At 37.7% G+C, this 60,948-nt stretch overlaps 2 protein-coding genes across 6 annotated transcripts in view; both read left to right on the top strand.

The window, feature by feature from the left end:
- Positions 1–10,709: 10,709 nt before the first annotated feature.
- On the top strand, positions 10,710–41,166 carry LOC139151994 (sodium/calcium exchanger 2-like). Of its 5 annotated transcripts, none has more exons than XM_070725069.1 (10): positions 10,710–10,844; positions 15,807–16,542; positions 21,032–21,097; positions 24,256–24,494; positions 24,851–25,017; positions 30,661–30,890; positions 31,789–32,127; positions 34,766–34,944; positions 35,204–35,539; positions 36,715–41,166. In XM_070725069.1, the coding sequence occupies exons 2-10, from the start codon at positions 15,855–15,857 to the stop codon at positions 36,949–36,951; spliced, it is 2,481 nt and encodes an 826-aa protein (XP_070581170.1). In that variant the 5' UTR covers positions 10,710–10,844; positions 15,807–15,854; the 3' UTR covers positions 36,952–41,166. The 5 variants fall into 5 exon arrangements, with proteins under 5 accessions (XP_070581170.1, XP_070581173.1, XP_070581169.1 ...); XM_070725068.1 differs by lacking the exon at positions 10,710–10,844 and adding an exon at positions 12,938–13,141; XM_070725070.1 differs by lacking the exon at positions 10,710–10,844 and adding an exon at positions 13,304–13,323.
- A 14,052-nt stretch (positions 41,167–55,218) lies between these two features.
- Positions 55,219–60,948, top strand: part of LOC139151993 (mpv17-like protein) — a 13,487-nt gene continuing 7,757 nt past the window's right edge. The window contains exon 1 of the mRNA XM_070725067.1: positions 55,219–55,994. The gene's annotated coding sequence lies outside the window, so the exon portion shown is untranslated. The remainder of the gene's footprint in view (positions 55,995–60,948) is intronic.

Here is a 60,948-nt window from a genome sequence, read left to right as displayed (position 1 = left end):
TTGCCACGTAGTTCCTCAGGGACATTTCTTTGCCGGACCATTCAAAGTTTTTTTGTTTTTTTTCCAAACACTGAACGCCTATCACTTGTACTGAACTCATCTGTGTGTAGTTAGAACAGAACTCATTACTGTCTTGTTCAGTGTACAATACAATATCCGTCCGGACGTCTGGTCGACCACAACTGCCTCCTGTGGTCTGGTTTGCTTCCATGTCTAGACTATTAAAAGACACTATGCTACAGGAAAAGACTGTGGTCAAATTAGTAAATGTATTTCGGGATTTATCCAACATTACAGGGGTCGGACTGCTAAGGGTCTTGATGTTGTATAGGGAGGAGTGGACAACACGAGAGCGCAACATTTCGCAAAACATCGTATCATGACCACCCCTCACAAGATCTAATGACCAATCCCTAGATTAAGACTTTGCCGGAGTGAGCGTCGACTAGCCCATGACCACATCTATATATTAAAGATCCATTAGCTGTAACTTTGGTCATTTTTTTAAATTTTGTTTGTTCTGTGTATCATCTATAGTTTCTGGTTTGAATCCCATAACCATGCAGAAATTCCTAATATTTAGCTCATAAATATACCCTATATGAGTATAATCAGCATTGTTATTGTTTAAATTTGTATTCAGGTCCGGACTAGAATACATTTATCAACAATAACAATGATCATTTCACATACACAGGCTGTGTTGGCAAGCAGGGCACCGGGCATTGGTCATGATGATCGGATTATAGTAAAATTCTGTAGTCTGTTGGTACATTGAAACAGAGTAGTGAAAAATTAGTCAAAAGTTCCAGCTAATGTCCCTTTAAACTGTGGCACAGGCCCTCTATGTGAATAGAGGGACTGTGACTTTGGCAAACACCGGCTTGTCGGTCGTCTCCATAGAGGATTCAAAATGCTCTTTTCGAAATGCTAGCATGCAGTTGTCTCGCGCATACTTTGCCTTAAATGGTAAGTGGACGACTTTAGGTTGCCGCGAGAAGAACAGTTGTCATCAAAGTTGTACTGGATTTTCACAAACAAAACCCTAAAAATAACTCAAATACTGCGAACATAATGTTGATCACACTAAAACAACTGACAAAATGTGACCCCTAAAAGTAGGCAAATTTAATTCTGTCTGGCTTGAGCTGTTTAAACAATTCGTATCTAAATAATCAGCTGAGGTTACTGAGTATAGATAAATTCCATCTCAGATCTTTGGTTGTCTTTATGACGATTGTTCACATATCTGTCTGTGAAGACGATCTATTAGCCGACGAAACCTGTCACAGTGTGATAAGATTTAATTCCCACAAGCTTATAGATGATCTGGGTGGACTGTTGAAAATGTAAGATATTTTGCCTCTTCTTGAGTCGACTGACAAGAGCGTAACTGTGTAAAAGTGAAAAAGAGGCAATATTTCTACAGCATTACTATGACCGAATCAACTATAGAGAGCTCATACCTTAGTATACTCTAGCTAAAATTCACACCACTATGCTGTCGATTTATTCAGCAGCGTCGATCACAAAGTAATCCTTGGAAATCTCCGTCAGTTGAAATTTGTGGTTTTTCCCATTATTTGTCTTGTTTGTAAGATAAGGTGTGTGTGTCCATTATACCAATCATGTCAAGGTTAACAGTGTTACACTTTTCAACACAGCCTCTGTGTGCATGTGATGTCGAATTAGTTATTGTTGACAATAAAGGGAGGCAGTCGTCAGAGCTGCGCGTGTGCGCGGCTTTCTTGTTTACAATGTATTTCATGCATGATATCTAGATGCATCAAGTCAACACAGCTTGAACATTTAAATTTTACGATATTCATATTGTTAACAAACAAGTCTTAACTTTCATCAATCGCCAACGTACACTAGATACTGTTTACATCGGTCGTTGCGGTCCCTGGCAACCTTTGAGCAGAGTTCCCACGACTGTTTCTAGTCGAACTGTCGAAAATAACACATGGGATTTGCATATTTGCAAGGCGAATGTGTTTTATATTGACATACTTCAAGTACGTTCCGAGGAAGAAAATGTTCTTGCTTTCTAGAACTGAAATACAATGCAGCATAATCAAACTATAAAACTGCTGTCCTTATTCGGACTACAGAGTAACTGTTCGGCATTGCAATTGGAAGGCCGATCCAAAGTCAACTTCGCTGGCAAAGGGTGTTTTTTCGGGCAGGGACTTTCCCTCGAAACTACTATGCTACGCTAACCTAAACAATGCAGTGCAGACCGGAGAATGATCCTGAGTAACCTCTTGTGTGCACTTTTAAGTCATTGGGTTGTGGTCACAGTTACGTGACCTCGTTTCCGCAGCGGTGGAAGTATTTATAACACTCTCAACATTTCCACTATTGTAGCTACTCAGAATAACTTAGCTCTCATTGATGACTGAGAGAGGACGAGTTTTCTGTTTCACCTAATATTGACTAATCCAAGTAGGTTATATTCACTGAACATTTCGATGCGGTGCAAAGCTAGGTGCATCAGAGTGTTGCATTGCATTGACTGATACTGAATTCACGACCAAGAACGGTGATTGTCATCGACTGTATTATAAGTTACCAAAGAATGAAGATCAGCAAGAAAATATCCTCAGGATTTATCAGTTGCTCTCCATGACAACTGTTTCGGAGATATTCTTGTCACGTGTCTTGGCTTCCGGATCCCTAAGCGATAGTGAGCCATCGTGTCCACCACACCAATTTATTCGGAGTCTGATATATTTGTTGTTGTATCAGGTGTCTTATTACAGCTTTTTTGGTACTGCCCAATAATTTTTTTGTGGTTTGTATGAGTCACATCATGTTGTAAAGCCAACAGATTAAAGGAAAAAAGTCCTCTACACTATAAATGCATGCAATTCATAGCTATTCAAACGCACATTAAGGTAGAATACGCCTCGGGGATCATCTTCGCTTGCCAAGGTCTCCGCTACGGGCAGCTGGATGCTTCCCGAAATCAGACCTTGGCTGATAGACCCCCTAGATCGTGTTTTTTAAAGCGCCACCACACGACTGTATGTGACCAGTAAATAGCCAATCAGATAATCGGTTACTACGAATGTTTTAGTATAGGTCTTTTCCCACTTTTTTTTTGGTGTTACAGTTACATTTACAAGTATTCGTGGTCACTGTTTACATTACATGCTTCTGAAATCTACTGCTGAAATAACTGATGTGTTCAAAACGTCAAAACAAAGGCCCAGCCGCCAGCGCGTCATACTGCAAGATATTGCCAGCTGTCGCTCAACTTGTAAGGTGACAACCCGGTGACAACATCAACCCGCCACACTCAAAAGATCGTGGCGCGAAATAGAAATGTTCTGCCCACCGAAGCAAATCTGTTAAACCACTCCTCCAATTTTGACCTCAAAAATTCACGATAAACCCATTACTCAGACGTTGTTCAGACATTGTGGTCCTGTCAACTGGCGCGACCGGCAGCTATTTTGTTGTTCATATTTTGGGAAAATTGTAAAAATTGTGAGACGATGAACAGGATTTACCCGAACAGAACATCGACACGCCGCGGGAGAAAAAACTAGAAGCATGGCTCGAAAACATGGACTAGGACTTTGTGAAATATGCAAGAACTGGAAATCAAAGAACCGGATTTTGTTTGGGTGTTGTTCAGAAAAAAATCACTTATTCATCACAGCACAGTAAGCAATATACTCATCGTTTTTTTCAAAGTCATCTTCTGCACTATCGCCATATTCGTCGATTTTTTTTCTTTGAGAGATATCTAACGCTTCACGAGATACAAAGCGTTGCCATACATTTCGTAACCCACGATCACTGAAACGGAACTTTTCGCCACCTCTCTGAATTACGAGAAAATCGCCCGTAACTTTATCCCCACCACGCAGTAAGATTTCCATGCATGACATTCAAATCCTGTATTAAACTCAGGCAAGATTGCCTTCCCACTCCTAAGGGGAGAACCATTTGATTTCTGGGGGGATATGGAGGATTTTGAGAAAAAAAAATTTGTCACCAGGTGAGAGAGAAGAAAAAAAAATTGATCCTGTCATGGCCTGAGAAAAAAAAAATTGTCATAACAGACAGAAGAGAAAAAAAAATTGTCACAATGCACCAGAAATAAGCAAAATTTGGAAACCTTATTCTCATGTATTCTTTTCCGGCGCGCCGCCATAGGCGGCGCAAATGTTTTTACCACAAGCAATTCTTATGTTTTTTCCCAGCACTTATGATATAAACATGCACTACATAGGTCTACTTTATACCTCAGTACTTCCCTTTTCCGACCCAAGAAATCATATTTCAGGATTTCTGTTGCAATATCTCAATGGCATAGGCACTATCCAAAGGGGACTATTTGACTTCTGTAAATTGTGAAAATTTAAAACACAAGACAGGAGTCAATAAACTAGTGTTAAAACCAATATATTATTTTCTCAATATAAATTTGTTAGAAAGATATACCTTGACAATGAAAAATTGAGGAACAACAAATATAATGAAATACAATGTGTGAGCCTTGTTTTTCTGACCACAAACACCGGATCGCAAACACGCCATATTCACGCTTTTCATTAGAAGCTGGCAGCTGGAGAAATGACACAAGAAGGTCACAGATTTTACGTTCCTGTATATTCATTTGTCTTCAGTCTCTGGCAAACAGAACTGTTTTTCACAAATTGTATTGTCATTGTTTGGTTGTTGAATATTGTGACTCAAAAACTGATCATGCAAAAAATGTAAAAAATATCAGTGTTCAATGTCATTTTCAAACAGTTTTACTGAGTGCAAAATAAACTGAAACTCCTCTCAGATTGCACCATTAAACACATCAATTTCTCAAAATTTCCAATACGAGAGGGGGAACCCCCCCCCTCTCGTGCTCTCCCCCTTGGGGTATTCTAACAGTTTCACTTATTAAACAAATTAAAAAAACTCTCAGATTGCACCAGACTGCACCATTGCACACATCAATATCTTAAACATTTCCATGCAAGATAGGAGAAGGCCCCTGTGACACTTCCCCTTAAGCCTCTCTCATGTTCTCCCCCTGTACTTTCAAATTCTGCCCGGTCAGATATCCTAGTGAAAACCCTGTCATAATATCCATCCAAATTAAACAATGTACTATATGATTAGATACTGCGTGATCTTTTATATCTTTATTTTATTGTGACTTTGAATTTCATTTTGATGTGTTCACCTTATTTGAACCATCATGAGATAACTGATGATAGTCTAGCAGGGTACTTCAGGATTTGATAGGTCTTTACTGTTGCTGTATTTTGTGAATTTTACAATTACATGTATTGGTATTTAACTTTTCTAAGTGGGGGATCGGTCAAAATTTCAGAGTTAGAGAGGGAGGTTACTCAAATTTATCATGGGTTGGCGAAGGGCGGGGGGTCACTCGAAATTTCGGAGTTTCAGGCCGTAAATAATGACGGCTCCCTTATATACAACGCATTACAAACTTGATGACCGATAAAAAAAAATTTGCACTGCTACTCCATTTGGAAAAAAAAAATTGATGCAGGTCTGACAGTAGAAAAAAAAAATTGCTGTCACTCTGACAGGAAAAAAAAATTTGCTCCCATACCCTCTTCCTCCATACCCCCCCCCAGAAATCAAATGGTTCTCCCCTAAATCTCCGTTTGAGCCATTAGGGTGTCACAGGACGAAGGTAAACCAGAGACTTGGTTCAAGTCGGTGAATTTTCAAAAAAAAAAATGATTTGTAAAAGTTCCTCTTGTAAAATTTGGTAGCGATCGAACGCGTTTTTCTGTGCAGCTATAGCAGAAGTGAGTTAGTTTGTGGCAGGTAAAACTTCCCTGTATCGCGTTCACCCCATTCAATCCTACTCACACATTTCACATGAAAACAGAACACAGATCATTGCATTCCAGACGTTCACTCAACTTACATGTTCACAATCACGCACTTGAACCAAGTCTAGTAAACCAGTAAGTAAATCGAGAGAAAAGCTTTGCACAAACAGTGCGGTGGTCGGCGTTTGGAAGGTAGGCGTGGTTTTATCTTTGAGTGTAACGCGTGCTCTGATTGGTCCGCCTGATTTTCTAATTCCATCCAGCAAAATAGTGGGGGTATCCCGCACGGCGTGGTTAGTGAAGACTCCTGTCTGGCTAACGAGCCGCGCGAGCGGACGATGCTCGGGGATAGACACAGGCCGGACTCTCAAACTTTTACAATACTCTTTTGGCCTACCACTTGTGGGGCTCATTTCGAAGCTTTTGATGCAAATGAAGTTTTCATCGGCTCAGTTTTACGATAATCGGGAGATAACACAAAGATGACGGCCATTTTGAATAGCGCTGTTCACGGTTACAAGGTTGTTACTAAATCATAGACAGTGGAGGGGCCCTCCACTGTCTATGACTAAATGTAGCTGTACGCGCGCGACATCGGACACGCAGCTTGAAATGCGAACAAATTTTATCAATGTTGCATACATGGCCGTTTTTGCAGCTTGTACTCTGAGTCGTGAATATGTCTTTTGGTATTCATTGTTACACTAGCAGTCGCCTACTAAGATGTGTTTTCGTCGTTTTTACATGCGTAATTTTAAAAAGCGTAATCTAAAAATGCGGACAAATATTTATTTTTGCATATTAATGAGAGAATAGTGACGTAAAGTGTGAACAACCCTGTTTCAAAATATCGGTAAATATTAGCTGCTTGTTTCTCTTGTACCGAAATTTACTACAGGGTGGCCCTTGATTTTTATTCTTGCTTTTGAAAGAGAATGGTTGAAAGTTTGCTTGAGGAAAGTTTTAGCAAGTTTCAGTTTCTCATTTGCGAATTACGGTAATCTTAAATACCATAATTAGGGACATAAGAGGAGATTTGTTTTCTCGACCAGACATTCGCACTATATTGTAATTTTTCATGGGAAAGTTTTGGCCAAAAATGCGCGGAAAACGTGTTTGTAAAGTTCAAATTACATTTGCTTAGTGTTGTAAATTACAGATAAATGTCTCTATTGAAATGTTGATTTTCATTTCGAAACGAAGCAGAAAGAACAACAATGTCACTTTTCATAAATGCAAACAAAAAAACAAACGATGTTTGCCAACATTGACAGTGATCCCTGTACTTCAATTAACCCGCCTTTTCTTGAAAAGAAAGGCGAACAATAGTTTCTACATTCATATTCAACTTTTGGAGTCATAAATCTCGACGATGTAACTTTCTGCATTGATAATCAAATCCTTTTGTCAAAGAACAAATCGACGATGTAATGTTCTGAAAAGGACATTGGTTTAGACATCCACACCAAAAGAATTTCATAAATACTATTAAAGCGTTGGTCACTGTCGCCTCAACATGATGAATATACAGGTTAATGTTCGGTGTGAATTTTCCTCAAACAAAGGGAGCGTTCAGTTTTTACGGCCGGGATCGATGGGCTGTCAAAATCCGGGGGGGGGGGTGTCATCTCAAATTTGAGAAATGCAAAATCATGTATTTTTCAAACAGCACGGGGGTGGAGGGGTTCGTTTGATTTTCATAAGGATCCATCCCGTGAAAAAGTAGTTTCAGCTTTCAAAAGTATTATGGGAAATAAAAGTGATTCTCTGCATGACTTTAAGTCATTTCACTGTAAATCTGAATAAAAGTATAATTATCTGTTACATGAACATCTTGCCTAGGTAACTCTATACTCTATACTCTTGTTTTCTCGTAATTTGAACCTGCGTAGAACAACGAACGATTCCTATCAGCCTTTTGGCTGAGGTAAGGCAATGATTAGGTGCAAGGGATATGTTAACTGAAACCTGGTATACATTGAAAGGCTTCCCTTGTGCTGTTGCATAGCACTACTGTTATATTTGACCAGTTTTCAGGAAAGAGATGATCCGGACAACTGCACACAGAAGCTGGTATATAAAATAAATGAAAAGTTTGAATGATTTTATGTTAATTAGAAATAAGGAAGAAATACATAAATATACCTTTTGTATTATAACTCTTAAAATAAATGTAAAATATGTGTATGTACTGTGTAGTAAAGTATCCTCAGCCTTCAGGTAGCATTATGGTATTGTGACTAGAGTATTCCACTAGCGAGCATGTCCTTCATCAAGCACTTTCCCCTCAATTTCCTTCCTCTTACCCCACTTAGTAGCGGTGGGTACCCAGGCCTGTAAATTGGCTATTTGACCCCTTCATGACCTTATATCCTGGAATTTTTGGTGATATGAGGGAATTCCAAATGCAACATTTTCCCCTGAAAAAATACAATTTTGAGAAAATGCACAATTTCCCATAGGTGAGGCCCGGTGGGAATGTTACAGAGTTTTTAATCAACCTGGTAAACGTGTAATAACAGAAATACTAGTACCAGGATGTGTGACCCAAGAAAGGATCACGGAAATGGCCATGTCGGTTTTGGTTCAATGCCAGTTGAGAAATACACGATATGTACATTACATGTACAAGAACTGAACAAATACTAGACCTGCTCCAAGTCTGTTTGGGCGTATAAATATCAAAACAGAACAGCATAGACTGCCATGTTAGAAGAAGTAGGCTGTCGCATATATCGTGCGGTGAACGCAATGGCCCTCACCTGCTAGTAAATGCTGCCGGGAAAAGCCAAGCGACTGGGTTCCAGTCTGAACAAACATCACTGTCTGTCAAGTTCAACCAAAGGGAACAATGGAGACAAAATCAAACCAGTTACCCATGATACTCAGCAGAGAACAGTAAATATCATGGAAACTCAGTCTTTTCAGAGAAAGATTATAAATTATTTGGAAACTGTTCAAAATACAGAATGGTAGTGACAGTGACAGTGAGAGCTTTTTGCCGAGGAAGAGGATGATGATGTTGAAATTGGCAGCAACACAAGTGATGAATTTTTTAACCTTCAAAGACACAGTATACAGTGTATGGAAGTCCTGGAAGAAGAGCATGATCTTGGCAAACAGCTCTTTTCCACCGATGTTATATTGTATCTATGCGCCGATAATGGCCAGTGTTACAATTCAAAATTGGATCAAACTCGAGCAATAGGTGTGTCATGAAAGTTTTGTCATCTTCAAAGTGGGTCATCAACTTTGGGGGGCAATGGGTAGGGGGTTCACTTATTTTGACTGATGCACAGGAAGACTCTGTCGGCCTAACCCCCATTATAACTTCCCTAAGTATTGTACTTTTTATTCAACCAAACAGTTTTCTTTCTTGTTAGCAAATGAAAGATCACTTCCTGTTAACTTATGGTTTTATTTTAGTCACACCCTGAATTTTGTCTATATAAAGCTAAGTTTGGCTGCAATTGGGTGTATTAAGCATGGGAACGGAAACGAAAAAAATGAGCGCCTTTTTCCCCACAGACGGCAAAAAAGTGATATTTCGAGAGGCTCCTTCAACCTTCACTAAGGCAACCCTCTGTTCACACATGTAGCTGTTGCCGTAAAAAGGACTTGCTACGCTGATACGTGGTATGCCTACCATAACGTCAAATTTCAACTCAAACTCAACGGATGGCTGATTTAGGCCACGTCATGCCGCTACATAGCGAAATCGAAGGGAAAGGGGGGAAAAAGAACACATTGACGCAGCCGAGTTGACACGGATAGCCAATTTATGCTATGTCGCGCAACTACAGAGCGAAATCAAAAGAAAAGTTAACATAAACACGTTGACAGTCAGGTTGATACGCATGACCAAAGAAAGTCTATAAAAGTTCATACAAGTCTATACCTTTAAAGTGTATTCAGGATCCTCAAGGTTCGCAGCGCACTGAGTTTAAGTCGATGTTGACGAATGAAACACATAGACATCACTGCTTTGAACAGGTCGCTGAAGATGCAATGAGGGTTTATTTCTTGTCATCATTCACTTGTATGACAGACAGTACGATATTACGGGAAGATAATAACCGGGTTACCACAGTTGTTATATTTTCAGGAAGAAAATCAAATTTATCGAACATGTGCTATACGCATGAACGGAACGGAAACCAACAAAGTAGAGGGCATTTATACTTGAAGCCCATCATGAATATTTTCTCTAGAACAACATGCGGACTTTATGTTTGCATACTCTTCGGAAATACAAACGAGGTGGGGACAGTATTCACTTTCCTTATAGACAGAGCAATTCCTGATTCCTGTCTGTCGTCGTACTCTTGAACTTTCGAACGTGAAAACTGTCTCGTTTGAAGTATTTTGAAACAACTGACTTTCAAACAGATACTAGTTTGGTGAAAGCAGGTGCCTCTCCTTAAGGTAATATGCACCTCGAAAGTGAAAGACTTAAACTTTTGCTCATATTTTCCTCAGTGAAACTTTGAACCATTCTCTTACCAAAGCAAGAATAAAAATCAGGGGTCACCGTGCAAACTTTGGTACTAGAGAGACAATATCTTGCGTTTTCTCGATATTTGAAATTCAAAATGGCCGCCATCCCTGTGTAAACTCTATGGAAAAAATAAAATTTTCGATTTTCAAAAAACTAAGACGGTGAAAACTGTTCTTTCGCCAAGAGCTTCAAAATGAGCCCCCACAAGTGGTAGGTCAGAAGAAAATTGAAAAAATTTGAAGGCCCGAATTTCTGTCCCCGAGGTGCGTTCTACCTTAAATAGATTTCAAGTTGAATCTACTTTCCCTCTCCCGCTATCTGAAATGAACACTCCCTGAGTGGATTTCCTTTGAACACGCGTCACGACTTTCCTATTCAAGCCAACGCCCTCACGGTCGGTGGACAGTGGGGAAAAACAACTATGTTGCAGACCCACCCATTCAACCATTCAACGTTTCAAACGTAAAGGCCTGTTCGAGATTCCAAGGAACACATGTAAAGTTCTTCAATCATCAACGATTGGTGTAAGTATTAAGATTTTATAACATTTCATTGAGAAGATGTCTTTGATTCCGAAAATTGACTGCACAAACCATGTAAGCCAAGGTCATCCGATCACCAAACTAGAGAAAAGACAGTACGAGAGGCTGTAAAGTGGTACATGACCTATGTGAAAGCGCCATTGTATTACAGTGAAGAAGATGGGAGGGTTGCATCATAAACGGCTCCGGAATATGCATGTTCACCTGCCGGAGTAGGATGCCTCCGCTCTGCCGACAAATACATCGACTCTTTTCTGTACTTTTCTGAGTCACTAACTACTGTAAACGTTGATAGAGACTAGATCTTTTATGATGTAAACCAAAGCTGGATCTTGCCTAGCCCTGCGTACGATGCTGTGTGTTCCGCTACAGCTAATAGCCCCGCTCACCACTATTAGCTGTAGCGGAACACACAGCATCGTACGCAGGGCTAGATCTTGCCCAATATTATAGGTCGTGTGATTCCGTCTTGAGCGAGCATATCTAGGACGACCAGACATTGCACCCAGAGAAGTACTTCATTCCCAAGCTTGGGCCTGCATGATAAGTCAACGCCAATTTTCTAGAGTGTAGTTAATTTGAAATCCACGAAATTATTTTTCAGGATGTGTATGGAGTTTCGTTCATAGTAAAAACTTTTATACGACGATTAAGCTAAATAGGTTGTTATAGGGCAATGCGCTACCACTCTTTTTCAAAGTTGCATGGTTTTGCGTATTTTCTCGGTGTAAAATATAGTGCGATACTTATGTATATTGTACTCGAAGTTTTATAGCTCAGTTATCATGAAACCCTGGTATCTATGCGTGTTGGACACATCGGACCAAGTTCTCACTTAGCGAGATATCCAACAAGATTCCCAGATGATTAATTTCCAAGTAGGCCAACACGTGCCAACTTCAAATAAAAACGTTCTTAATCCCGTCTGATACGGCGGCTCAGCGACGTGACGTTTACAATCTGACGTCCAGGCTATCCTTTTTATAACAGGCCTATAGGCCTACTTGCATTTAATGTTCTGGGCGTTGGTCTCAACAGTTATCCAGACTGTGCGTAAACATGTTAAAGGCAAGTAAATTTTCTGAATTGGTCATTTTCATCGATATCATTGTACCATTTTTTTACACAAATTACAATACTGATTTTCCAAAAGTTAAACCTTTATTACAGTTCCCAACGTTATACTTTAGAGAGAAGGGACAATGTGAAGAACATTGGCCATGTTGAGAGAGAGAGAGAGAGAGAGAGAGAGAGAGAGAGAGGGAGGGAGGGGATTTGTTAGATATGAGAAAGGGGAGAAGAAGGGGGCATCTAATACTAAAGTGTACAACGTTGAGGATTGCATTAACGAAACCATCGGCTTGTGTTGGTTCCGTAAGTGATGCAATGTCCGTCACATCGGTTGTCAGGTTTTATTTCGAAATTATTTTTCACAAAGGCGTAAATATAGCTCGGCATTGCGAACATTTTCTGTGCGCGCTACTTCCTATCCTTTTTCATCGAATGACTGAGAATAATGATCCTTCACAAATGTAACTTCCTCACCCCATGCAGCGATTTGTTTACTCAAAGGCCCGCAGGACAGCTGAGGTTAAAAAGTTCGAGGTGACTTGAAAATGGTAATGCGTTCAGCCTCTGACTATACCTGATTATCGTGTCATTACGTGTAACTTTCATTACATGTATTGTTCTTTAATATCGCAATGCCACCGGTCTGAATGCCTACTCCCCATTTATCAGTACCCACATGTGGATCTGCATGGTGGATAGTTTAAAATGTGGGTACTTTGTCTGGATACCTGCATATCGTACTAGAAGTTTGGCACATGAAAGTGCCTCAGAACACTACCGCTTTTTAAATCCCTCCGCGGCCGAAATTTACATTTCCTACTCAACTAAACGTTTGTTGTAACAAAATACATTTATCGTATGTAGGTTTATTCTTATTAATTTAAAGGAAATACAGACCCGACAATGTGTAAGAATATTGGAGTTTCTGCAAGATTCATAATAATTTTCGAGCTCTACTTTTCCAATGACAGCGCGTATATATATATGCCGTAGGAGGTGAAATAGAGACATTTGCCTTAGCTGCGTGAATTGTTTTGGTGGCGTAAATAGAAACCCTATTGAATGTGTGGTTTATCGATCAGAGCATGGTAACTGGCCCAGTCGCCAATCATTCATAGCATCTCCAGTTAACTCTCCTATGCTTGGACATATTTATTTCAATGTACACATAGATGAACAGAGGATTCGAACGGTTTCAGAGCTGACAGGTAAGGCAACGCTGTAGATTGTAGATGCAAACGGTGCCATGGAAACGATCAGCTTTGCCGTGAACTTTATGTTTGTGTGCGTAAAGTGAGAGTGCTTCTTTCGTGACGACCGCGCGCGCTTTGGCGTACGGATCGAGTTGCCACGATCAGAATTCAGCTGACAACATAATATTTGTTTCAAGGTAATTTATGGCACTTCTCATCGTTTTCTGGCGTCCTCTGCACGGTCCGAGACGCCCGCCACCCGCGTTTTGTTTGACGGGAGTGAGTGGTTTGAGGTCACGTTCACAGACTGTAGTTTACCTTTGTATGCAGGGCCAAGCTGGTTCAGAGTCTAGTCTTACGTCTTTTTAACATGTGTATAAAGTCAAGCTCCTGCCAGGTGGCATTTTCTCGAAAGACCAGTGGTACTTTTCACATCAAAGTCGCCCAAATGTCATACAGGCGCAAATGTCATACCCAGATTATGGAGTCTCTGTCGAACATTTCGCTTCTCTACACTATAGCCAGGCGACGACTCCGCAGACGGAACGTCCCTTCGACGCGTAACAGCGGCGCGATTAAACTACCTGTAGCTGTAGCCTGTACAGTGGGGGACGCACATTGACTTTTTTTCTGAAAATCTAAAACATGATTGAAAGTTAACAGTCTCATTTACTGTGCTTTAGGAATTTGTTTTCTCAATTTTTGTTTCTCAATGCGCTGAACACTTGGAGCAATGAAGACTTCTGAGTTTTGTCAGTTTCATGTATTTACAACATCAAGAAACTGGAGGTTACTGCAATAATGATGTGATGTGGTTATTGATCCAGTTTGAGTCGATTATATCGATATGGTACATTACGACTCCATCAAATAATTTCCTCTCAGTTCTATGGTTAGACAACATTGAGAATTTTAGGATAAGTACCTGCCCAGCGTTCGTAGCTAAAACTGACAGCATTTATATTCATCATACGAACCTCAGGATGATAGAAACTTAGATGTTGTGGGGGATGGTAGAGAAAACTAGATGAGAATTGGTGAGTAAATTAACTGCAGCAGCAACACTAATCATGACAGGCTGTGTGTGGCATGTTTCTGTTACTGTGAATTTCCCAAGGACACAATATAGCTTTGATCAAACTAAGGTCAATTCGTCCCTGTCTTGACAAAAGTGTTTGTCATAGAGCTAATAACTACTACCATAACTGAAAATTACCAGCCTTATTGAGAAAATTCCAAGGAGACAACCAAAAGTTTTTATTTACAATTGGAAGTGACCTTGTGACAAGGGCGGCAATAATTCTAAGACTTCACTGACCTGCAGTCTTGACCTACAGTGCAGTATAACATATAATGTCACAGCTTTTGAGGTTAATGCACCATGGAATTTTACAGATTTGGACAAAAGAAATGTAAAGAAATGAGGCAATAACAAACAACCCTGTTAGCCTGGCTGGTGGTACATGTAGGTCAAATTGTGCAGCAGTCAACAGGACTGACAAAACTATTTTGCTATTTATCCTAGATTATGTGTCCTAAATACTTTATCAGCCTGTACATTCCAACAGAGTTTTAACAAGCATGGATAGATTCTGACACTTTTTGTGTGATTGACATGTGCATCCACCTCAGTCCAGCCAGCAATTTAACTCTCACCGTACCAATAGTAAAGTCTTGCACACTGAAACCTGCAGGTCAACTGTCCAGAAGTTCTAGTGAAAATATACCCATGATATAACTAGTCAGTGAGCATCATTACTGGACAGACTGAATACGACATGAATATGCCTACATTTTGTGAAATCTGTTTTCACAGAATTTCAGTTCAAAATGTTTAAAAGGTGTTGAAGAATGAGGATTAATATAATCATTTGATGTTTCTTGAATTTTAAGGTAGATGTTTTAGTTTGAGTAACTTTTGAAAAGAAAAGTAAATTGTACCTGCCTGATGCATACATCTCATGTCTTGTCTAATGAAAGAGGTAACAAATTTTTATGATTTAATTGAAATTGCAGTAAAAAACTAAATTACAAACTGTAAGAACCACATACATACCAATTAACATCAGGCTAATTACACCAATTAATTGTGTTTGTCAATTACTCATTATTACAATTTGCTGTGAGTGAGATGTAACGAGGGTACATTCTTACCAGCCCTGAGTGAATCCAAACATATCACACTTTCTTAATTGAGATTGATTGCATTAAAAAATAGGCTGGCTGTATTGTTCTACGTTAAGAAAGATGGAAAACAAAGTAAATACTTTCATTGAAACTCATGTCGGTTATTTCACATCGTTTCTTTGTTTCAAGCAGCTCTGTAATATTTATGGAAATTTACAACCCTTATATTTTTCCTTTCCCTTTGTGCAAAAAATAGTCTTTGTTGCTTGATAAAGTATGGTCTATGCTGGAAAAGTTCATGTTATTCTGGGTGCTGTGTGTTGTATTATACTTTTACTATACACACATTATACTTTTACTATACACACATTATACTTTTACTATATACACATTCTGAAAATAGTATACAGTTATTGATGTTTAATTCGTAGATTGCAATTACATAAACAAAGGTTCAGCAAGAAAGTTAAACTTGCAGTTTTTATCAATGATTCATTTTTAGCCTCAAATTGTCACAAACCTTTCTAAGTAGTTTATTTTGCTTTCTTTGCAGACATTTCCCAATCCTTTGTGTGTGAGTTTTCAATAATCTACATACAACATGTCTAATGATACGGACCCTGATGCATACAAATGCTATGACAAAGGATTGTTGTTGCCACTCGTTAATGAATCAACATGGTCCATTGGAGCTCGCGCTACAATCTACATCTTGGGATTGCTTTGGAGCTTCATGGGAGTGTCAATCATCGCAGATGTATTCATGTGCTCCATTGAAGTGATCACCAGCAAAGTGAAGAGGGTCAAGGTCGCCAATCCAAAAGCTCCTGATGGTGTTGAAGAAGTTGAAGTCAAACTCTGGAACAGTACAGTTGCCAATCTCACACTGATGGCACTTGGTTCAAGCGCGCCAGAGATCCTCCTGTCCGTTATCGAAATTGTCGGCAATAACTTTTATTCCGGTGAACTTGGACCGAGTACCATTGTAGGTTCGGCAGCATTCAACTTGCTGTGTATAAGTGGTATTTGCATAATATCAATACCAAAAGGCAAATCAAGTCGCATCCATCTGTTCAAGGTGTTCTGTCTGACTGCTTTCTTCTGCATCTTTGCCTATGTCTGGCTCTTCCTCGTCCTGGTGGTCAGTTCACCACATGTTGTGGAATTGTGGGAGGCCATCGTCACCTTACTGTGTTTCCCCATCCTTGTTATTCTGGCATTCCTCACCGACAAGAACTACTGTGGAAAGAAAAAAGAACCAAAAGACACAGAAATTGCCCTGGGAGTAGGTAGGTACTTCTACAGTATATATGTGTACAGGAGAATTGTACTGGCAGTTTCACATTAATTTCACCAGAGACGTTTTATTTGAAACGAAATATTGGTTGATAAAATAGACCTTGCTTTATGTAGGCGTATTTCCCAATTCAGGTTGTAAATACATGCATGCGATCACATATACAATCATCAGTTAATAATACAGTGTATGTGCATACATTTATAATGTAGTAATGATTTATGAAAGAACGCTATTATTATCAGAAATGTAAAAGGAATGGATGTTTGGCACAAAGTCAGAAGAAAATTCTCCGTGACTAGCTGGAGAAAACAGACCTTATGTATGAAAAGCACAAGAAAATTATCATCCTAACCAATTTTTCAATATCAGAAATTTGACAAAATGATTATATCACCCAGGAAAAGTTCAATTATTATTAACGCAGCATTGTGAGATATATGTAATGATTAAAATGAAATATAAATCAACAACATCCAGTTGTAATAATTTATTGTTTCAGTATTGTCTGCTGCAAACCAGTTATGAACATCAATAAGTATACTGCTACAGCTATCAGGGTCATAAGCTATGACCACTTCATTTCCCCACACGTTTGGAGCAGAAAGTTAACTGCATCCTTTCTTAAAGGCCCATGAGCTGCAACTTTGCAAAATTTGTCCAACCTCAAGGTACTTCAAATTTCCTTCTGGATTCATTGCAGTTTGCAAATTGAATGATATAGTCATTAACTATGCCTCAACAACATGTGCTTTTGGCAGAATAGGCAAGAAATTGAAGAGATTTTTGTTCATCGTAAATTTCCTGCCATTTTCGAAATCTTGCCAATTATGTGAAAAACGGAGAATATTTTGTCAGAGTGGAGTGAATCCCTTTCTGATCTTTTCATTAGGTTGATCATGTTGTATATGTAAATATTCAAATGTGTATACATGTACCATTTACATTGTAATATCATGTAGTTGTATGGAGGCGGCCATATTTGGGTGCAGCACCCGTTTCTTATTTGTCTTCAATACTGAAACCCCACCTTGCAGTCCCACTCTAAGTGGATAATTTTATTGAGTAAACATCTCTGAGTAAGAACATTTCAATAAACTAATTTTAATCTAAATATAAAATCATGAAAATAATGCCAAAAGTTGCAGCTCATGTGCCTTTAATACCAAGTAATTCTTGCGTACAGCCTTGGGGGGCGGGGAGAACACTATATTTCGCTCTCCTTGAACTTGTTTGACATTGTATTGTAAACAATTCACTCTGTCAATTTTTGTGACTTCATTCAACAACAAATATTAATGGGTCAACACAGGTACAGGTAATTGCATCAACTTTTGAAAAGGACTGTGGGCGTCACAACATTGGTGTTTCCAAAGCAAATTTGATTGTTGTTCTACTGTAAACATAACTGTTGTAACTGAAGCAGTGTTTGGTTTTACAGTAACAGATCAGGGCTGTTGACTTATTTATGTACTCTAGCCAAGCAATCTTATTGGATTACAATTTTTCAATTGGTTGTTGTACAAAGAGAGTAACACTATAGCTATCGAGAGTGTCATTTATATTCTCAGTATTGTTCAGAAAAAGTGCAATTCACCATGGAATAGTAAGACAGAGTGTTAGAGAAGTGTTGCATTGAATGGCCAAGCATGAATTGTTTTTTTGGCAATGCTGCCAAACCAGCCACAAATATTTCCCCATGAAATAGTTATTGACCTGTATTATTGTTGTTTTAATATTACACAGTAAAACAGTGCAAATACCTATTGTTTCCAATAGTTGTCAAGCCCATGAAAATATATTTGCAGTACCTAAGTCATTCCAGGTCACAAAATTATTACCTATAAATCAGTGGTTACTAGATTCTGGGAAAAATTTCCCCTTATCCTGTGGGTTTTTTTGAGATATCCCAAGAACATACAACTCTTTTAGTTTACTGTGGTTACCAGTACAATTGTCCTTCAGTATAACCTGTAGATCATGACATTCAATATTTCACTTGACCTTTAACCTATAAGGTTTCCTTTATGGTGGACTGTATGACCCATCGGCAGATAACCCTGTTTGAGAGAAAATAGATTAAGAGACACAGCCTTTCCCCAATTTGCATGTTGTATTGATGAGTTTCCATGGTAACCTGTCATCTCATTAGCCGCTAATCGAGGGCATGATGTAATTGATTTATGGATGGTGTGTTGGTGCATTAATCAGCTATGTCGTTAATCAGTGGAAATAGACCGATAATAAATATAAATTGCAATGATGGTTGTGCCACATTCACAAAGGGTGATGATCTCTTGTGTAATTGCAGTGTTTATTCTGTTAGTTTTTTCCATCGTTGATTTAGGTTATTTGTTACTGTGTACTGGCCCTTGTATCTGCAAATTATCGTGTTTTGGTAAGTTCCAGCCACAACAGTCTGCTTGATGTGTAATTTGTTCGCCTCTTGAACTTTTTTATGGCGTTTACCTGCCATGAAGTGGTCAGATCTTACACGGGACCAAGGTTACTCTAAGCCTAAGTGACTCTGTGTCAACCTACTTGAAGTTAACAATTCTTCTCTCGGTAATGCTGTGCATTTGGTTACAATGACTTGGTGTTGTTATCCTCAAGGCTCTGCCACAGCAAATGATTACAGAATGGAATACAAGTGTCTGTTGAAAATGCCAAATGTCGTGGAAATGGGAATTAAAAGTCTAAAGTCTCATCAATATTGGTTTGCTCTTTAATTTCTCCAATTTGCATGTCTACTATCAAAGTGTTTTCATATCAGTGGTGTTGACATGTACTTTTAATGTTTTTATGCGGGACAGTTGCAGTCAACCATGCAGGCTATCGTTGAATTATGTGACAGTTGTTTACCTTTGAAGGGTACTTTTGGTTGAGAGCCAAGCCTGTGTTGTAAGAGACTTTTGAAATTTCAGTGGGAACTTTTTATGATTATTAGAATGCCAAAGGACAATTGAACAACTTTAATATACCGACTAATTTAAGACAAAAAAGTCACCGTTACTATGAATGACAGGCTTGTCAATTTCTAGAAGAAATTTAATTTTGTTTGAAATTTAGCAGAATTATATTTCTGAATGAAAAGAGTAAAAAATATTGAAATGCAGGTTGGCTGTCAGTCTCTCAACCAAAAATGTTGCTGTTGCTGGAACAAAGTTTTGCACTTTTTGTAAAAAACTCATTCTTGTTATAAATATATCACCTTTTTACCATGGAATGGAGGATCTAGTAGCGTCTAGGATCTAGATCTATCCACCATGACAGCTAAGTATTTTGATAGTTTTTTTTCTGTATGCATTTAAAATTGAGCATGACATTTTGCATATTTGCATGTAATTTTTGAGTGAATGAGGCATCGTGCAAGTTTCTTAACTAACAACTAAACAGTTTAGGAAAACATATCTAGGATACTGTAGTGATAGTGTGAGGGCTTACCCTGGCAACACAGCCTTCCCTTTGGAATGTATTCTTTTTAAATTTTATTCCATTGAATATCCAATCAGAAAGCTGTTATATCTTTAATACAGTTCTAACTGGTTGTTCAAAATTTAAACCATAAAATAAAACACAGAGTGCTAAATGTGTATTGTATTGACATAGCACACATGTGGAGAATTACGCACTCCCATTCCCAATTTAAAACTCGGTAAATTTCACAATGACCTGAAAATTACTGCTTATTTGCTACCTATTCATTGCTTTATGGCCATAAATGCCACAGATGATTAGGATTTAGAACATGGCAGTTTGCGTCATGCTTCTCTGCAAAAGATATTTATGATCTGAATTTACGAACAGGAAATGGAGATACAACTGAATTAACAGAGTTTGATATCAACCATACCGTATTTTATTTTACCGTATTTTGTATTTTTATTACCTGTGTGAGTTCAGAAGTTAGGAAAAAATTGTTCCTAAACATTTGTAATCTCATTTGCAATACTAATCTGAGCTAGCTTGTGGGTACCACCCCCTCACTGAGCACCTGAAAAGTATCTTGATAAAATATGAATTCTTATAATTTATCCATGGCTTTGGAGTTTTCATATAGACATTATTTCATTTAGACATAATGAGCGTAATGATTTTACTTGGTAGTTAGAAATTCAAGAGATGCCAGTTAAATATTTATCTTTGAAAAGTTTGAGTAGGGTGTAAATTACTGTGATATTGTTGATATCCTGTTTTCTATATCATGTGAAAGATCTGTTTCCTTAATAAAATGTAAGTTCTTAGAAATGAATAATTTTGCCCGTCACATGCTTTAATCTTACTTGTGAAAATAACAGTTAAAAATAAGCATTAACGATAATTTTTTTTGTTCATGATCACAATAATTAATTCATAGAGTATCAGCAAAACTACTGTATATTATTGTATATTGCACAAATATTGAATTTTTCCTAGCAAGCAGTGGGAATGGTTACGGTGAGTCACAGATAACCATAGGAAATTTGAATTTTTGTTTTCAGATGACACTAAAAGTAGCAGAAATAGAATAAGCCCAGAACTTGAAGGAATACCGTATACTAACCAAGGTAGTAACTGCATGGGATTCTAGAAGTGGTTTACGCTGTAGTAGTATGTCCATGTTGTGTTGCATGTTGTTACCTTGTTATCGTCGCTAACATTTTTCCAACTCATATGTGTCCAATCTGCTTATAGGTACAAAGCGTTCTGATGCCTGCAAGCAATCCATACATCAAAATCCAACACTGCATCATGTTGTAGCTTTATGAACATACATAATTTATCATCTTGTAGTTCCGAACTTTGATTTCCAATATTATAAAATGATTGCCGCTACAATTGACTACGGATGTCAGGCTGTGTGGTTCTAACTGAGAGGAAAAGATTATCTTTCAGGGTTACATATTTGACATTTATAAAAATGAAAATGATTTCCAAAGATTTTTTCAGATTAATTGAAGGCTCTGACCTGTCAACATACACAAATGTACCCAAATTGGAATAGAACTAACAGAAACTTCCCAAGTAGTACACAAAGACATAATTTTTGTCTTAATTTGTTGAAGACAGTGCATTTTGTACCAAATTCTTTAGCAAAGATCTTTTATAATTATTGCTTGGTCATTACTAGAAAGCAACAAGTTCATTATCATGTCTTCTCTCTGTCTCTTGCTGTTCAGTGACAGTACTTTCATCTTCCAAAGTAACTTTCACCAATGTATGTGTTTAATATAGAGGTTGTCGTCACTGGGATTAAATGGTGATTACTATGTATATATGTATCTAACTGTAATCCCATAATCCCTTCTATAGTAAAGTTCAGAGTGTATTTTTGTCTGTGATTTGGTCATGTATTCTTCTTGAAATGTGCTACTGCCTTTTGCGTGCAGTATAGTTTCATAATTATGCTTCTCGTATGCGAAAATCATAAGTGAAAATTTTGCATCAGGCTTTCATACATGTATGTGTGTATCCAATAAATGAAGTAGAACCCCATTCATTCCAGGCGATATGTTACTGTAGCGCACATTCACTGTTTCAGATTCATATTCTGTGTGAATATCTGTATATTATATTTGGTATTTCTGTTTAACCCTTTCACCACCATGGTTTGTCCCAAATCCATTGTTTTCTATGGTAAAGTTGGACCTGTATACAGGGAACTGGGGGTGAAAGGGTTAAATTCATGTTTTAACGCCTGCTAGCTATATGTATGCTGGTAGCTAGATCATTCACACATAACTATCAGCGCTTGAGTCGATCACATCACAGTCAGTGTCTCACTGTACCTGTATGTAAAACATATTGGACTCAGTGAGACATATGGCAGAACTCAGTAAGTCTTGACAGCAAATACACATTGCCAATATGTCATTCTCATTCAATCCGTCTGTCAACATGTAATTTATTGCACTTCATTTGTATTTGAAGTACATTTCAAAACACTGTATGTTATAGTAAATACCCATTTCCATGGAGAATTGTATTTTTGCATGGCTATCTCACACAGTCTGCTTGAAGACACTCAGATACAAGAAATATTAGCAGTAACATTCACAATACACGGTTCATTCAATATTTCAGCTTGTCTTGACTAGTGTATGCCATGGTCTGTGTTTTTTTTAAATTTCCTCTGAAAAAAAATTGTGGTGTTTGGCCATGCGAAAATCACAGTTAGTGATCTGTTGGTAAAATTTCTATCACCAGAATATTATCAACATGTAGTAAAAAGAAGTGAAAAATTTTCAGGGATGAAAAATTGTCATCCCTGAATCAATTCCAAATTAATCTAATTGTGAAAACAGAATCCATATTTTATTAGAAATATGTCATCGAAAATGTTTCTTTAGATACATTATATCTATGTTTCACTGAATGTTTTATATCAAAACAAGAAAATTTCATTCACTCATATAATTCAGTGATGAATTTGAAATACAGTGTACATTCAAGTCGGCATTTTCATGAAATTAAAGAATAACATTGCTGACAATTTGCCGAATAACCACTGACTAATTTCTCAAATATTATTTTATTTCCCTTGAAGTTGTTTTTGCTTCATTTTCATTCAGAGAAGAATAAATAAATGAGTGTAGGCTGACTTAATCGGTCAGAATAATTTGAGAAATGTTAGGGTTCGCAAACGGCTGGCAGAACAATCAGGTGTTTCCATGGTTGTTGAAATGTGTTCACTGCCACTTGTTACATATCAAATAAGTGATAACTACCATGTAGTTCAGCCTAAATTATACTGAATCTAAAATGATCAAAAGTTTATGCATGCAGGTATATCCCTAAAAATGGCTGCATGTGTCACAAAGGACAGACTGCACTCCATGGATTTAATATTAAGGTGGAATGCACCTTGGAGACAGCTATTTAAATGCTCAATTTTTTACAATATGATTCTGATCTACCACTTGTTGGGCCTCATTGTAAAGCTGTCTGAAAGAGAAAAAATTCCAAAATTTTAGCTTTGCGACAATCCCAAATTTATTTCCCGTAGACTTAACACAGGGATGGCAGCCATTTTGAATTTCAAATATTGCCAAATCAGGTACATTGTAATTTGTTGCTCTAGTACAAAACATGGCAAGTTGACCCCTGATTTTTATTCGTGATTTGGTAAGAGAATTGATGAAAGTATCTTTGAGGAAAGTTTTGAGCAAAAGTTTAAGTCTTTCACTTTTGAGACCCATTACTATCTTAATTCCCAAGCCACTGAATAAACTTAAGAAGATAAGAGTTGTATTCAAACTCAAATAGTGATCCGCAACATGTGTAAATAATAGAAATCCACAAATACAATAGTATTTTTGTCTGCATTACCCGCAATGTATACACTTAAGTAATATTGAAGTTGACTATCTTGAATCTGTTAAATACTGGCACCTAGGCCTGCAGTGCAGTGACACACATAGACTTGAAAGAATATAATGCGCCCTGATCATCTCATTTGCAAATTTCTTGGTGTAATTTCCATTCTGTGTACTGTGCACAATTCCTATCTTTCATGTTTTGTAATGTTACGCAACTGGTTGTTACAGAGACTTTCCTGTGGGATTCACTTGTCAACAACAATACACAATGCTGGCTTCCAACTGTGATGATGCATGATCTGGACTCCCATTATCTTGTTTTTAATCTCAGGTGAAACGTGAATGTAATTCTTGAGATGACCTCGTTCATTGTTACTCACAGATAATTAATCATTTCTTTTGCACAGGTGGAGATATCGAGGGAGTCTTTATAACCACAGACAATATCACAAGGGATGGAGTTGCTAACATCTACAAAGATGTAGGTAAACATCCAGATTTAACACCAGAACAAGTGGCGACTCTGGCTACTATAGAAGCTGAGAAAAACACACCGCATTCCAGGGCCTGGTATCGTGTTGGAGCTACTCGCGACCTGACTGGTGGTCAGAAACTCGTCCCTAAATATGATCCCAAGATGCTGCAGGTAATTTCACACTGAAATGGCATGAAATATTTTCGATCATTAACCCTTTGAATGCCAATGTCAATTTTTGTCACCTTTATAAAATATAACCCAGTCAATTTTTTTCCCTGATTTTTCCCAAAGATTTGATCTAAAACTGAGCCATTGAAAAGTGATGTTGATTTGGTCCAAAATTATCAAACAAATTACAGAAAAATTTATAAGAATTGGTAAAATGTTGCACTAAAATTTTAGTGGGAAAAAATCAAGGCACGAAAAGGATTAAGCGTGAAAGTTATACCATATCAATTAGTACTCTTTTAAATTGAGTTATCTTGATTAATTTTAAGATCATTTGTTTTGTTTTAATATTTCAGACCTACCGTCAGTTGAAGGATGGGAGTAGTGTCTCGGTTGGAACTATTCAATCAGATGTTCCTATTATTGAGTTTGCTGCATCGTCGTGTGCGATCTATGAAAACGAGAAGCGGGTCCGTGTCTCCATCAATAGAAAAGGCAATCTCAATCCACAAGTTATTTTCAAGTATGTTTTTACAATCTTTCCTTTCGCTTTTCAACAAAACAACGTACTTGCATGTGACAACCTTGAAGACAGGTGATTATAGGTTGTCAGGTTGAGAGACATTGTATGCTTGTAACCATGGCAACTGTTGCTATGAGTAGATTTTTGAGCTTCTTTACCACAATAAAACAGATAAACGGTGTTGCAACAAGAGATCAAAAAAACTTTTATTTGCACAGTGTTTTAGTTGGCGTCATGTCAATATTAGTTTTTAGTTGTGGTAATGTCATTCCTGGAAACCAGAAAAGGTGGGACAAAGTCTGTGTAGTGATGCAGTTAACAGCTCATGGTCACATCAGTACAATTGTAACTTGTTAGCTCTGATGGAAAGCTCTAATACCACCCACTCTAGCTATTGAACATAAATTGGATATTTTGTAAGGCCAACTTTGCCATCAGAGAGTACATACTGAAAAAAATTGGTCTGATGGTTGAAATTTGCACTTCGAAAACTCAAATTTGTTCATCCTGCAGGAGCCGTGTGTTCATGCATCAGTGACTCCATTAATTTTCTATCCTCCAATTCCGTGTACTTTTCCAAATTGTCTCAAACTCAATTAATTAGGGCCAGTAATTTATGCCCGGAGATGTGTCATTGATTGTATGATTTGCATATGAATGGCCAACCAATCAACGAGTAGGAATTTATTGAAGTGTTCAAGTGTATGGTATAACATTTTTACAACAAGGTGAAATTTGATCTCATTCCAAAATGGCACAGCTCTATGGAGTCTTATATCATTTAATCTTAACATGCCAGTCAAACCTCCTGAACAATATTCATTGGTATAACTGTGAAATAATTAAATTTACTGCAAAATAGTGAAATCAGTGGTGCTGACCATTATAAGAATTACCCGGTGCAGCTTTGTAGCTATGTAAATGGCCGAACCACTTAATAACGTAAAAGTCGGTATGATATTAACAAAGTCAAATATTTTCAATCATTTGTTGTATTAAATATCTGTCAAGTTAGGTTTGTTTTAGCATTAATTTAGAGTTGTTTTTATCAATTCGGCAACCACACAAATTAATTTGTAACAAGGATGTCATGCACATATACACTTTCAAATTAACCCTTAAAGCGCCGTGTCGGTTTATAAACCGACACGGCATTCTCGCTCTCAGCGCCACGTCGGTATGTAAACCGACAGTGGTTGCGTTCTATGCTTATGCCTAACTTAGGTATGCATTGCCGAACTCAGCCAGAAGAAGGGTATTCCTGACCCTTTGAACCCAGTTTAGTACCATATAAGGACTAAAATAATGACATCATGCAACCTAACAATCGAAAATTCCAGTAATTTATGCGAACTTTCTTTAAAAGAGGTCAGCGGTTTTCATGAATATTTAACCAGGTCTGCATTTTCACCCGTACATGGATACGGCCAAAGTGCATTGAACGAAACACATACGTACGTTTTGACAGCTTTACCATGCCGTAGACACGGAAGATAACTATATTATGCCAAGCTACTGCCCCCTGGGTGATAGAAATGACAGATTTTACAGTTTTTTTTGAGATTATTTTACGGAAAAATGACACGATTTGCTGACCACATTGATCGTGATAGTGAACTTCGAACGTATCGGCGGCCAAGATGGCGGCACTGTGTGATGCCGAACTCTCGACATGGAACCCGAGGTTAAGGTTTTCGAAGCCCAAAACATGCCAGATTGAGAAATTTGTAAGGATTTGGTTAAATTGAAGTGTATTTTGTCGATTTTCAAGCGTTGGACTGCCAATAAGCTCCTTTAAACTGTTGATATTTGACCTCCGAGCCGGCCTGGAGCGAGACAGCCATGACAGTCAACCCAGTTTGTAAATGAAATGTAGTTGTTCCGAACTGTTGACATTGCGAGACATTTCCTACGTGTTACGCATTTTTTTTAACTGAAATAAACCGGACATGAAACTTTTTTCTCGATACTTAGTGGTTTCATTCCATTTCGTGGCGGATTTTGTGGCGTGCTTGTCAAAATACGTGATCAAACTTGGCGAACGGATTGACTAGTATTGTATGGTAGTACGAGTCTGTGACTCGATAAGCCACAGATAGTTACACACGCGTACATGAATTAAACTAATGTAAGTTGGGTCAAACACCAAAATTAATCGATAAAAAGGTCAGTGAAATGTGTTTTTGTCTTCAACTCTTCATTATAATTATACTGGCAGTTCAAACTATACAGAGTCAGTTGAATATGCCCTATAGTTATGTGCATGTGTTGCACAATAGTTACCCCTCCATGTACAATATGGCACCTTGTTGTCTCTGTGTATACAAATTAATTGTTTGTGTTTACAGGCAAACAAAACTATAATTGATTTGTTCTAACTTTGAAGACAGATTTTAAATAACAACAACAACAAGGAATCATATGATAGATAGTAAACTGATGACAAAGTGGATATGTACACTGAATTTTTCTCTGGAAAATCATTTCCACTAGAAGAAATAAAATATATAAACAAGCAAACAAACAAACAAACAAACAAATACAATAGACAAGTAAAAGACAATACTTAGGTAATGCAATCATGCCGTTACTCTATACACAGTAGTTGTCAATCTACATTTAGTGTACTGCATGTAAAATATTATTTGTATTTTTGTAGAGATGCATTTGCACAGGAAGCATTTGTATTATTTTGAAAGACACTAATTGTTTGTTTGTTTTTGTTTATTATTTACGTATGATGTTACATGATGCTGAAATCGTGTACCTGAATTTGTGTCTTTCGATAACACGAAAATTCTATTCAAGTTTGAAGGCCGTTGATGAATTTTATACATTTTTAGAAACTTTTTATCATTTTCAGTGAATTTTGAACAAAAAACGAGCATTTTAGCCCAATTTTACACCTTCAGCGTGTAATTTGAAACTTTTCATTGTCATAGAGAGTTTCTTCATATCCTGCGCTTTGGAAATATTAATGGGTTGTTAGGGTTTCTCATCACAGAAAATGAACTGCACTAGTCTGAAAAAAGCGTAACATGTTGAGAAGTTGGGTTCAAAAAGTCCTTGGCCTGGCAGTTGCATTGCATAGAAAGTCTATGGCACTTTAAGGGTTAACCGCAAATTCGACTGTAAACACCAGATTTTTGGAGAGTAAAGTTAATATTTAACCTAAATACCATGCATTTTTCAAGTTTATTACCCAGACTGAGACATTGTGGATGCCAGTGTGAGCAAATAGTTTCTTCGGTCAAGTCATCAACATGTCACGTTGTCCCTATTTAAGTCGTATCAAACTTAAGCTTGATCATGACACCACAGTGTTGATGGAAATTGTACAGTTCATTTCAAAGTATGGAAATTCTGCCATGCCTTTCACTGCTGAAAACATTTAAAACTGCTATGTTTGGCACGGCAGTATTAGGTTTCATCTTGGTTTCAACTACCAACCGTTCATCTGATATCAATTCATCTATTTTACATAAATACAAGGTACATTATCAGAAGCAGTTGGTACCCTTGGGCAGTGTTACCCGGCCAACAGAGAATAATTCCCTATCAAATATGCCCATTTTTGCACAGGCTATGAAGCTTGGACTCAAAAAGGAGTGTGCTATAGCTTGTAATCTGAAAAAAAAAACAGGCCTTAACTTTCAACTTGGTAACCTTGAACATTATCTTATCCATCTTTTCCAGCATTACTATATGATGAGCACTTATAAATGCATTAATTTAAATGGTTTATTGTCTGCATCATCAACCGTATACATCTTAATCTCAATCCACTTTAAGCATTTTTGATTGTATATTATTGATAATATTTATCCATAGTGGATCACATTTCATTTGATTGTTATACTGGCTGTTCCGAACCATGACTCTGTGTATTCTATTCAAACATATTTCTCAGTTGTTTCTCAGAGATTTAAATGCTTTAGTTTTAGCAATCACTATCTTTTTAATATACAACGGTTCTAAAGAAAACATTGAGAGAACACAATGCCAGCAGCACTTGAATTTCCAAGTTACACACTGCACTGTGCTTGTCTATGTTACTTTGGTACAATTATATTACAAGACGAATATGAACATACATGTGCATATTGAAAAAAATATGGCCTACTTAATATTCTGAGTTGTACCTAAAAATATCTTATTATACTGCATTTTGTCATTACAACTGTCAAAGTTTTTGCAAATATGATACTCTGTAGGCTTGTCTAGCCCACACATTACCCTACAGTCACATTATCCATAGTCCATGGATCCAAAAAATGAGGATCCTGTAATGTATGGAATGAAGAGGGGAAGTCTTGGATTATCTGATTGATAAATTATAACCCTGTCAGAGTACAGGTGCTGAAAAGCTGGTACATGTTGATGGAAGACTTGACATGCACATCGGACATGTTGGCAAAAAAGCTATTTTGCGCCCAGTCCTGACCAGTCATGATGTTTGAAACAAAAGATACTATACTGTGCCAAAATAATACAAGCAAATATACATGTCTATTAAGTCAATATGGCATACATCTAATAAAAAAATTTAGCTAGCATATGTCAAAATGACAATTTTGACTTTATTGACAGTGAATTCTACACAGTTTCTTTGCAGTTTTTAATTACGATTATAAAAGTCATTAATTAAAGTATTGACCAACAGCTGACTTATCAAAATTATTATGATGACTGACAACTTATTTTGAGATATTCTTTGGCTCAAATTTTCAGAACTTGGCTGAATGCAGATTAGAGACATGTCAGTTTTGTACATTTCTGTGTCCACCATATGAAACTTTCAAATCTGAGATAGCAAATATTCATCTTTGACATATGGGCTGAAAAAATAGCAAAAAGTGTTGTTGGGTACTTATTTCAGTAGTGTTAGATGTTAACATCTGTTTTCACTAATTTTAGAAACTTTGTAATCCTTGCAATTTCTGATGTCAAAAGAGCAAGGGTGAAATGATAAAAATGGGAATCAGATTTCTACGTTTTTTTGATCAACAATAGCAATACAGTGTCACATTCAGGTGCTATGTAATAATGTATTTATCAGTATTTTCCATACTCAAGGATGTTGATTTTCACACAGTGGCCAATTCTTCACGCTTCCCTCCACCTTCAACCCTCCAGTCAACATTTAAAATCATAGTTAACGTGCCAATGATTCGCTCTGTGCTTGATACAAAATGTGTTCCCTGTGAAATATTGTCTCAAATATAATACCTGTAGAATGCTTCATTGGAAATATTTGTTGCAAATTCATAATGTCTCTATTTTTCCATATTGAGCAGAAACCCAACAGATTTTGATCAGCATCTTAGGTTTAAGAAAAATCAGTATCGTATGCATATTGTTTTCTGTATTTGAAACTTTCTGTTACTTTATCAGGTATACTTTCTTTGTAGTCATTGGAAAGTATACCCATGGGAATATGTACATAACGGTACGTTAACAAAAAATAATGTAGTGATATTTTTCTGGCTCTATATATGATTGTAATTAAATGTGCATTTATCCTTTGTACTGTAATACCATACCAGTTTCAAATGTTGTCATAAAATGAAAACGGAAACACCAAGTATCATACACTTTGAAAGGACTTGATAGATATCTCTGGATGATTGTTGTTCATTTCAGATATGAGACTTTGGATGGAACAGCAGAAGCCGGATCCGATTACATCGCGCAGCGCGGCACCATGGTGTTTGATTCCGGAGAGGTTCAGAAACACCTTGATATTGAAATTATTGATGATAATGAATGGGAAGAAGATGAAGTATTCTTTGTCAAACTTTCTCTTGAACCACACAGTCCAGCAAAACTTGGCAAGAAGAACACAATGCAGATAACAATTATCAATGATGATGGTATGTCATGTACTTCAATCTCAGAATATTTTTGCATTCTATTCATTGAGTAAAAAGAGGCACCACAGTTTCTCTCAAGCCCATGTGTTAACATCAATTTTTTTGTGTCAATTGATTTGAATGGTATTGATTTTATTTGAGATTAAAATTCTAAAAATGTTTTTGCTAATTGTCACTTTATTTTTGATGAAACAATACAAAACAAATTGTATTAGTAAATTTTAGGGCTCAAACAAAACATATATTTTCTTCATAAGTGCTGGTCTCATTGCTTTCAAATTTATGATGTAGGTTCCTTTGGAAGGATTACTTTATTTTTTATGAGATGTTAGGGAACTTATGTCAGTTTTCACAATTACTGTTACCATATTTGGTTAAAGGCTTTTTTGTTCCAAATGTTATTGTCATTTACCTTTGGACTTTGTAAAATAGGTTCCCAGAGATGACTTGCCTGCTTTGCCAAGAAGTAATAATGAAATTTGCATACGTATCTTTTGAAGCCGATTTTCTATTTTTGAGCGTAAACATCTTTTTCCCTGAAACTGCTTGACTCAGCTGATAACTTTCAACTATGTTTGTTAGTGCCCATTGCAAGATGAATATATTGATTTTTTTTAATTTATTAATTTTTTAATGAAATTAAACAAATCTTCAGGAATGCTAATTTCATTGTTATTGCCTTCAAATTTCTTGTAGGTTGTTTTATGGTGTGATCTCGTTCTGATTTGACTGAATTTATGTGAACTTTGCACATAATAGTATTCTATTCAAAATTTTTGGCCAAAATATCTCAATCTCTTGTCTTGTGGCTTTCATATTTGGTATAACAAACTGGAGGTTGATAAATGGGAGCACAGTTTCATTGACACTATTTTTTTGTATCTTGTATCTTGACCAGAACCTGGCACCTTTGACTTCACCTTGGCTAGTTACTTGTTCAAAGAAAGTGTTGGAGATGCACACATACCAGTTGTGAGAAGCAATGGTACGGACGGCAAGGTAGAATTGAAATGGAGCACAAAGGACTTGTCAGCTGTCAATGGCAAAGACTACATCGGTGGTGAAGGCATACTTATCTTTGAACACGGAGAAAGGGAAAAGACCATTGATATTCCCATTGTTGACGATTCGGAGTGTGAAAAGGATGAATCCTTCAAACTGGAACTGGTTGAAGTCAGCGCTGGAGGGAAACTGGGAAGAATCAAAAGTACAGTGGTGACAATTGTCAACGATGATGGTAAGAGGATTTTAGAAATTTTTTTTTGAAGTACTGTATGTATATCAGACTTCAGTGCCCACATTATTTGTAGTATAATATTTTTTTTACGTAAAATACATGCAGAGCAAATATTGTCAGTGAAAATCCAGTATCACATTAGCCCGTAGAAAGGCTACAGCTTTTGGAAACACATATAACTAACTGTATTTAATCAATATGGTTTTCAGTGCGGAGAGATATTTAATGTTGGATGGCAAAGGTGTGCAATGGTTTTTCTAACGGATGGCAATATGGTTTCCATGGTGAACCTCCCCTCTAAAAATCTCTGAAATATTTTTAGCATTTGCAGTCAGGAATCAAACAGATCAGAGTTTAATTTGGTGCCCTCAATATTTGTTGGCCACTCTAGAAATAATAAAACAGTAACAGTATGTCTGATGGTATGTGACTGCTAACTCTTACTGGTAGTGCTGAATAGAGTTTAAAATATTAAAAAAATGTTTTTGTTTGTCTGTCTCCTGTCTATGGAAATTCTGTTGATGAATACAATACAAGATGATTGCATTTTCACAGAAGCTGAAAACTTGACTAGTCGGATTTTATACTCATACAGCTTCAAATTTCTCACAGTATGACTCTTAGAAAATCTTCAAGTCTGTAGTAATTGCAGAAGATGCGCACAAATGCCAATCAGCATGGTGGTGGTGGGGGGAAGGATATATCCACCTCAATCGAAACGGATATACCCTAGGCAGTGTTTGTAAAATGCTCCAGACAAAATTAATGATCACTGGTAATGTAGCCACAACAGTATATTTTTATACTGCAGAAATCAATATTATAATACACTACTCAAGATCTTAGTCTCTATTGCCATTGGTAAAATATCAATTTCCCTAGAAAAAATGTATTTTCATCAGTGCAGAACGACGGTTTGCCATACGCATACAGCTACTGAGCAGAAATGTATCTAACAATTATAGGCAGAAGATGACTTAGATCAGAAAATTAATCCATTCCAAGCAGCTGTTTTGTTACACAGGGAACGATCATGCGTGTATGTAACTTTACTTCTCCGCAATCATCTTATATATTTCAAATCAGTAAAATATCAATTGCAAAGTAAAAATTTATGTTCATTATTCCGAACAATTTAACCCACACCCACACATCTACTCCATGGACATCAAGACATGAAATGTACAAGATATGTTATGATGCAGCACTACTTATCCAACAAAAACCTTGATCAGCAAAATGCCTGCCCAGTGATGCTGATGTCAGTTAATTTACAATAAGTATGATTTCTCTCGTATTAACTGCAGAGAAGACTTTATGAATTTGTCAGCTACGTGAAAATTTGACATTATAATGCGTCATGATGCCTCGTCAAGGCAGCCAACAGTCAAGCTAACCAGGTTGTTACTCTGCCAACAGGTTGCACTGAAATCTCAACGACAGCCAAAATATTTCAACATTATAATCTTTAGTACTTTTACACTGCCACATACTGAATATTATTCGTTTTTACGGGTGCGTTGCTGCATAATACTTTAAGTGATTGATCAACCTTTTTTTCTAGTTCACATTATCAGGAAGTTGACAACAATACTCCTCGGGACTGTCCTTTGTTGAAACAATGAATAAAGAAAAATAAATTCCACTCAATATTTCAAGAAGACAAGACCCATTGATTGTTTCAATACCAGTCATTAAAAAGCTTTCACAATAATTGCTCATTACTCGCCTTTGTTATCGATCATGAAGTAGCCTTTTGGGAAATCATAATAATTTGTAAATAATTAAAATCGGTACAAGGAATTCCATACTGCTGATGACAAGCAAATTGTTTGACTTTCCCTAAAGTGTTTTTGTGTCATCTCCATGGCTACTATAATGTGATATGAATTTGAGGTCATGACAAAAGGAGATTGAGTGCCGTAGTGCTGACTCTGACGGATACAGCATGTGTCTATTAGACAATTTTGTGAGGTTATAAACAAAGCGATATTTTAAGAACAGTATTTGAGGACTTTACGTACTTTTGTGATATGATAAAGAATTGGCTATGGTTACTAGGTAACCAAATTGTTGCAATTATCTCTTAACCAGGAATACATTTTAGGCACAATCACTCATAATTCTTCCATCATTAAAATTAAATATTTCAGTAATGTTACATGTCTGTGTAATAAAAGAACTGGTCAGTTTGCCCCCAATTTCTTCAACAAATGTTTTGCCATGAACATGACCTGTGGCTGTACTTAAGGTGTCCATGTTCAAGATGTTTTGTTACATCAGATTTACAAGTTTACTTTTGATCCCTTCATAGCAACTTTTAATGTGGAGGATAGTGTGTTTCAATTCAAGCTGAACCGACTGAAATGAGCCAATACGATACCCACTGACACATGGATGTACAGTTCACACAATTTCCTGCAATTTCCATTCGGCATCCAAGCAATACCCATTAGTGGTCTGAATACCAGTATCATTTATCACAGTTTGACATGCCGTATAGAGATAATACTCACAGATATATAGCTTTCCTGATGAAACATTTTTGTCATGTGTCTGCTATTTTACTTTTCATATTGTGTTTCAATTTCGTTCCAGTAAATGTAAAATAATGTTTTTTTCCTCTCTAATTGGACAGAATTCAATACTATCCTGGACAGGGTGGTCAACATCACCAACATAAACCTGGATCGTATACGCATTGGCAATGCATCGTGGGGGCAGCAATTCCGAGAAGCTATGAACGTGAATGGTGGAGATGTTGAGACTGCCACTGCTGTTGACTATATCCTTCATTTCTTGACCTTTGGTTGGAAGGTATGCAGTAATTTAAACCAAAAGTTCTGCTTTAAGTGTTCTTGGCAATACTTTCTGCCGTAAAAATATTGTTGATTGTAACTATTAGTTAGATTTTCATATTCTCTGTCAATCTGTGTGTAATAAATTTTTGAAATAAAATTTTTGTTCTGTCAATTACAAAAGGTTCATGCATGGGAACAATTATCAATGTGTTGCATTTGACATTCAACAAAGTAATAGGTCATGCACTTTGACCCTTTGTATTTTTCCTTTCCAGGTCATATTTGCATGTTGTCCTCCCCCTAATTTTCTCAATTCTGGAGGTTGGATCTGTTTCCTTGTTGCACTGGGAATGATCGGCATGCTGACGGCAATCATCGGTGACTTGGCATCCATATTTGGCTGCTTAATCGGTCTCGAGGACCCAATTACCGCCATCACATTTGTTGCCGTGGGAACCAGCCTACCGGATCTCTTTGCCAGTCGGACAGCAGCTTTAAATGAAAAATACGCGGATACAGCAATTGGCAATGTCACTGGAAGCAATTCAGTCAATGTGTTCCTGGGTCTTGGGTTGCCATGGGTCATCGCCACTATTTACTGGGGATCCAAGGTAAGCAATACACTTATGCCACCGTCATACTCCTCCATAAAAGCAATATTCAGTGATTTCAATTCAATTTTTCCGCCTGTTATTTGACATCAGAACGGCTATAGAGCCTGTTTTGCTTTCTATAAAATTCAACAGCATATAATAACTTAGTATTAAACACTGCATGGTTCATGAAGATCCTGACAGCGGCTCAGTGCACGTTCACTCAGCCGTAATGAAGCCCCTCTCATTCAGAATGACCAGGGGGGATATTCTTTATGAATATTGTGTAGTCAGAAATTGAATATAACTTGATTGTACTACACTGCAGCTATCATTGCTCATTTGTCACGGAGAGAGAGTCATGCGTCTTAGATCATAACAACGGCATTTATTAAAGTCTAACAACCATCTTTTGTGTAAATTATGAAGTGCTCAGTCCTATTGCGAATCCACCCTGCACTTTGAAAACATAAATTATATGATAAATTAAATTGCATTATTGATATTTCAAAGAGAGTCATTGTTACTGAGTCTCATCTTGACTGATTTAATCCATTATAGACATTGTCCATCTCAGCTCCTTGAAAAGATTTTGAAAACTGGAATCTTGTTAAAATCAGAATGTAATGTCTCAATTCTTATCATGGTCATTTACACTACTACTAATAAGTTACTCCTGTTTTTATGTGAGAATTTATCATTGACTGAAAAACACTTTGTCAGCGGTTGTCAAAGTACTAATTAACACTGGCAGTCTCATGACTGACTTACCATTGGCTCTCAGAATCTGGCACATGCATTAATAACGGCTTTTCCAGAATCCAGCTGAGTCGTTTGCTCGCACAAAAATCATGCTTGCTTGTTTGCAGTCTGAATCCTGCCTTGTCATTGGCTGTTAGAGTCCAGCTTGAAGTAGCTTGTACTTTACATAATTTTAGCATAGAAATTTTTGACATCAGCCTATCACTTTTTTGTCAGCAGTTGGCTCAGGTTGACATTTGATACCCAGCCAACTCATCATCAATGTAATTTTCAGAGACTGACCTATAATCTATTCTCATTTTAAAATGACTAGTGAGTAACAAAAACAGGAATTGCTTTAGATGCGATAATAACCAACTAATCTTCACATTTTAACAAACTCAACCACATCCCTAATATTTCTCTGGTTCTCTATCGTTTCAATTTTTCAGGGTCTTCCGTTTGAGGTAAAAGCTGGTTCCTTATCCTTCAGTGTGTTGATCTATGGAGTCTGTGCCGTCCTGTGCATAGGTCTACTCATGTTGAGAAGATTTGTACCAGCCCTAGGCAAAGCAGAGCTGGGAGGTCCAACAATACCCAAGTACATCTCGGCCATCTTCTTGGTTTTCTTGTGGTTCTTCTACATCACTATGAGTTCTTGCCAGACGAAAGGCTATATTAAATTCTAAAAGACAACTTGTATAAATCAATGGAGTGATCCACCACCAGTAACAAATATTGCATGGAGAAACTCCTTGGAGTGTAGACAGTTTTCACATCACTCTCCATGTTAATGAATACCTTGTTTGTCTGCTAAGTTGGTGTAAAACTTTACTCTTTTAAAAGAAAAGATGATCTTGATTCAAAATAAACACCTCACTACGTATACTCTTTTGCCTTGTGCTTGTAAAACAACCATGAGCCAAAAGATATTTTGTATTTTCAAACAGTAACATCAAAAAGATAAAACATAATTCATTCCTGGTTTGTATTGACATTCAAATATCATTAATTCCACCAATCATTTGCACAAACTTTGTATATTATTTGCATACCTTGATAAATTTCACTGCCTATCACTGCTTTCGTCACCAGCGGAGAAAAACCAAAGCAAAGAATCATGGATTGACTGTTTACGCGTCACTGAAAGATTTTCTATTTAATTTCAAGCATCAGGTACTGACTGTACAGTAAACAGTTAACACATACCATTTTGCACGCAAGAAGTAGGACTTCTTGTCTTGAACTCCAAACCAGAGAATTATGTCTAGGTCTTTTTGATGGAACTGTGGACTGTAAACAGACTGCAAATTCAAAACATAAAATGCTATGCTGCAATGGGACTCTGAAATATGAGGCCGCATTTCTGCCAGAACTCAGAATTTTCAGATTTTGCTGGAGATATGCAATGTGCCCCACCTAGCTATGCTTATAAAATTAGCAATGCTTATAAAATCAGCTATCTGATAAATGCCATATGGCACAGGAGATTATAAGTGGAAGGCAGAAAATATCAAGGTGTAATAAGTAACCTGAGACTTAGTCTCAAAGCTCTGCAGGGTTTCTACCATTGCTCTCATGGAGGAAATAGATAAGACAAATCTTAGCTTGTAAAAATATCCTGGCTTGATCTGATTTAAAATAGCTCACTAATATCAATTTCTTTCAATGATAGCAGACGTCACTGTGAATAGAAATGCAGAGTTGCTTATTACAGATTATTATAAAGATTTTAATGCAATAGAATATTTTTATTTGAATCATATTGATCTCCAGGCAAAACTTTTAGGAAAATTTGTGACCACAATTATGAAATATATGTATTTTGGAAATTGCTATTGTGCCTGGAAGATGATCCATCTAGAAAAAAGAAACTTGAGAATCTTATACAGTGCTCTTGGCTTAAAATAGTACTTACAGTATGACTTTGATGTTCGAGGTTATGGATATATGTCATCTCCCTTGACTGGCACATTTGAATAATGTCAGGACAGTGTAACAGTATTGAGAACACACTGTCGTCTTCACAGGGGTTTTATAGAAATGTTTAGAAATTACATTTGAGACCTCTGAAAATGAGAAATCACTGTATTTTTACATTATATGCATGACCTATGTGTCTGCAGAACAAGTTGTCCGGAGCAAACAGCTGTATATGTCAAAACTGCTTGGTGATAATGCAGCAATGAAACATGCTTGGAATTTGCAAGTGAACGTAAAAAGTTACATGGTGTTAATCCACAGCTGACTTTCTTGGGTAAACGGTGCAGGACATGACCTGGTTTGAAATTCTACACCAGTTCTCAGTTCTTCCCTCATAAACTAACATCCCTGTCCATAAACTTTGCAGTAGGCGGTCCATGAAGTCTTTCCGACACTCCAGGTCAAAAGTCAAACTCTTCTATTGAGACTGTTTTTGGAATGTTGACAACTTTACAGTACAATGTCTGTAGTGTGCAGATTCAGTCGAATGGAAAGAAGAAGATTCACTGTGACTGTAAAGTCAGACGTGACTGCAATATGACTTTACTAATATTGATATGTGTATTACTAAATATACGGCTCTGTGAGAGAGATTTTTGACCTGGTTGAGATGATAGGGAAGTGGAAAAGGTATAGCTGCTAGTTTTTTGATGTGGTCATCTGTAATAAGAGGATTCTGTTTCTATTGAATACAATGCCAGGTATTTATCTTAAAATATTACTACTTGGGTAGATCCGGTGTTTGTGTCCCTTTCGGGTCTCCCAGTGTTATGATTAACATGCTGCAGGACCATGAATTCATCTGTAAGAACAACTCCATAAATACCATACTGTGCGCAGCTGGAAGTGTAATGTACATAAAAATCTGAAAGACCATATTGTTTTCCCTTTTTGGGTGATTTTATTAATGCTGAAACGGCTGGTGGAGAAGGGTCAATGAAGTGTTCCAAAGTGGACAACTGAACACTACAAGTGAATATACCTCCGGGTACATAGTTGTGTAGAAGTAAAATAACTGTGTTCTTTTTCCCCACATACACACACTCTATGACAAGAAACTCCAAGTTACTTTCTGGATCACTTTTGCCATTCTATCATGTGGCAGAGACATTTGCCACAAATGGGAGTAAAATTTTAGGGAAAATAATGGTTTGCCAGTTTTTTCAAGTTTATTTGATAAAAAATGAAGCAGGTTTCAGAGAGGAACAGTTCACTCATTGAGTTAAACACATTTTATATATCAGCAATTTCAAACAAATGAAATGATGATTAACTTTTATTTGACACTTTAAAAGAGAGTTTAAATAAGTTTGTCTCATTTGTTATCAATTCAAAAAGACTTTTAATGATAAATGTGCAGCTTACCCTGTTTAATATATACTTTCTTATTTTTAACCAGGCATCTGATCTTAGGCAGATTGAATAAAATATTTCTTATCATGTAGTCATGTGAGTCACTCTCTCCCAAAAATAACATTTACAGCACGATATTAAATAAACCAAGGAAATTCAGGTGATAAATTAATAATCACAATGAAAAAAACACTCCATATTTATGGTCATGAAGTAAGACCAGCTTTCAAGGACATGATTCATGCGTCTGTTGCAGAGAGTTCACCAACTCCATATGTAACTCTAGCATCTGTAAATTCCATAGTGTCAAATGACTAAGTCTGTCATCTTAGGTAGTCTCACTGGACTACCTATCTTCTTTGTCGTAACAACCATGCAAAACTCAGTCACATGAACATTTACACTCAGTCTGATAAGTATTCATGATCAAGGACATAGTAAACTAATAATGCATTTCAAAGCCAGTCAAGATAGTTGCTTTCATTGTATAAAATATAGTAACTTATTGTATAATGTATAATATGGTATTATTTTCTTGTACATAACTCAGGTAGAGTAGTGGTTTGCTTAATGCTGATGCCATCAATTGTAAAAATCCTGTATCTAAGTTTTCAGGGCAGAAGCCATTTTTACACACCTCCACAAATAAGAAAAGTTTTTTTTGTCGTCACAAACCAGCGGGTAGGAACATCAAAGTCTATGCTACAATTCAGATTTAAATACAAACTAATGACAGAGACAATATTACAGTGGTTTTTTTTAAACAGATGCTTATGAAAATATGCATGTGCCAATTTCAAAAACAAAAAAATATTTTTAATATGTAATGTACTGGTAACCATTTTATTACATGGAGACCAAATGCTTGTAAATAGATCAGCTCTCAGCTTTTTGTCTGTTGTCTCCATTCATTCAAAAATTAGACTCATGAGTATCTTATTAAGGTAGTATGCACCTCGGGTGTGATAGACTTCAACTGTTTCTCAGACTTTCCTCATTGGAACTTTTAACCATTCATATTTAAAAATCAAGAATAAAATTAAACGGTGTCTATGAGAATTTAGATACTAGAGAAACACATTAGCTAACAGGTACCGACACTTGAAATGCAAAAATGTCAAATTCAAAATGATCCCACTCAATTGATAGACCAGAAAAGCATTGTAAAACTTGACAGTCAGAATATCTGCTCCGGAGGTGCATTCCATCTTAAAGTAAACAGAAAATTCTAGTAATTTCATATCAAAAGGCACATTAATTTTCTGATAATTATGTAAATTGCAGCAAAAAATTTTGCTGCCAGTTAAAATACTGTATAAGTTTGTTTTGATGGGAATGTGATCTTTTTTAGAGAAAGAGAGACTATTATTGAATTTTTTAAGTAACATTTCTTAAAAATTTCAGTTATTTTTTTCAAATTTCAGTCATTTTTTCTGTTTCATTAAGAATAGATCACCTTTCGCATGTTTCATCAAAGAAACAGTCATTTCTGTAGAATTTCAAATGTTATCATGTTAGTGTATAAATAAATCAGTTTGATCAATAAAAGTATATCGCCATTTACTTGATGTATGATCAAATGTCTCCTCCTGGAATCATGGTCCTCAAACAGATAGAGTGTTTATGCTGTGACTCAACACCTAAGTGTTTACTAATTTTTTCCTACTACGCTCAGTTCAATTTTAAGCCATTCTCTTTCACAATCAATGATCAAACTCACGGATTGCTGAGCAAAGTTTGAGAAAACAGAAATGAACAACCTTGGCTAAAATATACCATTGTGTGAAATTCAAAATGGCTGTTGTTGTTAACTCTCTCAGGAAAAAAAAATGTTGATTTCCATGAAAACACAAACATGAAAATTACATCCACTTTGCAAGCTTCAAAATTAGGTCACACTGACATCAGATTAACAAAATACTGCAAAAACAGAGGATCATGGGAAAAAAAAGTCCCTGTGGCACTTTCTTACTTTAAGGCAAATATTTACATTCAATAATACCAATGTGTTCAGTCAGAAAAGAAACACTGTCTTTCAATTTGAGGACTATTATTAATTTGCCCATTACCATAATTGCAATATATTACCCAATTTATTACAGAAAGAGGTAACAACTTCCTTGTGATGGTAATGTTCTATTATTGTGCTGAAAGTGAGGTGTCAATATACATTCAAATATATCCCTTGACTTTCGAGAACTAAAGCTATGATCACCAAACCTATATGTCTATTGTACACTGAAAACATTGCGTATATATCTACCTCTGCCTGGAAAGGTTATATATATAATGAAGTACTTCTGTCAATAGTGAAATCGTTAACTTTAGTAATAAGTGTGACAAAAATAAGCATCCGAGTTTCCCAGCCCATCGATAAGACATCTTTGACGAGTGTCTCAGAAGATTTTGTAAATGATAAATGTCCAATATTGACAAATAGTAAGCAAAAACACATTTGTTAGTTACAGCCTGTATGCAAGGCTTTTTAAAAATGTATCCCAACTTTTATTTCATTCTCGTTACGATTTGAAATGATCTATACGACTTTTGATGTGCAATTTCGATACAATACATCAAAGTACAAATCCGGTGTAGAGAACAGCGTCGCCGGGCAGGAACTGCTGGAATCGAAGTAAAAACCTTTCTCATCCGAGAGGGCGCACATCCGTGTTTATCATCAGTCTCTTCACTCACATCGCTCACATCACCAGCGAAATTTTAACATACTGAAGTCAAAAGGGTTTCTAATGGTTTCATCCATTTCGATTTTTTTCAGTTGAGATATATCTCATTTCTATCATTATCCGATGGTCGGCCAATTTTTTACTACATTATCCGATTTCTGTGGTCAGTGCGATCGGCAACTCTATGACCTGACAGAATTTAGGAAATTTAGTCTACATGTTGAAAGAAGCGTTCCATTCGGAAAATCATGAGAATCTTTTTAAATTCGATGGCCTATTGTGAGTGGTAAAACTTGGAACTTTATTTGCCCACAGCTCGCCTTTGCTACCGATACAAACCATAGAAAACGAGCTCTGAAATACATAACATATATGTTCACCATTTTGTGAGCCAGGTGACTCTACAAAAAGAAAAGTATAACGAACAGTAGGTAGACCACCTTTTAGGAAGATTTTACTCTTCTTTTGATATAAATCTGTTGATCAGGTGACCCGTCTTTGCCAAAGATTTGAGTTGTTCGAAAAGATAAAATGTGTGTCAACCTGTTCCTAGACAACTTCTTTAATGTATTGCGCACCTCTATATTGAAGACCTTTCCGTAAAGAAAATATAATCAAAATCAGCTAATATAATCATTTCATCAAATCCCTTTGTTCAATTAAATTCCCGCGAGGTCGATGGGTGCGATGGCTTTCGTTGTATCAGACTTATCACCAATTTACTATGCGAAGTCGGAGGACATGAACTGACGTCATATTCGATCAACAATCTATACTTATTTCATAGATGTATCGATTCCTTTCATTGACGATATTTATTTGGATTATAGTGAGCTTCATTTTGAACCCGTACATGATCTCGACACACCTTTGCAAAGCACCCACTCATATAAAATTATATGACCCTAAAATAGACCACAGAGACGACAAAACCCTTCAGAACAGCTTTCAGAGCTTATCACTCACTTGCAGCTTTGCTTGATTCTCGTCATAAGGAAAAGTGTCAGAATTGGAAATGGATTTCTAGAAGCAGAACTCAGTGATGTCGATTAAAAGGATTGATTGTTACCGTATTATTCGCTGAAAACCGAAACACGTAATGCGTTATAAGTTAAAATGTACGAGGAAAATCTACGAGGATTTTTCGCTGTCGATGATGGCGCACTCACCGACGACCAAAAACAAAGAAGTTCCGCTCTTCTCCTTCAAGTCTTACAAGGCTTGAGAACTTTGTGATAAAATCCTCGGATTTGCATCCTGAATACATTTATATGATGATCTTTGTAGTTACACGACTAATTTCTTGTTTTTTTTTTCAGACAATTACATTGTAATTTTACATTTTACATTCATTTTACATTTTTACATTCACAGTTATGTAGATTTGTTTTATTTGCGACTTTGTTGAAATAAATTTATCTTTAAGAAAAAAAGAAAAAAAAAGAAAAAAAAAGAAGTCCCTCCCACAACAGAAAGGCTGTACCCTTCCTCTTAGTACGAGAGGGGCGACGGATCTTGCAGTATAAACTTACATCTCTGGAAGTGGAAATCACTGGTGTTGACTCTCTATTTACACGATTATAGCACCTTCAACGATTGACAAATTAAGATAGTTCGCATCTCGAAAATCAAATTAAAGACTTAAAATTTTGCTCAGACTTTCATAAAGCAAACTTTCAACCATTCTTTTTCAAAATCAATTTTGAGTTATCTCTATGGGGAAAACAAAATTTCCGATTTTCACAAAACTGAGCCGGCGGAAATTCTATTTACTTGATAATTTTCAAAATAAGCCTCCACATGTGGTAGGCCAAGATGATATTATACAAGTTTGACAGTCCGAATATCTTTCCCGGAGACATATTCTACCTTAAAGGAGTGATATCTGTAACTTTCATTATAGACTGTAAGATTTTCATAATGTTCCAAAACTAGATTTTATTACCATGCTCCCTAAGATGATGAAAAGAAAGTATAAAAATTGCCACGTCAGTGCATTGTGTACAGTATATAACATTATGTTGACAAATGAATTCAAGTTCGGACAAGAAACTGTTTTCAACGATAACATTGGACTTTACATACATACATACATACATACATACATACATACATACATACATACATACATACATACATACATACATACATACATACATACATACATACATAGATGCATGCATGCATGCATGCATGCTGTCTGTTTGTATGCATGCTGTCTGTCTGTCTGTATGCATGCATGCATACAGACAGACAGACAGACAGACAGACAGACAGACAGACAGACAGGTGCTGTGGACCAGTTGAACATGATTTCATTCGCAGTAGAGCAAAAAACTATCTTGTACAGAGAGGACATAAATATCTAGATAATACATTCACAAGATACGGTTCAAATCAACTATAAGCTTAGACGTACAGAATTGGTGCACCTTGCACAAGTAAAAAAAAATAGGGTCTACGAAAAAAAAGTCGATACTGACATTGGAAGGTAAAATAAGGAATTGATTCAAAATCTGGCCAGACCACGGTACAGGTTGAAAACCGTGCATGATTTTCCGCTGAAACAAAAGATACTTAGATTTAATAGAAATTTGGACCATACATCGTGTAGCTTTTTCAAAAATTCGTCTTCAGTATCTAGGAGTACGTCATGAAGTCCTAACAGCAACTAGAAAACCAAATTCAAGTCAATATTGTGCAAAAGTCAAGAACACATTTGTTGTTTAGGAAGACATGTGGATAAAATAATTATTTTCACTTATCAACATTTCAAGATGTCAAAGAGCCTTAACGATCATTATCAACACTCGGCGTCGTCCCCCTAAAATTGAACCCGAGGGATACACAAAACATGTCTTGCAAGGACGAAAGATGATGTGATTTTGTACAGGTAAAATAAAAGATTACACCATGTTATTACCTTAAGTGTAATATGCCATTGATTTAGGTCCTATACAAACGATTCACGGTCCGCGAACAAAGAGAAAAAACAACAAAATTGACGGTCTAGCCCGCCCCCGCCCCCCCTGACAGTTCTACCTTAGATGAAAATCTATTTTTGAATCAGATTATCGCTTGAACAACAAAACACTGTAGCCTATGGTCATAGAAACACTTTATTCACGCGAAAGACTTTCAGTTTTCCCAAGAGCTTATGTCCAAGCCCCGAAGATCGGCTGTAGTTGAGGGTTGCAATATTCTGATTTTTTAAAATTAATGATCGTATAATTGTTTTGTTTCATTACATATTGGGTGCATTCACTGTATCGTATTCATTTCTATTCCGTGATGACGATGCAATTTACTGACGATAGATGTAATTTACTGATCCTGAAAAACGTGCCACTCTTGAAAACAAAGGACATTGGCCCCCGCTCTGGTCTAGATCTGGTCAGGGGTTTATTATGATAGGATTCAAAGTCCTATGATTTCAAGGCTTCAATTAGCCTCGAAACAGTACTTTTAAAACTTAGCTATATTTTAAAATTCACTTAAAATATACTTTTAGGGCATATATTCATTAAAACTACACTTGGGGGACATTAGTCTCGATGAGCGTTTTTGATAAAAAGCAGAATCGAAAACTTGAAATTAGAAGCGATAAATTTTGAGGAAAATTCTCCAATTCTCCTCGACGTTATATTACAAAATGTACGTTTGCTCAGTTTCTCGTTACATGTATCTAATCGCCGAGACCCTAACGAGGTTGCAAGCTCGATATAACCCCGACTCTCTCACAGCCCCTCGCCTCGCTGGCTTCACCTCAGACCATAATACCGCCCTCAGCACGGCTGGCTCAGTGAGCGTCGGTTGTTAGAAGACCACAGGGGACTCGTGCTTGTTGTTTATTTGTGTCTGTTTGTTTGTGTGTATGTGTTTGTGTTTGTTTATTTGTTATTTTTAATAAAATAACAGCGAAAAGCTGTTTTGTTAATATTTGTCAATAAAGAGCAGTTTATTTGTTTGTTTGTTTGTTGATACGTATTTCCGATGGTTAGGGTTAGGGTTAGGCTTAAGTTAAGGTTAGGGTTAGGGTTAGGCTTAAGTTACGGTTAGGGTTAGGGTTAGACCACAGGGGACTCGTGCTTGTTGTTTATTTGTGTCTGTTTGTTTGTGTGTATGTGTTTGTGTTTGTTTATTTGTTATTTTTAATAAAAAACAGCGAAAAACTGTTTTGTTCATATTTGTCAATAAAGAGCAGTTTATTTATTTGTTTGTTTGTTTGTTTGTTTTTTGTTTGTTTGTTGATATGTATTTCCGATGGTTAGGGTTAGGGTTAGGCTTAAGTTAGGGTTAGGGTTAGGCTTAGGCTTAGGCTTAAGTTAGGGTTTGTGTTAGGGTTAGACTTATTCACTCCCTCTATATATTGAGAGGGAGTGAATAAGTCTAACCATGGAGGTAGTAGAGACTACCTCCATGGTCTAACCCTAACCCTAACCCTAACCCTAACTTAAGCCTAAGCCTAACCCTAACCCTAACTTAAGCCTAACCCTAACCCTAACCATCGGAAATACGTATCAACAAACAAACAAACAAACAAATATATAAACAAACAAACAAACAAACAAACAAATAAATAAACTGCTCTTTATTGACAAATATTAACAGAACAGCTTTTCGCTGTTATTTTATTAAAAATAACAATAAACAAACACAAAACACATACACACAAACAAACAGACACAAATAAACAACAAGCACGAGTCCCCTGTGCTTCGTAGCGAACGAAGTGGCTGTGTAGTGAGAGAGTCACATAAAACAAATCTACATAACTGTGAATGCATTAAAATTACAATTCATCTTGTCTGAAAAAACAAATAATTAGCTGTTTAATTACAAAGATCATCATATGAATGCATGAGAGTCTAGATATAACCCTACCGCGAGACTTGTCTCGCTGGTGTCGTAACCGATTAAAGATTAAGCCAGAGCAAACATTGTCGCGTTCATATCGGTGTGATTGCGCAATAGTGTTGTAAGGGAAAAACTAAAACGAAGGAGGAAGGGGTGAAGGGAATACGAAGGGTTATGATATTCTCAGTGTAAGTCGACAAAACTTTGATAACACTATGCAAAAATGAAATATCGGGAAGATATAGAAGATTGATGAGGTTGTATTACTGTATTTGCTGAATTTTGTATTATTTTTAATATATGAATTCCGGCAACTGTTTTCACGCTTCCAGTCAGATAATGTGTTTACGTGGCTTATAACTAAAATACTCACTGTCAGCTACATTAGATGCCTTGTACGTTAGATAGTAAGTGGGAAAAGACATTTTACGTAACTATGATTGCAAAATAATTGAAGTTAGTTTAAGACATTTACGTAAATGTCGTTTAAATTATTGAAAGGCGTTTAATGGCTTATTCAAGGCAGGTTATCAAATTGTATAAACCCATTAAGTTCAAATTTAATATGTCCCTCCGGTTCCTTACTAACGTATTTTGAAAAGCAACTGCAGCTGTTGATGATGCTTCTCAAAATACGTTTGTTGTATCCGTGACAACAGGACAACCACAGCTTCTTGTTCTAGTGTCTGCAAAAATTCCATCCTTCAGTGGCTTGTCTACATGTCGCAGTATGAAGTGAGACTTGTGGGGGAACTTGCTTAATGGCTGGGGTGCTTACAGCGGGAATTTTATGCCTACGTAGGAAATAATTTCAGAGAGAGGGAACTCGCCTAGGTTTGTAAGATGGAAGAGGAACTTTGGGATCGTGCCAACGTCCTATCTTCTGGTCGACATAAAATTACGATCCAACCAGCAGTCAATATAGAGGGTTGAAATCGAGCATCTGCATTGGGAAATCTATGATAAAGGGAGTCTAGTCGAAGTCGTTTGTCACTAGTTGGTCCAAAGCCTGCAGTGTCACTTATTGTGGTAGCTTGTGTTTACTTGTGTTTCACATAGAAATAGTTTGCGTGGGTTGTTGTGTGAAACGTTTTTGTTGTTAGAATGTCAAGATTACACTCTAATTACCCTTTTGATTCAATTCTGTTTTTTATATTAGTGATTGACATCAATTTGTGTACAACGTACAGTTCTGGATGGGCAGTTCCGGATATCTGGTCGTGCGCAGAAAGTGTGAAATACATTCACAGTTCACTCAAATTCTTTGTTAAGGTCACTCTATTTTTCGAAGAAGTTGTGATGGGGGGGGGGGGGGGGGGGGGGGGGGGGGGGGGGTGAGGGGGGGGGGGGGAAGGGGGTGGGGGGGGGAGGTGGGTAGGGGGGGAGGGGGGGGGGGGGAGCCCTGTTTTTTTATGAACGGGCGGGCCAGCCATTTTTGAGAACATTCCTCACAAAATAACTCCATCGCCGCCCTCTCGGATCACAGCCTTCCGCCGTCAAGTCAGCCCTCCCCTCCAACCCAGAACATTTGACCAGTCGTCCCTCAAGCAGCAAAGTTGCGGACGAACGGCCCAGCAATTTAGGCACACGTGAGGATGGGGAGAATAAGCTCGCCCAGATATCACAGAAATATTATTTTGCAACTACATGCCCTACCTTTTTACACGTACACTGTACAGCTAGACGAGAATTCGATGTTCCGAAATTAAACCCATCTCCCGCTGTCTACTGGGCAATACCAAGAACTGACCTTTCACATCAAAAACGATCACAAATATTTACTTGTATGTAAGTACATAGAATAATCAGCTTTATGTAAGTTTATGAGGTCATCCTTAATAAACACAACGTTGACCTTTCAACCTTTCCACCTTCATTGTAATGGATAATTGGGAATTTATTAAAGTCGCGGGCCACTGATGGACGGAAAGCCACGGACGCTAATTTCCTTTCACTCCCACGTTAAAAACCTGCCGGACTACCTTTCTCTCGGAGTTGTTGCCTTCAGAACAGCTGCAAGCAGCACACACGCCCTGCTGCAGCAAACCCTTACAGTGTTCGGTTTGACTCCCAAACTTATCGGCGGCGTGACTGGACGTTCACGTCATAAGTACCCCCCGGAATTAACTCTGCACACTTGTACGAAGGCGAGTTCGAAGACCGGCTTCGTACATGACCCAACAACAATGTGGTATCCTGATCATGGAGGACCATGGGCAACGTGAGACGCCGATAGTTAAAACCACACGTGTGTGGGATCATCATTCCAAACCATCCACCCCCACCCCTGCAAAACACACAGACAGTCCAACAGCACATTGAGAAGCGGTAGAAAAACACGCCCTGTAAGGAAGATGTCCAAACCTCCTTACGAAAGAATTATTGGCGGACTTCGGAGAGCTTCAAAGAACATTGGTTTTTTCCGTTTTTTTCCCCCCTCTCTTTCCCCCTCTGTACATGTACTCAACAAAAAAATGAAAAACCTCAAAAAACTGGGCGGACCTCTCACACGCAGACAAAAATAAAAATAAGCGATTCAGCACTATGTCCGCCAAATCGATCGGTGACGATACGCGTAGGATCTACACTGAGCTAAAAACCCTACCTCTGCCTTTTTTACATACCACTGAACGGAGAACGGAACCCGGGCAAACCATTTCTGGTACAAATTCCTAGATGGGATCCTAAAAGGGACATCATCGAAAATAGTATTAACTAAGACAGCACTGGACATTTTTATATTTACGCCATTCAGCATTTGTGGGTTTTTCATAGGTGAGTACATTTACCAGCCAATCTGCTGAATCTGTACAAAGACAATTTAATATGCAGATTAGAACTATCGCAGATCCTGGATTGGCGCACGGACTAACACATCGTCTGCTCACAGCATGCACAGTGTAGAATAATACATAACCAGAGAAACGTAGGGTTACAGTGTCTGATGTGTGGTAAATATTCCATTGAAAGTTTGCTTCGCTTCAAAAAGTGGTAATTTGCATGTATAATGATATACCAACTGTCCAGGGAGAAGCCCCAGGCCAAGACTGAAACTGGAACTGATTAATATTAATTTACAGACTGTCGTGTTGATAGTTAGGTGATCGCGAAACCCATTTTCATTGCTAAGGGTATTTAAGTATTTGATAAAGGGGGGGTTGTTGTGCGACCCAAATTTAAAAAAAATACAGCTAGCGCTACCCATTTATACTTTCAAAATGAACCATCGTAAGGTATTACTATAGTGTCAAAATCTGGGGGAATTACTAAAGCATCGGGACTTTTTCTAAGTCATCGATGGTTTGTTTTCGTTAAAAAAGGAATCATCAGGGTGACACATACACCCGTACCCCTTTTTATGGAAGTACCCGCCGGGTTGACAAGTTACTCGTACGCCTTAGCAAAGTTACCGACACATGCATAGTTATAATGCAGTGTTTTCTTTGCACGTCCATGAAAGGGTCATTTTGTACCCGTCATCAAAATTAGGGGACAGATTTGACATTTTAGGGGCAGTCACTGCAGACAATGGCTCGAAATGCGGAATTTGCGCAAGCGCGCAGTCGAGAGATAACCCTGATAATGACTCAGTCTATATGGTAAACTACCATTATGCATTGTAATATTAAGCAAGCTTATTATTTCGGAAGTTACACTGAGTGTCAAGGGTTTCTGATAATATTTGCACTTTACAAGAATTACTTCTGTTCAACCGCCAGCCCTTACCTTCATGCACTGTCACATATACCTTCATGCACTATCACACATACTGTTATCATTCATTGGTTATCACTTCAGTTCTACTATTTTCTGATATTTATTCAGACAACGAACTAATCTACGAAAATTGCATACATTTTAAACCACAAAGAACAATGCTATGAAAGTAGGACAAAATCGCATAATTTGTCTGAGCATGTAGGAAGTCCCGTACTCTTAGACTAAAATAGCTAGCAGCAGTAAATCATGTTCGAAAATTTGTTCACAATTTTTTTTTTTTTTGGGGGGGGGGGGGTCGGAAACGGGAGCATTTACACGTACATTAAAAGTTCATGGAGGTGCCTCGTATAAATATGGTTTTATCCATTTTTATGATTCTTCCGATACTTGTGACTTTAATCACTTCTCTCACTCTGCCTTGGGGCACAACGAGTGACTCATACTAAATTTGATGCCACTTCTACTACTCTTCATTCTGTTTATACCTCCTTGTTTCTTTCTTTTTCTCTCTTCTCTCTCTAACTTTCTACTTCTTTTTACGTTTAAACTCCTGTCGTTTGTGGCTTTTACTCTCTCTCTTATAGGATAGCAACACCATAACCAATGACTTTTTGAATTCATCGCTATACAGAAAATACCAATTTAATATTTGAATTATCGGCATACAGAAAAGACCAATTTAATATCCTGTACGGAGCTCAAGTTTCCAATTTGGCTTTCAATTAATATCTGGAGTATAAATGTGAAAACTGCCACCGTGATTAAGATTTTAATTCGGTTTATTCACCGATGGTCATTCAGTGAACAGTTACATTCAGTTAACTAGCATATAATATAGTGCCGCAGTTCCTATACATAGCACCACGATCACTCTTCACTGTTCTTTGGAAGTCGCTATTCTGGGTGCGTCTCAGTGTCACCGTTGATGGCGCTCAGTGTGTAAAAATTCGATGTGTCCGAACAAAGCACGTCGACCTACATACAGTTGCGGAAAATGATTTGACCCCGGCTGCGACATCTGTCTGCAAAGTGACCAACACTGTCTCAAGTCGAGACGGTTACTAACTAGCTCGATGCAACTCTGTCATCATATCAAAGAAAAAAACTGAAATCGGACGTCACATTCCGCCCTTTAGTTAACCCCTCAAAACGTAAATACACTACAAATAACACAATGGGATATTTGGATAATTGGATAGTGAATAATGTCGTTTTGATCCGTAAATGTAAGCTCATCTGCTTTTCTTTTTAAGTCACATATGTTTTTATGAGTACTTTGTGATATTGCAACATTCAGCTATAGGGCACCTGACACTTTTGAGAAATTTGAAAAATTTGAAGATCCAATCATCCCAAATTAGTTCTAATCGTGTTAAATGAAGAATTTTCAAAACTTAGCGATACAGACACACACATCTTGATCTCTGTAAAGCTTAGGGTTTTGGTCGTAACTACTCAACATTGATCCAAGTTGGAATTGTTGAATTCCCAGGTAATGCTAAACCCGTACAATTATAACGGTATACACTGCATTAATTCATGTCAGGTATGAGTGCACTGGAAAGAAAGAGTGACATTTTTGCAGAAGTACGTGAGAAGTTCGTACCCACCTATAGTGTTGGTGTAGGGTTCTGGACCGTTGCACAGGTATGTACTAACTTTGATTCTGAATTATATGAAATCCAGCTTGAAAACCCGAACTTTAAATGCTTATGTGGAAAAGAGGGACCTTGGCGTATTTAGGGAGCGTTCAGTTATTATGGCCGGGAGTGAGCCAGCCAATTCTTGTGCATCAGCAGTTAAAATAAGTGAACCCTCCCCCACCCATTGCCCCCCCCCCCCAATTTAAGAGACAAAAAGTTCACGACACCGCCATATTGTTTGAATAGGTATTGATCCAATTTGAGTGAGAGCACTGACCATTACCGGTGCACAGATACAATATATTAAACATCATTGGAAAAAAGATTTTTCCAAGATCCTTGAGCCTGCTCCTCTTCCAGATCTCGTATACACTGTATACTGTGTCTCTGAAGCTTCAAAAAGTTTATCGCTTATGCTGCTGCCAATTTCATGGATTATAACATCATCATCCTCGCAAGCAAAAAGCTCTGTCTGATATGTCACTGTCGGCCACTGTCACTATCTGTATTTTGAACAGTTCCCAAATGATTTATGATGATCCTAATCATTGCCTTCCCTCGGCCAAAGGCTGACTGGAGTTGTTCAATTTCCCTCAGCGAGCTCAATTGACAGGAAGACAAGCCTGTATAGAGTAGTCAAGGCAAGATGTTCATGTGACTTTTATACAGATTATAGTGAAATGATTTAAGAGAATGGAATTATGCAGAGAACGGTTTTCATTCCCCGGATTATTTTTGTACACCGAAACAGCTTTCTGACGGGATGGATGCTGATGAAAATCAAGTGACCCCGTCTCTGCGCTAATGTTCGAAAAATACATGACCCCGACCTTTGAAGTTTTCAAATCTTCGATGACTCCCCCTGGATCTTGCCGACCATAACTAAGGCTTTCTTGTTTATTTTTCACGGTAATATGTATTTTTTTTCTGTTACAAAAACATGTTTCTCTCTCTCTCTCTCTCTCTCTCTCTCTCTCTCTCTCTCTCTCTCTCTCTCTCTCTCTCTCTCTCCATCACCAGCCGCAGGCTTTTCCAACGTGATGGGGCATTCAGGACGATATTCATTTCCAGGCCGACGTAGATACATATATGTAAAAATAACTGAAGTTGAATTTCAGTTATACTTCATTCTGTATTTTCTATATTGATTTTGTACCCAGTTCTATGAATTTTCAAGATAATCATGAACACCTTACCGCGGTACATGAAGTTGATCTCTCGGCTTTTTTACCCTCCAGGGAGTCAACTTTTACATGGTACCTCCACAGTTCAGAGTAATATACGTAGGAACTGTTGCATTTATATGGGCGAACTTTATATGCTACATGAAGCAAAGGGTGAGTGTCATGTAATAGTAATGATAATTATCATAATCATAATCATAATCATAATGATGGTGACGATAATTGTTGCGGAATATTTTATCACAAGCCTTGGATTTGTGAGTTTGTGTGCTTTTATCAGAAAACTGGCAGCATAGCTAAGGTAAGTTTAATGATGTAGCGGTCTGTAAGTCACAAGTTTGCATAATACTGCACGGGATATGAAGACGCACTTGCTTTTTAATACTTTTCTTCGTCGTTTCCCTCTAGGAATCGTCCATGGCCGACGCCTAGGTAAGGGTAAGCAGGGTCGACCCGATCACCGGACCCGACAAACAATAAGAATACCAGGAATGGGCCCAATACTTTTTATGTACGGCTGGATTCTCTGTCGAAAGTGTAACCATGAGCAGGAACATTATACTTCGGGATATCTTCACACGCGTACAACTGTGTATATAATCTAGTAGCGGGAGCCACGGTTTGGATAGAACAGGCCCTATTCTTACTGGAGTGACTAGCGGACGATCGGAGATTAGGGACCGTTCAGTTTTTACGGCCGGGGGGCCCGGCAAAATCCAGGGGGTGTCATCGTAATTTTGGAATCCACGAAGGGGGGGGGGGGGGGGTCATCGCTTTTTCACTGGTAGGAAAGGGGGGTCACCACATTTTCAAAAACATAATACCTACAATAAAGTTCACTTTATGCCATGGCCATTATCGACCCTCTTTACCGGCGGGCCGCCTTCGGCGGCCCACTACAATAAATATACTTTATGTATTACCCATGACCCTCGTAACGGGCAGATGCCTTTAGCGGCCCACTCCAATTAGGTTTACTTCATTCAATGGCCATGATTGACCCTCTTTACCGGTGGGCCGCGGCCCACTACAATAAATTGACTTTATGTAATACCCCATGACCATCTTAACGGGTGGACGCCTTCAGCGGCCCTGTCCAGTAAAGTTTATTTTATGCAATGGCCACGATCGACCCTCTTTACTGGCGGGAAACCGTTTATGGTCCACTAGAAATTGACCGTACATAATGGACCATGACCCTCGGCTGCCTTTGGTGAACCACTCCAATAAAGTTTACTGTATACAATGTCCATGGACAAAAGTTGTCTATGGAAATTAAGTTAAAATTTGACTTACAGTCGTCCTAATTAACAGACTTTTGCATGGATGTGGCTGAGAAGTTTGTGCACTGGCATCTCTGCTACAGGAATAAAGTGCGCTGCGTACCGGAGTTCAAATCCAAACCGTGCGGGTAAATTTGACATATGGGTCTTGGTTATTTTTCAGCGGGAGGGGGGGGGGGGGTCTTCAAATTTTTTCGTCTGATACAGAGTGGGTCATCTTTTTTTCACGAAAAATGCAGGGGGGGGGGTTCTATATTTTTTTGAACACCGGCGACAAGATTTTGCCGCCCCCCACGGCTGTAAAAACTGAACGGTCCCTTAGTTTGCCGTTTGAGTCCCAAAGGGCGCCATCGACGGCTACCTCGAAACACTGTATGTATTCAGAGACCCGCGACTGTTTCGATCAACACAGCTTTATACTGTGTTGAAGGTTTATCTGAACGGCAATCCACCGCTAGAAGTTTAATCAAAGCGTACACTATTAATGTAAAATTTAACCCGGCGTTCGAAAAAACTCACAGTGCTACGTTCACGTCCACGCGTATCGCGTGAACACGCTTAGACGGTCGTGACCCATTGGCCCTGAAGTGTATCAGTGATGGTCTGTCAATCATTATGTAAATATTGTGCCGTCCTTGACACAGTGGTGACTCGTCGCCGATTGATGATAGGGTAACTACGTTGTTGAATATTCATTATTTTTGGTGGAAATGTTTTGAAAGTGAAATAACATGTTCGGCTCATTTATGTCAGTGGAACTCGAGCGAACAAGTTGTGCAGAAACGCGTTCCACTAGATTGTCAAGTGACAGAGCCATTTATTTCCAAACATCATTCAAGGTCCTGAGCAGAGAGAAATCAGCGTATAGATCTCAAAGATCTTGCCTTCTTTGATTCTATGCTGTAGATAAAAGTCAGATCAGTCTGTATTTCTTTTCGATGTACACAGCCTTGCAATATCCCTTGAAATAGACCATTCTACTGAACGACTGGGATAACAGGACAGCTACAAGCTACCTTGTTAGGGTAAGTTGACTACTCTGCTCAAGTTCACAGATGTGTGAGCAAGCCATTAAACTTGACCTCGTACCCACAACGCGACATCTTGTACAGAGGTAACATGCTCTACTTTTCTACCCTGTGATATAATCTGCTCTGTTGTTTGTTTACATTTGAATTTAGGCTCTAGACCGTAAACACATGCTTTACAATATTCGATAGGCTCCATCTCTGAACATGCGCGTATTGTTTGTCGACGTGCGTGCGCGCCCAAACAACAACATGTACTGGAACACATAAATTTCTTTAACTCGTTCCCCCCAACTTTTTTCCCCGCCTTCTTCTTGGGTCACACTTAATCAGATTTATTTATGATGGAATTGTACACCGGTGAAAAAATATTTACTTTTTGATTAACTTTAGCATTATTAACGATTCAAGGTTATTTCACAAACACCAAAACTTAATAAATGTTAGAAGCTGCTGCTACGTCACTGCCGCTATAATGGTATTTTTCGTATCTTTTTTTCAAGTTTCTGCTCTAAATATGCATATGACACTGACATTGGCATAACTGTCATTTGTACATTAACAATAGACCTTGTGTAGTTCGTCATGACTACTTTGGTGGATCATCTGTACGCCTATATTGGCACGGACTGGTCGGGCGTTATGTAATAGCACGTATAGCTCGGAAGCCAGTTGTTCCATTTTTCAGTTTTTCCTCGTTTTGCGAATTTCCGCTTGTTCACTCGTCAAAGGTGTTTGTCTTTTCAACTTCGTGAATAAGTTTCTCACAACTTATATGCTAGTACAGTCAGTGTGTCACGTCAGGGGAAAGAAAGAAAGAAGAACCATGCTTCACACCGTGCGACCTCAAGCATTTGCAAAATGTCGAGTTGAATCAGATTTCATCTGAATACTGACTTCCCTGTATCCTAAGTGTCATCACCATTACAATTATAGAATATTATTGTACATTTATTTACAATAAATAACACATTTTCATAAAATGTTGCTGACCTTGGTTCATTGGTTTATGTTGACCTCAACAGAAATTAACTTCTCACAACGTTGCATGACCCACAATGTACAGTTTATACTTTTGGCCAAAGTAATGAAATTATTTTGCATCCTCGCGTGTGCATGGGTGTTTTAGAGGTTTTTATGACAAAAGATACCGGTGTAGTATTTCTGCTTAAAAATCTTTGTTGAATATTTTGTAAAATGCATGCATGTAACATTTTTGTGTAACTTGTGGGGATGATAAAGAACTGCAAGTTAAGATTCTTGAATGGGCACTCCTATTACATGGAAACGATCAAGCAAATATAGACTGACGCATGTAAAAATTTCTCTTTGTGTTTTCGAGCAGCTTTCCTCCCTACCTTTCTAAAGTTTGAGTGGACACAAAAGACTTGAATTACTCTTGGCTTGTCACAGGAGGTAGGTCAACGACAAGAACAGAATTCAATTGCAAGTTTATAGCCGATCTTTATGGTATAGGCGCGATCATTTTGGTCATGGGAAGGTTGGTCAAAATTAGAAAACTACCTGTATAGCAAAGATTGCTAACATGTATTCGCGGCTATGCTGATAACAAGAGACATACGAAAGTCGTCCAAAAAGAGTGTGTAGCCTAAATTTGTAAAATTGTAAGCAGACCATTAAAGACATCGAAAACAAAGTATGGCGTGTCGTTATTTCGACTACCCCCTCCCCCCACGAAGCTCTATGATAGTCCATCCCTAAAAGATGAACACATTATGTGGAAGCGGTAAGTCTTCAGTGGGTCAAGTTTAAACATTATCACGTGTTCTTGCTAATTTTACTGAACAAAAGTGCTCAAAATATCCTTGGCCACGAGTATTAAAGCTATGGGGCAAGTGTCAGATTTCGTTGAAGGCACAGCAAACAACCCGATATGAAGAGCGCCTGCTCCTTGTGTAAAAAAAAGCGGGTTTTATTCGCTTGTTCTTCTTCCACCTAAAGTAGCATGTTCTATCGGTAGCTTAGATCGATTGTTTAGTTGATTGTTAAGCGTTTGGTTTCGTATTCCTATTCGGATTCGATATCGTCGTCTGCTGAATCAAGGGTCACTATGACCCTGGGGGCATCGATAGTTCTTAAGTAGTCACGGCTTCAACACACAAGCTCAATACATAGTCACTGTGTAAAGTTTTCAATCGAAAAATGAACAATGAAGATAGTAGACGCACTAGAACCATTCTAACACTTTCCTTACGTTTACATAACAGCAACAAAATTAACATTGGAAGCGAGAAAAGGGCACTTCAGGCCTAATGTGGCTACATTATGTCACTGATACCAATGTAGATATTACGTCACTAGTACGATACCGGTGTAGCTTTTGAGATATGACCCATCAGTGCATGAATACATCATTCTGTCAATCAGTGAAAGAGCTTTATTACCCGAAAACGCCTCGATATCTTTTACGTCACCGTGTTTTTTTTCGTCACGTATGTTCGGTACCTGGATAGGCTAAAAAATGACGAACAAGAGAACACAGTGAGAAATTTGTCGATAATTTTAATATTCTTCGGTTAATTTTGATTTCGCTATTGGAATATTCAATTTCAGAATCGTTTTTGAAAAAGAGAAAAAGAAACTTTCGAAGGGACGCAAAATGAAATAAAAAGTCAACGAATATTTTGCTGAAATGTTTGGGTGTCTGAATGTGTTACTTTGTTGCACTTTTCCTCAGCGCAGACTGAAATTGAGGTCAAGAAAATGTTGTCATTAGGAATGTACCATCGGATCTTAGGGGGTGGACGAAATCAGCATAGCAAAAACAATGGCTAAAAATTCCTAGCAGCCTGGCCATGCCATGCTGATTTCGAAAAAAAAGTCCACATGAAGGTCGGCTGGAAAAATATGAAACGTTTGAAACATTAAGCATCCTATACACAATCAGAAATAAAATTGTCAAAATTTAGAAACGCGACAAGGCTCATGTCAATTGCCTTCTGGAAAGCCGCCCCATCCTGTGACGGTCCAACTTTTCCCACCATATCTAATAATGCTTTCTATCAATATCTACAGTATAACACTATACATTTTCCCTGTTATCCCACAATGCATTGCTGTGTCTATATCAAACATCGCATGCAGACTCAAACAAAAACACACTCAGCTGATTTTTTGTCGTAGGCCCCTACAACGGTTTGTTATACAAGAATGACAATTTTTGCAAGACCAAAACATTCCGTGTGTATTTTGTATCGATCGGTGACGAAAATAAAGGTCAATGTGTAAACTGTCATAATGTTCTCGGTATGAGTAACAAACCCTGCGCATACCCTACGGCTGAAAAGTTCTGGCGAGTAACAAACGCTTTGTATACCCTAGCGCGCACTGCATCATGGAACCGGTAAAAGAACCATAGGCGGGACTTGTTGAGCATGCGTTATACAAATTGTTTCATTGAAATCCCCGCCCTAGACTCTCAGATTCACACATTCCGCATAGGTGCGCTCATTACCGAGCAAAATATTGCAGATTTCTTCCACACATATCCGTTCAAAATTCAGCAAAATAAGGCTGATTCGTGATGACGTCAGAGTTCTGTCATCAGTGGCATGTCATCACTAGTAATTTGCAAATGGGAATATTTGTCCTCACGGAACTTTCGGAAATTAATCTTACAGGAATTGAGAAAACGGCATTTTGATTCTGAATGAAACTGTAAAATACGGCTAGTTTTCAATTGGGTTTGAACCCACAACATACGTCATCAGTCGCCTAGCGGAGAGGCCACAGAGAGAACCGCTCGGCTAAACTCATACAAAAGAATCCGACAATAAGCAGAGGTGACGTAGGCAGGAGCATATACAAAAACTGTCAGCAAAATGTTTTGTGCGCGTAAATCACAGTCGCGGTGGTTGGTGCGGCATACGGCCCCACTGACTTTTTCTACGTCATAGGGACTGTCCGCCCGCGCCCGCCGAGTACCTGACCAACAGCTACTGTGTATATACACTTGCTAAAGCCCCGTTAGCTGTACCTTTTTTATTTTGCTCACCTAAAAATATCATCCAATCTTTGGGGTGTTTTGGCCTCCTGGTGTTAAGCTGTATTGTCTTGAAACTTTCACTGTACTTCATGATTTTGTCGATTGAAGGCCTATATTTGCGACGGCCATATTGGAGTTACAACCTGATATTCCTGTTAAAATCTACGCTGTGCGTTCATCGCCATTGTTTGATAAGTAATCTGTGGTCACACTTCCGCAAGCACTTTTACATTCACATTTTTAATCTACTTGTTGAGAAAAAACACATACAGCTAATGGAGCTTTGAAGCAGATAATATTAAAGGGCCAATAATGCTAACTTTTGATGATTTTTTCATTATTTTTATTTTGTATATCGATTGCCACTTCTTTTTCTTCTCCCCGAAGAATGTTGCAAAAACCCACTATTTAGCTTGTGAACTTAGCGTCTATATGTGTAAAATGCATTGTTATTGTTTACATTTGAATTCTAGTCCGGACTAGAAGTCCTTTACAACAATAGCGATGCAGTTTACACATGTAAGGGCTGAGTTGACAAGCTGAAAACTGTATCAACATGCCTTAGGGAGTAGAACAAGGAATTATGGTTCATAATCAAAACAAAAATGATTAAATAATTATCAAAAATTAGCATTACTGGCCCTTTAAATTTTAGATACTATTCACATCTAAAACGCTTTGTGCCCTTGTAATTTTGAAATGAGTACCGTGAACCGGAAGTCTTCATTTCGGAAATCACAACATATATGATCTGTCATTTTTCCCAACGACGCAATACACTGCGGTCACTCGTGTAAAATTGCTTTTCGGAAATTTCATCGCTGTAGACAAAATAAATCACAATGGCAAGTCAATATGATTTGTTTTATATTTTCAAGTGTTATCGCATAACATATCAGGGCTCGAAATTAACTTTTTTCCCTGGTAGTCCACTTGGGCTACCAT

This window comes from Ptychodera flava, chromosome 15, assembly GCF_041260155.1.
Source record: "Ptychodera flava strain L36383 chromosome 15, AS_Pfla_20210202, whole genome shotgun sequence".
Classification (NCBI taxonomy): domain Eukaryota; kingdom Metazoa; phylum Hemichordata; class Enteropneusta; family Ptychoderidae; genus Ptychodera; species Ptychodera flava.
Note: the sequence above shows the minus strand (reverse complement) of the source record. Positions and strands in the feature narration are given on the sequence as shown.

What these genes read in the sequence shown, in the direction of transcription:
- LOC139151994 (XM_070725069.1), top strand. Translation starts at nt 15,855, where the DNA reads ATGTCTAATGATACGGACCCTGATGCATACAAATGCTATGACAAAGGA. An exon ending in AATCCACAAGTTATTTTCAA is followed by an intron (nt 25,018 to 30,660) that starts GTATGTTTTTAC and finishes TGTTCATTTCAG; the next exon opens with ATATGAGACTTTGGATGGAA. An exon ending in CTATTTACTGGGGATCCAAG is followed by an intron (nt 35,540 to 36,714) that starts GTAAGCAATACA and finishes TCAATTTTTCAG; the next exon opens with GGTCTTCCGTTTGAGGTAAA.